Source organism: Talpa occidentalis, unplaced genomic scaffold, assembly GCF_014898055.3.
Source record: "Talpa occidentalis isolate TD23 unplaced genomic scaffold, MPIMG_talOcc4v2.1 talOcc4.5, whole genome shotgun sequence".
Classification (NCBI taxonomy): domain Eukaryota; kingdom Metazoa; phylum Chordata; class Mammalia; order Eulipotyphla; family Talpidae; genus Talpa; species Talpa occidentalis.
The window spans coordinates 103,440,077-103,512,165 of record NW_023604861.1 but is presented as its reverse complement, the minus strand read 5'-3'; the positions used below and the strand labels follow the sequence as shown (position 1 = coordinate 103,512,165).

The following is a 72,089-nucleotide window of genomic DNA, read 5'->3' as shown; positions in this document are numbered from 1 at the left end:
TAAATAAAACATGCCTCTATAAAAAAAAATGCATTAGAAAAAACAGAGATTAGATAATGCAGATAGAATTTTTCTTTCTTTTTAAAACAGATTTATTTATTTTGCATACAAGCACTGGGGTACAGGTCAGAGGTACAGGACATGAGAGGATTCACCAGAGACAGAGTGGGGTTGCAGAACAGGCAGATCTACTGAAATACACTGCTGAGGAGAGCAGCGGGTGAGACAGGAGAGGTCTGTTGTGCCCAATGTGAGTAGCTCCCTGGCTGGGGATAGAGCTCAGGCCACAAAGATTGGCGATAGCTTGATAGCACTGAGACTTTAACCCCTGTACCGCCAGGGAAGCCCACATCATATTTCTTTTTTCTTTTCTTTTTTTTCCAAAAAGATTCATTTATGCATACAAGAACTGGGGTACACCCACATCATATTTCTTAAAGGAAATACAATTTGAAACAATGAGATACCACTAAACACCTATTAGAATGACAAAAATCCCAAATATTGCCAAACCCAAATGCTGTAATGGATCTGGAACAAGAGGCACTTTCATTCATTGCCAGCGGGAATGCAAACTGCCCTAGTCATTTTGGAAGACAGTTTATCAGTTTCTTACAAACTAAACATACTCTTACCATATAGTTCAGTATAATTGCACTCCTTTCTGCTTACCTAAAGTGGTTTAAGAGTTAAGCCCACATGAAAATCTGCACATAAATTTTTAAAGCAGTTTTATTCATAAAACTGAAAACCTTGGAAGCAACCAAAATGTTCTTTGATAGGTAAATAAATAAATAAGAAAAATGTGTACAACCAGACAATAGAATATTATTCAAACCTAAAAACAAATGAGTTACCAAACCATGAAAAGGCATGGAGGAATTTAAATTCATATAACTAAGTGAAAGAAGCCAATTTAATTACTGTATGATTCAAAATATATGAAACTGTGGAAAAGGCAAAACTATTGAGAGATTAAAAAATAAAAATCACTGGCTGCCAAAGATTGGTGGTGGGGGGAAAGAATAGACAAAGCAAAGATTTTTAGGGCAATGAAACTATTTTGTATGATACTATGGTTGTGGTTACGTATATTGATAAACTTGTCCAAACCCAAAGACTGTAAAGCCTGGGAGAGTGAACGCTAGTAGTGGATGTTGGATGATGATGATGTTAATGCAGGTTCAGTGAGTGTACAAATATACCACTCTGGTCTTGGATATTGATAGGGGATAAGCAGTGTTTGCCTAAAGACAGGGGTCTCTAACATACACTTAATTAAAATGCAAAACTATTAAATCATTACCAATACAATAAAAAAACTATAGGTTTAATTCAATTTAATTTATTAACACATTTATATCTGTCAGTTTATTTTTTGTTTTCTATGTCCCACACATTTTTTGTTCTATTCCTCCTGAAGTTTTTTTTTGCACCATGTAAATATTATCTAGTGTAACAGTTTAACCCTTTTATGAATAATTTATCACAAATTTTATTTAGCTATTTTATAATTGGTTGCTATAGGGATTTTTGTTCTGTTTAATGACATATTAACATCATAGTTCCTTTTACTTCTTTAAGCACGGAGTCCTTCAGTTCTTTGAATATATATCATATTGCCTGAGTTGAATTCTTTTGCTTTTAAAGCAAAAATATGAACCTTCTTAAAGTCAGTTCCTATTGCTTGAGACTTTTCCTGTTTGTGGGTCACGGTTTCCTGCTCCTTCTCATGTCTCATAACATTTTGTTAAGAACTAGACATTTTAAATAATTGCAGTAATTCTGGATATTAGTTCCCCACTCCTATCTCTATAATTTGTTTTTGTTGCCTATGTCTTTATTTGTTTAGTGTCTTGGCTAGACTACCTTAGTGGAGTCCATTTAACACCACTGCAAAGATTTCTGATGTCTCTCCTTAGAGGGCAGACACACAATCACCTGATATTACAGTGGTTTTAGCTGGGCTCTTTCTGATCACTTCTTTACCTGATATCGCTGTTAAGCAGTTCGCCTCATTGTTATTAAACCTAGCAGTTATGCTTCATTAGTAGATGGATGATTTTTCATTCTGATATTTTCAACAATGTTGTTGGCATAAATTGCTCCACAATCTTACAAGTTAATTCAAATCAAGGCAGTGTTTTAGACCAATCTTTCACATTTGTTCTATTCCTAGAAGACTATAGATTTTTTTTCCTGGTTTTCTTTAGTAAACCACAGATTATTGCTCAGACTGTTCCTTTAATAGAGCTACTAGCCTCTTAACTCCATTTCCCGAATGCAGTTTTTTCCAGAGTGCTTTTGGTTTATAACTTCCCCACACTCTGTTCAAATAAGAGACTTCCTGGCTAACCTCTCTCAAAGTGGAACTTTCAACCTACAAGCAAGTTGAATAGAGGCTATCACAGCCCCAGTGTTCTCAGTCTGCTATCCTGAAGTTAATTCCCTGACCTATACATGGGGGTCAGCTGGAGGAGGGAAATCCCTACCTTTTAGCTACACTTACTAGAATTTAATTTCTACATTGAGAGCTGGATGAGTTGAGAAATACTAGCATCCTGCACCTCTTGGTGATAGTTTATATTTCTTGATGAGAATTAAGGGGAGAAGTTGTCTCCATATTCTTGGCTTCATCTGTGTAGAGTGGAATGTTCATCAAACTGAGCTGATGGGAGTGAGAGTCGGGGGATGAGTAGGTCCTCAACAGACTCCTCCTTTTATTACAAGTATTTAGTAGATTTTCTTTAATATTTCTTAATTTGCTATTTTACTCTGGGATAGTTTCCAGAGACACTATTATTCTTTACTAATTTTTGTCTGTTTGGGTTGTTTTGCAGTGGGATGAGTGAGTGGATAAGGTCGATTACATCCCCATTCTAGAAGTGGAATTCTCACGCTATTTTTTCTTACCAATGATGAGTAAAATGAGCAGAGGGTAACTTTCAAAATAGAAGAAATCACCATAATGCCAACCTCCAAAATAAGTCAGGTCTCCCTATTAATACTTCTTAGTATCCACTGTATTTTTCCTCTGTAGTCCTTATCATAAATTTATGAAACATCTTTAATTATGCAGCTATTTGTCTTTTGATAATATTCCTTTTTATATTGTATGCTCAGTGAAAGCTCGATCTTATCTTTCTTATTCGCTACTATAGCCCCATTGCCAAGCAAAAAGCCTGTTGTTCAAATGAATAAATTTATTTCACTAATTCAAATGTGGATGCTAAAAGATGAATCTTCTTATTCTAAAAATGATAATCACAGAATTTAAAAATTATTAGATTTAAAATTCACAAAGAAGAATTGTTTAAAAATTAATCTTTATTAAATACTCATTCATTCTTTGTTCTAAGATACAATGACATTTACATAAAATGCATATTTGGTGCTACATGTGATGTTCATGATCACAAATGTTATATCTCCAGATATTATTTGCAAATTAAATATAAGACAGAGTGGCCCTATGAAAGTTTCTTACATGGAATAGTGCTTACTAATATTAGATAATAATCAGAAATCAGGAAGATTTATGGCTTTGTTTTTGTTTTCTCTTTCATCAGTGAATTGGAATATGATGACTGGAACCAAATTAAAGAACTTGAAGTAAGAAAAATAAGAGCACATCCCTGATTAGTGACTGTCAACTTCATTTCAACCATGGCTTCCAAATTGCTTCTTATAACTTCAGTCCTATATACTTATTTCTAGCAGCTTCTAGAATTACATGATACATAACAGAAATGTTTATACCTCATTGGATTTATATAGGCCATCTTCTGGGAAAAGAAAAGGATAAAGCTGTCCTAGAAAGGAAAAGAAAATATATGTAGCTTGCTGCATCTATGATTTGCTGTAAGATTATGACTTTCATTTGGACACTCATGAAAAAATTCAGTGCATGAGTGTGTTTGTTTGTGTGTGTGTGTGCTTGTTATTGTTACTTTCAGTAAATTCTTAACATAAGCTTGGTTTCCTTGATCCAGGGTTGCTTTTTTGTTCCATATAGCACAATTTGGATCAGCGTATTACATCCTAATCGCCCATCTATTTGAAATATTCTGGAATTTAAACTTTTTTGTATTGTTTCCCCAAATTATACTGGGAATGCCACCATAATTTCAAAAGTCATAAAATATTTGAAACCTAAATAATAATGTGCTTTAGTTAGACTCTGTTTATTTACAGAAATATTTATAAGTACAGTTAATGTATAAAGATATAGAAATATATATATTAAAGAACAGGGCTTTAAATATATTATATACCTAAATACTCAATTGACTCTACTAAATTTTCCCTATATTTGGGTTGATTTTCAATATATTATTTCCAAAATTGGGAACAAAATTCAATGTATGTGATTTTTAACTACAAGCTTTTTAGCCCTCAAGCTTTCAGTATATGTTTATTTTGTTTTATTTTTGTTTTTTATTTGGTAATCAAAGTTAACAAAGAGACTTTTACACTATTTGAAATACCAGTTTCAAACAGAAAGTTAGATGTGCCACACCTGAGTTGTTCCAGTATTTTTGAATATTTACTGGTTAATCAGTGTGCCATAGTTGATATTTGTTTCTACATGGCAATTACAAAGGCAGGTTACAGTATTGTTTTACTGACAGTATTATATTATATATAAGCAAATAAGATATGCTTCTTCTGCTATTTCAAAATATTTTGTGCAGGTACATAAAACCTTTGATGCTAGCAATATTTCCCCATATCCCTAGTTTTAAAAGACCAATCTTAATGATCCTCCTTAATGAAATTTTGTGGAGTGCCCATCAAGTGCATACTACTGTATTAGGTACACTCCTAAGATAATTCCAACCATTACTGGAGATGAGATTTCCTATATGAGAATTATAGTCTCTTCAGACCAAATGAGCTTACATTAAATCCCATTTCAACTGAGTGTTATTTGGATCCTTGGTATAAATCACTTCATGAGTGAGCACAGTGCTTTAAAAAAATCATTACTGTTTTTTAAACATTTTGAAATAAAAACTATTGAATATGCATTGGTTTTGGAGTTAAGACTATCCCATTATCTTAACCATGCACTTCACCAAATCACCCCCTGGAATTATTGTTAGAAGGAATTTATACATCTTTCTTTTCCTGCTGGCGGGATCAGACACATTTTTTGCATCAGTGAAGTCTGTTTCAAAGGCACATTGCCAAAAGGATAATTTACCATAAACAAAATAAACAAGACAGAAGATGGGATATCAAATATTGGCAGAAAGTGGAGAGTGTGCAAAGGACAAGTGCGTTCTCTCCAGGCACCACTGGTACTGCCTTTGCCAAAGCAAACCATGTTATCCTAAGCCTCGGAAGATTTTTTCTGATGATTTTGAATAATTGATTTTTATCATGTCTTACATATTTATGGTATAAACACATACATACAAGCATACATAGATATATACACACATGCACCTATGTGTATATAAATATACATATATATATATACTAGTGATCATTAAAAATTAACCTATCACTAGGATTACAGAGGTTTCCCAAACATAAGCAAAGAGATGTTCCTTTTTCTTCAGTCCTCATCACTTTCAGACCTCAGTTTTTTTAAGAAAAAAACACTAAAACTTTCTCACACAAATTCAACATCACCTACAGCAGCTGTCTCCCTGTCATCAACAAAACAACAAAATAAATTATGCACGTGTTTTTTAAAGAAATTCCCTAGGGACGAAAACAATTCAATCAATTTAAGACCCAATGAAAATGGCAGTTTAATCTTCTACCTCTGCTTTGCATGCCAATGAAATACTGGTAGAGTGGAGAGAACAATTGTTTGGTAAACTCAAACAGATAAAAGGTATCGGCAGGTTAGGGAAAGTTGTCAGTAGATACTCCAAGAGGTAAAATGAAAGGTTATGATCTTTATAGAAATAAAGGAAAACTGGATCATCATATGTCAATCACTATTTTAAAAAGTGCTTTAATCAATAAGAATAATCGAGTTAACATAAATAGAGGTGAGAATAAAAGACTCGGTGGAGAAATAAGAGAAAGCAGGAAAACTCTTGAGTGAACTAGAATTTAATTCTCTGCATTGTAGGAAATTTTGTTATGACACAACAGGCAAAATTACATATGAAGGATGGACCCCAGGACAGGGGATTTGGGGAAAAATAAGAGCAGCAGGTACTGGATAAGTGAGGGCATGAAAAGTCAAAACCAGAGAGAAACTAGCTGGAGTGTAAATCCTCAGTTAGAGTTGTCAAGAAATTTAATCAGAGAAAGAGCTTAGGAGAGGAGCAGAGAGACACTTAGAGAATGAAAACGGAGGAGTCCCGTGGCTCTCAGTGGATCTCGCTGGGAGAAGATCTAGGAAGGTAATGAGGTGTGGGCAGTGTAATTGAGAAGGGAACAGGAGGGAACTAAGATACATGAATAACCAACGTAGGGTTAAGAGACCATTTGACAATTATTTTGTAGTAACTGGCTGGTGATAATTGGAGCTGGGAAGAAAATGGGATGCTGAGGGTGTGTCTGAACCCAAAGCAAAGAAAACAGAAAAAGGGCTGAAACTATCGAAGTAGAAATGGCATATTACTGCTTTAGCTTTAAATACATAAAGTGTTTATTCTTATTAACTTTGTTATACTTTCAGCAATTATGCTCCACCCCTGAGAGAAACTTAAGAGTTAGATTTTAAACGGGTAATTCCATCCTTCTTTGTGCTTTCACAGATGCACACAGTCACATGTGCGTGTGCTCACACACCCATATTGAGTTCATATTGATAGTCTAATCGCTGTGACATCCACTAGATATGTGGCTCAGTTTAGCTCTGGGGATGAAATGCTCTTCTTCTGAAGAAACACACAGTTTAAAAATGGAGATGAGTACTTTTCAAATGGCCTATCAAGTTGACAATTGCTTTCCTAGTAATGTAAACAGAGTAATGACAGAACATATAGAAGAGAGACAATTAGTCGATGTGGGCAGGAAATGCCATGCTGTTCCAGTTAATTTGTTCACAAATAGATTTGCTCTCTATATCATACCTGGGTTATCATTTTAAGTAAGTTTCATTTCCACAGTCCTACCATTGTTAGTTCCAGAGTTATTCCCCATCACTTGTCTCTGTCACCTGACTCCTCATCCTTGGAATAAATTCCTTCATTAAACCCTTCAGTTCATCCTTTCAAGTGTCCCAGCAGTTTCTGCATAGTAGGGATCCTACTATCTCCCTCATGATTTTTGCAGATCATCTATTTCTCCTTGCCTTTTGATTTAAAAATAAATAATGAGTAAATGTGAATAGCAAGATACGATTTCCTTTTCCTTCTATTCCTAAAATAGCTACAAATTGTACAAAGATCATGGGGTACCTCTATTCATGCAATCTCACTCGATTGAAGAATGATGAGATTGCAAATTTTATCAACTACACCTTTTTATTTTATTTTATTTCACATCAGATAGCATTTGCATTGGAGAGGAGTTACAAAGAAGTGCTTGATAAAAAGTAGAATTGCCTTCAGGGTTTACCTCTCCAATATGTGGAACTCTTCATTTTGTAATTCCTGGGAAATGATTAGGGCTGCAGATGACTTTTCCATTATTTTGATTATGTAGATGCCATTCAGATATATGTGATGACTTCTGAACTATCCTTTAGACACCTCATGACAGAACTTTATGTAATAGGTGACATCTAACTTCAAAGCGGCAGTTTTGATAAATTGCTGCTGATAATTACATTTCCTTCAGATGTGAGCATCTACAGAGACATGAATGTTAGCATAGGTGATGTGTTCCAAGAAAGCAACTGCACAAATAGGTAGTGGATTTAATATTAGAGGCACAATTTTATCTTGTACAATGTGAACTTAAAGAAAAATTATTTAACATTATTTTATCATATGAATATGCTATGCAGCTTTTAAGGTGGCAGTCTTCCTGGGAAAAAAACTTGTCATGGTCAATTTAAAGCCATTACAGAAGTTACTCAGCAAATTTTTAAATAGTCCAATATTCAACCTATTCTATCTTATATGTATTATGTCCCATAATAATGCAGGAGGTGCTGGAATATGAAAGTGTATCTCAAATGTGAGAGGTCTTAAAACAATGGCTGCCAAGAAACAACTATACATGGTTGGAAAGGATATTTGTTTTTATTTCTTGTCTGTGGCTGTTTTACATTACATATAACCCAATTTTTTTTTAACTAAAGCAACAACTTTTTTTTTATTTTTACATTTTTCTCTTTTAATTTTTTTTATTAAGAACTCACATTTTTGAGCAGATTTAGATTGACAGTGAGACTGAAGAAAGGTACATGATTCCTCATATACCATTTTCCCCATACATTTGTAGCCTTCCCTGTTATTTGTATGCTCCATCAAAGCATACATTTGTTACAACTGATAAATCTATTTTGACATTCCATAATTATCCAAAGTACAGAGTTTACATTATGGTTCGTTCCTGTTGTTGTGTATTCTATGGGTGTAGGCAAATTTATGATAATGTATGTTCATCATTATGATAATAGAACATTTTTAATGCCCTTAAAATCCTTTGTTCTCCACCTATTCCTTCCTTCCTCCAACACTTGGCAACCACTAACCTTTTACTATCTCCATAATTTGTAGTTTTTAGAATGTCATAAGACTGGAATCATGCAATATGTAGCCTTTTCAGACAGGACTATGCTTTTGAGATTACTCCAGGTCTACTCATGCCTTGATAGTTCATTTATTTTTACTGTTTAATTATATTCCATTTTCTGGATGAACCACATTTAAATAATCCATTCACTTACTGAAAGGCATCCTGATTTCCTTTGAGTTTTGGCAGTTTTGTATAAAGCTGCTACAGATATTTGTGTGTCGGTTTTTGTGTAGACACAACCTTTGTATTCCTTTGGGTAAATATAAGGCATGTGGATAGGATGGAATAGTATGGTAAGATTTTGAGTAGTTTTGTAAATGTCATCAAAATGTTTTCCCAAGTGGTTATACAAATTTGCATTCTCACCAGTTATGAGTGAAATTTATTGTTGTCCTACATCCTATCAGCATTTGGTGTTATCTGTGTTCTAGATTTTGAAAATTCTAGTAGGTATATAGTGATATCTTTTATTGTTTTGATTTGCATTTCCCTAATACAATATGATGTGTAGTACCTTTTGTTTGCCGTCTATATATTTTCTTTGGTGACATTTCTGTTAAAGTCTTTGGTCCATTTTTAAATTATGTAATTGTTGAGTTTTAAGAGTTCTTGTTGTATTTTTGATTTGGATATTTCCTTATCAGATATGTCTTTGCAAATATTTTCTCCAGTCTGTGGTTTATCTTCTCTTTCTCTTTACATTTTCTTTCACAAAGCAGAAGTCACCAGTAACATTACATTAAACATCTCCAGTAATGTGATTTTAAAAAAAATGCTAATTTGCACACCATTGTAGATACTAAAATTCTTCTGGCCCATGAGTCTTCATGCATCAAACAGTGCATCCATTTTTTCCCCAAGATATACTTTTTAAAATAAGTAAAAATATCTCATTTCTGTTATACCTTCTGGTTTGTTTGCAAATATCATTATTTGAAATATATATGTCAAAGTTTATTTTTATTTTACCACATAATTTTTTATATATACTTATTCTTACACAATCAATGATTTTTTCATGTACAAATTAATATTCAGCAAATTCAACCATGTCTAAAAGGAGATGGGAAAAAAAAAATACCCAAAATACAAAATGACCTTTAATTTTTACATGTGACATTTTATTACAGAATAGTTGCATTATTATTAAAAGCAACAACTTCTCTTATATAAGTAGTAGAAAAGATATATTTTTGCAGAAACTATGTTAAAATTTACTAAACCATATAATCAAATCTCCTTTTTCAAATTTTTATTCTTTGGTAATTGAAACTGACTGGAACAGATTTTTGTGAGGAGAAGAGTTCGGTGAGTAGTTATAGTTTTGGGAGTGTCTCTCTGGTCTCCTGCCTCTGGAGAGGCCTGGTGACATGGCTTGCAAAGCAAATCTTGGCTTTCCAGTGTCACTTTTACTTCTGAACTTGGGAAGGCCCCTTCATCTCTCATTTTTGAAATGAAATGATGATAACAGCACAAGCTACATCATGGCTTTGTTCTGAGAATTAAATGAACATTTTGTGAAACCTCTTTGGAATCTATAAACACTGTACTATGATCTGAATTCAGGATTCACATTTATGGATTTGGACTTATTGCCTTAGTCCTCTTGCCTGATTTCCTCATCTAGAAAATGGGGATTGCAAAATTATTTGCCTTACAAGGCTCTGGTGAGGTTTACATAAGATCATGTGTGTGAGATACTTAGCAAAGAACCTAATGTATTGTTTTAATCCAACAAATGCCTCTGTTGTTATTCTTTTTACATAAGAATTTAAATGTATTGGGAAAGTAATTTAAGTAAGCAATTTTTTTATTTCTATGAAACTGCATGTTGTATGCAAAACCACTGAGATGTCTTTGCAGTTAAATGAAAACATTTCAGCAAAGGTGTTTTCATTCATTGAGGTGCTGCTTGAATATTACTCTTTCTCATAAAGGGGAGGTCTTATTTTGTTGATACATGTGGTTAACCTCTCTTAGATCATGTCAGGTTATGAGAAAAATTCGCAAACAACAGCTAAAGCATGCCGACTCTTTCCTTTGCTTCCCTTTGTTACCACACTGATTCACCGCTCTTGGCATAATTCAGGCAGTCACCTACAATGCCAAAGCTAAAACTGTGGTGAAGAAGTGAAACAAATCTCTGCTAAAAGTTTTAACCAGATTTCCTCCATTTAAAAACGATGATTTATGGTTACGGGTTCTCAGTTTAATATGCATTAAGAATTCAAATGCTGTTGCGATAATTTTTTAGTAAAAACTGCGTTTTAGGACTACCTTTGCACATTTTCTTCACAAGCAATAATTCTTCATCTAAAGAGTAATTTATTTCTTCTGGTTTTAATATGTTACAGATGAATGGCTGTATGTCTTTCCTGTTAGAGCATTACAAGACAGGCCACTTTTGCATTAGGCTGGTACTACAACAGATACCTGTGGTGCTCTTCATGGTTCATGTGGTACTAATTTAAATGGGAAGTTGCACATATTTCATTGAAACACTTGGTAAAGCCAGCTTTCACAGAAGGGTGCAAATGATGGACTGTTCTCTGTGTGCAGCTGAACTGCTCTAAATGTGTCAGAGAGGGTTATGGATCATTTCATTCACCCATCAACTCTGGTCCGCTGTGTGTACAAATCACAGCATAGTGTCATCCAACAGAACATTCCTGACAATACTAGAACATTTATAGTACTGCCATTTTTAATAGGAGTTTGCAACCTCGTTTAAATAGTATTACTTCTTTAACACTTTCCCTCCTGACCCTTTTCTCACTTGGCTTGACTTCCATTGCAAGATCGACTGGATTTATTATGATTATCCACCCATGGGGAGACAGTGTTTGGGCTGATCTTACTTCACACCACCCCTGGGTCATAACAAGTTATATATACTCATATTTTGTGCTGGATGAGCTTCTTCTTTTGTCAAAAGTGAAGCCACTGATTCCTTCCATGATTTATTTTTTGGCATAATCTCCAATAAGATTTCAGAGAGGTAGCTTTGGTTCCAATAAGTAAATTGAATAAGTTGACTAGGATTTCTTTGATTGATAAATCTCTTGTTCTGTCTTCAACTACAATAGCTAAAAAAAATTTGCAATCAGCTGTTATAAATTTTTCCTAATTCTGAGTTTCTGTTATCATTGCTATTCTGATTTCATTTTATGTTTTTCTGGATGAAACAACATAGGAACTAATGAAAATAAATATGTGTGGGTCTATTTTTCCCAGTTTCAATTACAGACTGCTGGGCAATTGGGATAAAACCCTATTCAAAGTGAAATTACAAGTATTCTAAATAACATTGCCTACCCTGGGTAATGAATGAAAAAGATCCATAACATGTGCTTTGGAACATCATGACTTATTATTTATGTTTTGATGCTAATTTCAACTAACTGTCCAGTGATGCTAGTAGCAGTTTTATGTGAAAATAGGTGAAATAATATGGTGTACAAGTTACAGCTCGTTGTGGACTGTAAGAATCTAAGGCAAGTTGAAAAAATTGACATTATGAATAAGAAGAACACCAAAATGACAACATAAAGCAGATTGTATATTTCCTGGGGATTTCAAAAAAAAATCATAATCCAGGTTTTGTTCTAATGTTATTTTATTGGGATAATTTGAATTAGACATAAACATGGAAGCATTGAGTAAAAATATGCCATGTAACCTCACAACTAGAAATTACAACCTCAGAAGAAATGTAATACACAAGCAGATTTCATCACTATTAAGAATTATCTTTGGGTTATTCACTGGTTTTTTTTTTTTTTTTTTAGACATGTATTTTATTTATTTATTTATTTGTTTGTTTGTTTATACATGCACTGGGTACAGTCAGAAGCGCGGGAGGGTGAGAGAATTCACCAGAGCCAGAGCAGGGAGCAGAGCAGGCAGAAGGACCGAAGTACACTGCTGAGGGAAGCAGCGGGCGCAGCAGGAGAGGTCTGCGCACCATGTGGGTCCCTCCTCCGGTGGCCGGGGAGCAGCCGGGTATCGAACCGGCGCTGCAGAGGCTGCGGGCAGCTTCGCAACCCAGCGCTCAACCGCTGTGCCACTGGGGAGGCCCTATTCACTGTTTTTATTTACCAGAATAAACAGGAAGAAAATAATTTTAAAAGGACTCCATTTTTATAATGTCCCTCTCAGATTTGATGTTTGCTGCATAGTAATATCTGTAAACCAATGATTATTAGGTTCCTATTTTCTTTTGATGATTGAGTCATATTATGTGCCTTTAATTTTAGTCAACGACTAACTAAGATGCAAATTATCAGAGTGACTTGGTCTTGCATCCTTAGAAGTTGTGGCTGAGGAGGACCTGAAATATGCAGGTTGTCTTAGGGAGGTCTTCCATGAAGGAGGGATAGGACCCTGAGAATCCATTCTAAGCCTGAACCAACTCTTCAGACCAACCCTACCAGTCAATGAACATTGACATATAAAACCCTCTGCCATTTGGAATAGGAGGAAGGAATATTTTCCTGGGTGACTAAAATAAACCCAAGGACAAATGTTCTCCTAACAATTTATGTTTAAGCATATTTGGTATTTGGAATCTGCAAAGACCTTTCTCCAGTCCTATCTAAAGCACATTTTATTCAATAAATGAAAACCTGACTGGTAAGTGATACACATGTACCAGGAACATCAATACTTAGTATCTTGCTATCCTTTATTTGAATCAGCAGGCCTGAAGTAAAGAGTACTCCACAGAGAATTGAAATGGGAAATTAAAAGGCATAGGGAGGATTCAGGTACCCAAGAATGAATTTACTATGCTAAGTCTGTTATCTCCCCTCAGAAGCCAGAAATAGAAAGAGGCTAACACAGCAGGGGCTAGTGGGGAAGGAGAGAATGAATGCTCCTAACAAAACCAGGCTCAGGGTCCTAGCTGGGAGAAAGCCACCCCTTTCCTTCCCAGCCTCTCTGTCCTTCAACTCCCCAGGCTCCTACTGGTGACTTCATTGGGTGAATTGCTAGACAGTAATTCAGGGAGGTTAACCTCCAACAGTAGGAGCAAGGCAGATAGTGCGGAGAACAGATCTGACTAGGGAAAGAGGGATTCAGAAAATAACAAGAATAAGAGCCACTTATGAAATCAATATAGTTTCCAATAAATAAAACAAACAATCGAAAACAAAACACACTACACTCACCTTTTTCTCTTTCTGTCTCTGGCTGATTTTATCGTAAAATCAAGTTACAAAGCCCAGTTAGGACACTTATCACACTGGAATCTATGTTCTCTCTCAGCTGGGGCTCTTCATCTGAACCGTGGAACACAAAAATATACACAATAGAATATTACTCAGCAATCAAAAAAGATAAACTCATGCAATTTGCAGCAATATGGTTGGAGCTGGAAGGGATCATGCTCAGTGAAATAAGCCAGAAAGAAAAAGAAAAATACCGGATGGTCTCACTCATAGCAGGAATTTAGAAAATCTAAATAAGGGACGAGGGAAAAGACTAATTATAATAAAGTAAAAATCAAAATCAACAAGAAACTATACCAGAGACACACTGGTGGGCGGAGGGGAGGAGAGATTAGGTCAAAATAAGAGGAGTGGGAATTGTATGGGGAATATATCAAAGATGAAAATGCATACATTGTGCAAAAATGAAAAATTATGTAAAAAAATATATAAAATAAAATAATTTTTTAAAAAACAAATAAATAAATAAAAGAATTAAAAAAAACAGATAATTGGAGGCCATTTCCTCAAGTCTCCCAAAATACACAAGCAGCAGCATTTGAAGGAAGGGAGAAAAATTAACTTCATATATATATATATATATATATATATATATATATATATATATATATATATAATGGGCCCTGTAGATTCTAGGACTTGTTTATCTGGAGAAACCCAGGGGAGAAGCACTAGTGACCCCATTCTGAGTTTTCTTGGTGGAGCCCCTGATATGTGAATGACCCACTTTCTACAAGAGGTCCCATTCTGTCATGACTAGAATCTTTGATGGATGGAAATGTGTCATCCTTTTGTGACATTCTGGGAAAAGAAACACTTAGCATGGAAAGATCTTACTCCCTATACATGATACAGAGCAGAGGGCAGACCATATTTGGTGGATGAGTTAATTAGTTAATTAATTAATATCTGTGTTAATAAGCTTGCTAATTAGACAACTCTCAATTGAATAGTGTAAACAATCTGAAAGAAAGTTGTGTACGTCTAACTTAGGATAAGTTTATTTTGGTGATTTATGCAATCAAATTGTGAAGGTATTCAAATATTTCTTTAAAAGGAGAAATGCAGTCTTATCGTCAATACTGCCATTTTCTTCATTTGTTTTTCATGCTTTCCATTTTATTTTTTTTGTATCCCATTTATTTCCTTCCTGTGTCTTGAGTCAGTTAGTTTCCTTAAATGGCCAATTTTCTTACTTTGAGTGTCATTTGAATCCATATATTGGCCACTTTCCCAAACCTTCTAAACATAAGTGCTCAAATTTAATAAAATGCATGGCTTCCCATCTGTGTTTTAATATCAAACTTCTAGGGAAATCAACATGTGAAGTATGTTGAAGGCTGTCAGAAAACATGGTCATGTTAGGGTGAAAAATTGAAAGGCAGGAGAACCAGAGCAGAGAAAGCATGTATGTTCCTTCTTGGACTCTCGTTTTTCTGCAGTCATGGAGAGGCACTGAAAGGCAGCTACTATTCTCCCAATGAATCAGGGAGGGCATAAATTCAAGCCCTGAATGTGTGAACTGCATTGTAGCCTCTTTGTGAGCATCTCTGAATGCTACTCTGTTGTAAGCATTTAATTTCTTTCTATAATAATTCAGTTGCTGAAGCCTTTGTCCTTGTTTCCTAACATATGCCCCAAAGGCTTGTTTCATGCCAGTAGATGCCATTAAATATGTTTATTAAGCTTAAAGATAGAAAATACTACCTAAACCTGCATATATGTTATAATGCAGTTTCAAAATTTAATGAAATATTCCCTTAAGACAATGTTGCATTGATTTCTATGTGGCATCAAATCATAGGCTTCCATAATTTCAAGAACTAATTAAGCAGATAGAAAGTAGTGCCTGTGGCTTAATCCTGTGATAAATCTGCATGAGCCCCAGACACTGGGGCATCTCTCTTTTGAATTTGCATTGGATAGACAAAAAAAAAAAAAAAAAAAAACCACCAACCAAAAACAAAACAAAAAACACTAAGTTCTGGACGAAACACATATTATGTAATTATAGTTTAAATATATGAACTAAAATAATTATTTAAATAAAGAGAAATTATAGACAATTCATGGAAGTATACAAAAAAAAGGAGATCTGTGAACTCTATAAAGTGTAAATTTTATTACTTAGAAAGAATGTGCAATAAGCAGGTTAGAATTGGCGAAATTCCTAAGCAGTGAGAAAATCTCTCACTTGTTTCCCATTGATATGCTACAAAAGAACCAAACTTGGAAACCAATGTGGTTTTTCTGGAATAACTGAATAGAACCCTCGGGGGCATGCCATTTTCAGGAGTTGGCATGTTGTTCAGTTTTGTCCAATTATCAATAAGTGAGAGGGATTAGCTGTTGGTAATAGTGCAATGGATAAAAGGCTCAGGTCATAAGCAGTGAATTTAGAAAAGTGAGAGTGTACTGGAAGGGGGGGAGCTTTTCTAAATTAGCAATAAAATGAGATGATTAGGTTAACTGTTTAGTTTCTAAAGTAGATAAATCCTGGTGATATGAATTATACCCTGAGTGGTATGTCAAGGTTCATCTAACTTTCATTTCCTCACTGGAAAATAATCATTTAGACCTTCATCTAACAGGCAACAGAAGACCCCGAATAAAATTTAAAATGCCTTTGGAAATGGCAGAAAATGACCTTGAGAAGAGAAAAGAAAAAAGGCAAACAGAGGAAAGTAAAACTCTGAATGGTTAATATAAAGTTTAGATTCAGATTAATGATTTTCTTTGTTTAAATGCCAGCACTTTTATTCACATGAAAATCTGTCCTTAAAAGTACAGTTAGAATGCATCAATCCTTAAATGCTGCATACCAGAGATAAATGAAAACTCATTGTGCCAAAAAAACGTTGATTTATGGCTGGCAGGAGCCAACTACTAGCTTTTCTATCATCATTGTGGGGTTTCATTTTAACACAAAAAATATACAAAGGTAATTAAGAAAAGCAGAAAATTACAAATTTAGAACACATTTTGAGATGTTTCTAACCATTGACAATATTCACACGACATTGACTAATAGTTAAAGGAAAAAACAAGAGGTGAAAAACCTTTCATTTGTTCTGCAGTCATTTAAAATTAACCTATATAACAGTATTTCAGAGATCACATCGGCTTCTAGAAGGTGATCCAACTTAATAAGGAGGGTCATGATCCAAAGCCATCTAACTTCATTGATGCCGCAAGTCATATCCAAAATATTGCCTACTGGACAAGCACAATCTTGATATGTAAGAATATGCAGGAAATGTTACTCTTAGAGATTCTAAATGCACAAAGAAAGCACACAGTTCATATTTGTAAAAGCTCAGTGATAGAAACCCCAGCCAATAGAACATTATGTGAGATCTGACATCATGTGTTGTATAATTAGCTGATGAAGTCCACCAGGCATTCTCTTTTGTACTGTGTAAGACATAACATTAGTTGCAAATCCAATTCACAGGCTGTCTGAATGAATAATTTGTGGGAGGAGTGAGAAGAAAGATGCTTTATTGTAATATATTTTCATTTTAAAATGCCAACTTTTCTGAAAGCTGGGCCCCTGGACATAGTTAGTTTTACTTTGGTACATGGAAATTGATATTTCAAGTTAAGTTAAATCTGTAAATAACACCTCCATCATGGAAATGTCCAGTGGCTGCTTTGTTGTCAAAAATAACTGGTTTCATCAGCTGCATTTAAACTTCCTTTTTTACGGTGTCTGGAATGAGTGTGCCTAGCAGGGAGATAAAGGAGATACTTGTCTGTTTTGTCTACGTGATTTGATCTGCTAGGAAAAGAAAATCAAAGTAAGGCAGATGGGAAATTCTGTTTTATGGCAAATTTCCTGGTGTTTCATTATATTAAAATTCAATATATTTGAAATTGACTATATTGCTTCCAGAAGAAGAAAGACTGATTAAGTCATCCTATCATCAACATTGTCCCACTTGCTCCATGACACACCTTTATTCTGTAGTGCAGTAACCTTTTTATTGCACTAATAGTACATCTCATTTTTTGACAGTCAAACCTCCTTTTGACTGCCTAAGATTTACCAAACTTTTTTTTTTTAAAGAATAGAGAATTATGTGCCATTATATAAAGTTTGCAATTTGGACTAAAAGTTTAGAATATTTTAGTTTATATAATCTTAGATATGGCATACACTTGTTAAACAATGTTTATTGGTAAACATTTTATGAATAGAAAGGAGTGATATGCACAAAATAAATATAAGAGAATTCAGAAAAATTGGTGTTTGATGTTAGAAGAAAATCAATTTATAATAATAAAGATGTATTCCTTCTGTATGGAAAATCTCTAGCCAAAGACTAAAGTTCACCTTTCTAAGATTTCAAACATTTTTGTTTGCCAGAGACATGGTAGGAAAAGAGATGAAAAGCTGCATAGCCCCCTGTTTAGTCCCCAGAACTATGACTTTTGCTAACTAAGTGCTAGCCATGTACCATACAGCACACTGGACACCACATATATTATCTCAAAGTCTCATGATTACCTTCTAAGGTAGGTACTGTTAAACTTAAATCTCTAAGTGAGGTTAGTAAGGCTTGGAGAGTTTAAATATATTTCCCAAGTTCACAGTTAGCAAATTTTTGTAGAACTGTGACCAAATGCATATTCTTTTCTACCACTGCTAAAGAATAAGACAAAATCTTATTCCCACAGAGACCTAATGAGGGAAAGGCACATGACATGTCAAAGGTAATTCAGACCTGCATGGTCATTTCTTTAATCACAGAAAGTACTAGGACTTCAGGATAATAATACAGTTCAGGAAGAAAGTGAAGTTGATTTTGGATTGAGATATGACGTATGAGCAGGGATTTTCCAGAAACTTGAAACAAGAAGGCATTTTACAGACATATTAGCAAGAGTCCTAGTGTTGATTTCTATGGGATTGTAAAAATTAATAGATGAAAATAACTTTGTTAAATCATTTTTCTGAGAGGTCAGATAATATCATGACTTTTCTTTCTATAATTGCCCATAATACAAAGAAAAAAATACTTAAAGTCAATACTGCTCATATAAAATAAGTGGATACATATTTTAAACCTCTCATCTTTATTCCTGAGATACACAGAATTTAAAAATTAGTATTTTTTTCTTTCCACATATAATTGCCTTTTTTAAATTCGGAAAGCTCAAATATGCTGTTTATGTCAATGTTACTTTTCATTTTAAGAGATATCTATCATAATTATTTACTAAAATAATATAGCTTAAAAAAAGCATAACATACAAACTAAGGATTCACAATTAATTAAATCTGGATAATCCAGATTCTATTAATTTCACTACTTATTTCACCTAGTGAATAAATGCTTTATTTTAAAAAAATCAACTTCTCTGAAGAAGTTGCCTTAAATTATGTCTTTATTCCATTTCCATTCTTCTGGATTTATGTACTTGTGATACCTTGTACATTGAACACTCCTATACAATAATGCTAAATTTTAATGCAATTCTTAAAAATAGAATTCTTAAAAAATCAAGTTGAGCCTTCTGTTAAAGTATAAGATTACTATTGAAACAATCACAGTGAATTTTCACAAAGCAGGAAGACCCTTCAGAGAAGGAAGAGAATACCACTAATACTCAAGCAGACCTTTCATACATTCCTCACAATCTGTCTCCACACACAACTGCCATCAGCAATGACGTTTTTGTCAGTTTTTTAAGTTTACATGAAATAAATTAATATAACACTTATTCTCTGGTGCTTTCCCAACTTTGTAGCTTATTTGTTGTTGTTTATAAACTTTTTATTATGAAAAATTTCAAATGTGTACAATAAATAAAACAGTAAAAGGAACTCTCAAGGTCTCATCACCCAGCAATTAATTTCAACAAATAAAACTGTCAGCGTGGCTTTATCCATACATCTCATTTTCTTTTTTCCATATGAATTCAACACAATTCCAGACAGTAGTTTATACATGCAAAATAGCACATTGTGATTTTTTAAGAAAGCACTCTATTTAAGAATAACCACAATACCATAATTGAACTTGAAAAACTAGTACTCAGTAATTAATATATTTATTCAATTATAAAATTTCTATATGATTTATAGAATTCCTTTTTTTAATTTTTAAATTTTTTTTAAAAATATTTATTTTTTATTTATTTATACAAGCACTGGGTACAGTCAGAAGCGCAGGAGGGTGAGAGAATTCACCAGAGCCAGAGCAGGGAACAGAACAGGCAGACAGACGAAGTACACTGCTGAGGGGAGCAGCGGGCGGCAGGAGAGGTCTGCGTGCCAAGCGGGACCCTCACCAAGGTGGCTGGGGATCAAACAGGCTCTGCAGACGCTGCGGGCAGCTCCGCAGCCCAGCGCTCAACCACTGCGCCACCAGAGGAGGCCCTAGAATTCCTTTTTAAAAAACAGGCTGTTGGGGCCTCCCCTGGTGGCGCAGCGGTTGGGCGCTGGGCTGCGAAGCTGCCTGCAGCCTCCACAGCGCTGGTTCAATCCCCGGTGCAGACCTCTCCTGCCGCCCACTGCTCCCCCCAACAGCGTAACTGCAGTCCTTCTGCCAGTCGTGCTCCCCACTCTGGCTCTGGTGAATTCCCTCACCCTCCCACACTTCTGACTGCACCCAGTGCTTGTATAAATAAATAAGTAAATCTTAAAAAAAACAGGCTGGTTATTTATATCAAATTCCATAAATATCAATATTATGATTGGTTGATCTCTTAAGAAGTATTAATTTTAATTTCCATATTTTTCTTCCCTTAAATTTTAATTTTTGAAAAATAATCATTTACTGGCATTGTGTTCCACTGTCTGGTATTTTCATAACACCACTTACTATATCATTATATTTTCTGTATTTCCTGTAATTTGGTTTTCATAGCCAGAGGCTCATTTAGGATTCTTCTTTCTCTTTCAATCCCTTTTGTTTTTACCTCCTCTACCCTTTCTTTTCTATTTTTGGAAAGAGCTATGTTCTTCTATCAAAAAGCACATTATATACCTCCCTTTTGTGGGGGTAGAAACCTTCACAAATTTTGTTTGATTTATTGTCAGCCTAGAAGAACCCAGATGGGTAAGGAATGATTTTGATAATTTATTTACAATATCTCAAAATAACAGGTTAATTCACAGTGACAATTTTTTTAAATTATTTTTCTTTATTATCATTACAAATTCAGTGACACATATGTCCAATATGCTTTAATCCAGGAAAGTCATTATCCCGTTGATTTTCAAATTATTTAGTAATTAGTAATTGGGGCCTCTTACAGAGCCCTTTTTACATGACCCCTTGTGGTGTTTGTTAGTTTTCTTATTATCTGGATGAGTAAGATGGTCAGGTTTATTTTGTGTTTTTCTATTATCTCTTCAAAGACTTCTGGAGATAGTATTGCAAGACCAAGAAATAGACAATGTGCTGCTCATTGTAATTGAATTGCTCATTGTTTCTAGGCATTTGCATTAGACAAAGTAAGAATGGAGATAAATATAAATTTATAGTGACACTGCTTTCTCCACTGTAAAGTTACTAATTTTCTCTTTCCACACTCTTATTACAAGAAGTGAGTCACTAATACAGGCCATGCTCTAATAGAGAGATATTAAATTCTACTTCCTAGAGGGGTCAGCCTAAAAGAACTATGGTCATATATTTAAATGACCATAATTGTTGGTAAACAGAGGGAATACTTTGAGGCTATTTCATTTAATATTTCACTAACTGAATTTAATGTTGCCTGCTGCATTTGTTACTAATAGAGATTTTCTACTGCTTACTATTTAGTTTTTTCTTTTAGTTAGAATTCAATACTATCATTATTTACTACATTCTATGTTACCAAACACATGTACTATGTTTACCATCACTCTGGCCTTGGTTATTGACAGGGTAATCTTGTATTTTATTTATTCCAATTCTAAATTTATCTATTTTTCAAAATGAACCTGACTTTTTATATTGGAAAATAGTATTTTGAAAAAATCTTTCAAGATTCCATTTTTTTAATAGCAGAGTAGTATTCCATCATGTTTATACACAACAACTAAAAACATTTAGGTTGTTTCCATATCTTAGTGTTGCGAATGGGGCTGCTATAAACATAGGAGTGCAGGTGTCTTTTGAATTAGTGTTTTTGTTTTCTTTGGAGAGATAGCCAGGAGCAGAACAGCTGTCGTATGGTAGTCCCATTGAGTGTTTTGAGGAATCGCCATGCTCCTTTCCAAAGGGGCTGGATCAGTCTACTTTCTCACCTACTGTTTCAGACGGTTCCTTTTTCTCCACAGCCTCACCAGCACTCATTGTTCATGAATTTTTTGATATTGGCCATTCTCGCAGGTAGTATCTCATTGTAGTGTTGTTGCTTTTTATTTCCCTTATAACAAGTGATGATGAATATATTTTCATATGTCTGTTGGCTTTCTGCATGTCTTCTTTGGAGAAGTGCCTATTTAGCTATTTTGCCCATTTTTTGATAGGGTTATTTGTTTTCTTTTTATTGAGTTGTATAAATGCTTTGTAGGTTTTTAATATCAACCCTTCATCAGATGTATGGTATGTAAATATTTTCTGCCCAGACTACATGAGCAAATGGAGCAGATGTGCTACCTGTACACAATGGAATACTACTCAGTGATCAAAAAAGATAACCTCATGCTATTTGCAGCAACATGGATGGAGCTGGAAGGGAATATGCTAAGCTAATTGAGCCAGAAGGAGAAAGGTAAATACCAGATGGTTTCATTTATATGTGCAATATAGAGAAACAAATCAAAGGATCAGTTGAAGACAAACTATAAGACTGACCTGTGAAAGCTGACAGACATAGATCTGAGACATTCAAGAGGCATGGGGATAGAATAGAGTAGAGAAGGGGCTTGGGGTATGGAGGAGAGCATGGTGAAGTGTAGTGGAAGACTGCTGGCACTTTGTTTATGGGAAAAATATGGTGACAATACCTAAGGGAAGAAATCCTATATTGTGGGGGCCTCCCTGGTGGTGCAGTGGGTTGAGAGCAGAACTGTGAAACTGTCCCCAGCCTCTGCAGCGCAGGTTCGATTCCTGGCCAGCCAGAGTGATAACCACATGGTGCCGCAGACTTCTCCTGTCTTGCCCGCTGCTTCCCTCAGCAGTGTTTACAGTCAGTCTTCCTATTCTGTTCCCCGCTCTGTCTTTGGTGAATCCTTTCACCCTCCCACACCTCTGGCCTGTATCCCTGTTCTTGTATAAATAAATAAAATCTTAAAAAGAAAAGAAATCCTATATTGTGAAAAATTAAACAAGGATCTTTAAAAACAAGATTTCTAAAGGCAAGTTGAAATTCTAAAATGGAAAGCACTTTGCATATACCAAAGTAAGGAAGCATTTTAGACTGTAAAGCAAGAAATGTTCTGCTTCCTTATTAAACCTTTTCCATAAGACACCTAGAAGTTAGGTGATAAGTAGGTGAGTAGGTTGTTAAATTAAAAGGCCCAGGGCAAAATAAATATTGGGAATGTGAAAGGCTCTAAAATGTCAAGTCTTATCTTTCCCCTTAGTCTCTCTCTGATTTCGTCGCAGTGTTTTTATTTATATTCAAGAAAGTTTTACATGAGAGGGATAGTACATTTTAAGTGCCAATCCAGAATGAGCAATAATATTAGTCAATAATTGTTTCAGGAAAAGCATTATGATTTATTATAATATTTATCAATGCAAACATTAATGATGTTTATTGTTTTATGGATAGTTTCAACTGGTTTCTTATTTTGTTTTATTTAGGAAAGTAGTCTTGGCAAGGACACATGATAAATAGTTCATTGCTCATCATTTTGATTTATTCTTCTGAAATTAATAAGCAAAAACAGAAGTTTGCATTATAAATCTGTTTAATAGAATTATGGAGAGCAGAGTTCACTAATGGCAGCAGTTTACATACATATCAAAGTTATAAATAACCTCATAAGAGAATACCATTAGGTTTACTACTTTGTATCTGATAGTATAAAGATGAGGTCAATAAATAGAGGAAAAGTGGATGAGTAAATTAGTGTTTGGAAAAAAAAAAACAAACAAAAAAGATAATCCTGACTGCTCTCTACGCCTCTATTTTTGACCAGAAATAAAAACATCTTCATGATGCTGTTTATATTGCTCGGAGCTGTGTAATAACGAGAACAGAAATACAAACACTTGAAAATTATAATGCAGTAGGAATCCAGACACATTCATAACAACAATATGAAAATACATATAAAAATATATAATATGTATATCTCTACTTTTAATTTTTTTTCATAAGCAATTCTCAGCATTCCCATTGGATATGTTCTAAAGATAGCTGTCATCTCAATTCTATAAAGACAATAAAAGTAGACAAAAGACGGTAATATTTGAACTGGGCAAATTTTTAAAGTTACTTCTTATTTGATAAAGAAAGTAGAAATAACTGAAATACAGATAAATTTTAGAATATATTCTTAAGGTATGTGTGGGGAAAGTTTATGTAAGTTTACTTCAGCAGCAATCAAGTAACTGAATGATTATTTATATCCATCCATTTCAAAATATTAACAAAGTCAGTTTTAAGCAATATCATTATACCAGTACTTCTCATGCACATTAGCTACCAAAAAATCTTACCAAAGTATAGATAAGAATTTCTCCGGCAATGAGTGGGGTCTGAGAATCTTCTTATAAGAAGCTCTTGTATGGTACAGTTGTTGCTTCTGGAACCATAGATGCAGTTGCCAAACTCTGAAAGGCACTAATGTAAATATAGTGTGAAGACAAATGTAGTGAGGTAAAAATGGTTGGAGAAGGTAAGCTCTACAGAAAATTCCAACCAAAATAATTTCTTGATCTGTATAGCGCAATATTTTGCAATTATATCTCAGTCATAGTGGGAACGAAACTCTTCTCTTATTTCTTACGATCAGTGTTTCTGCAAAAGCAGATTTTTCCTTAAGGAGTTTTGTTTGGCTATTAGTATAAGCAATATTTAATGATACAAGAGACAATTTTGGAAGTCAGTATGCAATAGATGCAAAACAATTCTCTAGATACCTGCCACTTATTACTTCATTGCTCTGTGTTAAATATGGCTTATGTCCTTAGTTCAATCTACCTCTATTTTTTAAGATTTTCTTCCTTCATATACTTATGTCTGGAAGAATCACAGCCACTCCCCCCGCCCACACACAGACTCCAAGTGTCCTTTCAATGACTATGTACAAAGCCTGCTCTGTTCCTGATCACTTCAATGGGTCTAATATTAAAACAAACAAACTCTTGACTTTCCCTTAGAAAACTGAATTCATTAATAGACTAATAAATGATAAAGGGGCCTCCCTGGTGGCACAAGGGTTAAGATGCAACCTATGAGGCAATCCACAGCCACTGTAGCATGAGCTCGATTCCCGGCCAGCCAGGGAGTACCCCACATGGCACAGCAAACCTCTCCTGACTCACCCGCTGCTCCCCTCAGCAGTGTACTTTGGTCAATCTGCCTGTTCTTTTCCCCACTCTGTCTCTGGTGAATCCGCTCACTCCCACACCTCTGCCCTGTCCCCCAGTTCTTGTATGCATAAATAATCTTTTTTAAAAAATAGACTAATAAATGATAAAATCTAACTAATAATAGCTATAGTTAAAGTTTATATATCCTTGGCAGTACTCTAAAAATGTGCATATATTAACAAGTTTAACAACTCTATTAGATAAATCTTGTTATTACCATTTTAATTATTGGGAAAGAGGAGAACATAAAAGTTAACTCACTTGTGCAAGGCCACGTAGCAACATATGGAGCTGGGACCTGGAGCCAGGGAGACTTGCCCAAAGGTCCTCACTCCATAGCTTCAAGCTGCTATAGTAACAGAAAATTTCTCTATTAGAGGCATCACTCTCCATGGAGGGTCTTTGTGAGGTGGTGGCAGAAAGTGAAACTTCTGGGATCTGTTTACAAAACTTCTGGTTCACCTGACACACTGATGGACTCCTTTCTAATTCCAATTATAAGTGTGGCTAATAATTCTGTGAAGATTTTCACTGGCTTTTTGCATGAAGTGTCTTACCTCAATTGTCTGCATAGCTCTTATCATCTTCTCCCAGTTTCTTGGACAGGCCCCTCTTAGTAATTACATATGTGTAATCTTGAAGATCAAAGGAGTTGTTGCCAATGGGTCACCCTCAACCAAGGGTTAATGAATAAATGCTTTACCCTTGTATTCCCAGGTGGACAGTTCTGAGAAGATGGTATCAGCAAACTTGTATGTCATCTATGTCCCCTGGGAAGCATGGTTAAGAAATATTTTTTCTGTACTATCAGTGTTTGCTTCTTCAGCATATACTTAAGTTGGGCCTTAGTCTTGTATGTGTTTCCTTAAGTATTTGGAAATGTGGAAGATGACCATTTTGTCTTTTTGTTGACAGATAGTATAAAAATTTAGATTCTTATAGGAAATTAAAGCTCCTATGTTGCATTTATGTTTGAATATTTGATTTGTGAGGAGGTTATTTTAGAACAAAGAAGTGCCTTGGATTCTAAACTGACTGAGAATGGTCTTTCTGTGTCTGTTTTTCAGGGAAATAATCTGCTCCCTTAGTCTTTCAATTACAGAATTACAGTTTTTTTTGCAAATCTATTGGGATGATGTCATTTTGAAAAATTTTTCAGGTGGGAAATACAACTTATTGATTTATTTAATAGAGAAACTAATTCAAAGCAAGCCAAAAATTATAACTTCATCATAGAGATAACAATGAGATGAAAATTGATAACATTTCAAATTACTGGTCAGAGATGTACTTTTCACTACACCTGGATTGACCATATGCTTACTTATGTCAGAGTATTGTTTTACATGTTGTTATTATTTATTAATATTGATGTGACAATTTTAATATTTTTCTATTGGAAATATGGTAAAAATGGAGCACCATCTCTTGAGCACTTGATATATTACTTTACAATATTAGATTAAAATGTTTAGATTTAGATTAAAATGTTTAAATATTTGGTCAACTGCTAGGTCTCAGTATTTGAATGACAGAGACTTATTTGCACATATGTGTGAAGGGAAAGAAGAGGTGTGGTAAATTCTAGCCATTGTTATTTATTTTAAATTTTATCTCATAATGGTGACATGTCATTCTAGGTAATTCTTACATATTATCTCAGTGATATGTTCTCATAAGTTAAAATACATATGTCAAATATCTATTAAGAACATTATTGATTATGCATGTGTTTGTCTAGGGAAAGAAAAAGTAACACTTTTTTACTCTGAGATAGCTAGCTCTTACTTTATTGAAAAAGTTACATTTGTTTTTTTTTTTTTTTTTAGAGGCATGTTTTATTTATTTATTTGTTTGTTTTGTTTATACATGCACTGGGTACAGTCAGAAGCGCAGGAGGGTGAGAGAATTCACCAGAGCCAGAGTGGGGAGCAGAGCAGGCAGAAGGACCGAAGTACACTGCTGAGGGGAGCAGCGGGCGGCAGGAGAGGTCTGCGCGCCATGTGGGACCCTCCTCCAGTGGCCCGGGGGAGCAGCCGGGGATCGAACCGGCGCTGCAGAGGCTGCGGGCAGCTTCGCAACCCAACGCTCAACCGCTGCGCCACCGGGGAGGCCCGAAAAAGTTACATTTGAAACTTCATAGGATGTTTCCATTTTATATTAAATTCATGTGCTTGGATATTGTCTCTAGGAACCAATAATAACAACTCTAAAAAGTTTGGTTTCATATATTATCTTCAAGGGAATTTAATTAATAATGGATAACATTAAGGGCTCTTGTCTGCTTAGAAGAGAGTGTATAATTTTAAATGGGAAGGAAAATTTATCCCTGAGACTGTTATTGCTGATATTTATTGGAAAAAAATTTGAGACCACTATTCCTAATATCTCTATTGCCATTTACTGAATGTTTTAACAATCATGATTATCTAATACTCCTTTAAATAACTTAGCACCAAAAAGAAGTTATTAGCAACATTTTATTTTCTGGTAGAGACATTTACTTTCTTATAATTCATCCTGCATATATTTGTTTTAAATATTATAAACACCACAGGTAATCTGTATGAAAAGTCAAATGCAACAACTGGTTTAGGGTACCTGTTATATGTAACTTTCTTGATTAGTAAAAGTACCCTCTATATGGAAAGTACAGTTTCATCTCAAAAACTGACAACTTGGGTTCCCAAAATGTTAAGATTGTGTACTTTGATAAATGATACTTGCAATCTCTTTTCTCATTTTTGATAATTATTTTCATTTTTACCTGCCTTTAATTATGTCTTCAGAGTGATTCTACCAGGCAATGATGTTAATTGATTGAGTCCTAAGGGCCATGTAGTCACGAATCTAGAAGAAAGGAGAAACATCACTCTAACAAAATGGTCTCTTGTTTTGGTAAAGCATCAACAGACAGCTTAGGCTAACTTAATGATTTTCTGGTTGTGTTGTGCATACATTGAATTGTTTCTCAATGTTATCCAGAAAATTTTCACATTTTTTAAGTAAATTAATTCACAGAAGAAAAAGGGGTATATTTGTTTAAAAGGATATAAGACAAGGAAAACAAAAAAAAAAAAGTCCAAGGAAGTGTTAATTACAGTTTGAATGTTCAACAACTACTAAAGTTCTCAAATACACTGAAGAACAATTAAGAATTACTCTAATCAAGTCACAATATAAATTTTGGAAATGCATCAATCAATCACAGCCTATAGGAAGCAATATAAAGCTAAATATTTTGATAGAGAAATCTATATCACACATAACTCAGATATACAAAGGTCTCTTTATAGACATATATTTTAAAATTTTCAGTCACTTTTAGTTTAAAAACTGCCCCCATGAAGCAAGAAATAAAATCTGTTCTACCTTACTTCGACATGATTTTTAACTTTTCAGTTTGTCAGAAGTAACCTCGAAGAATTTACATCAGGCAGCTTTTTTTTATGCTTAGAATGCAAGTTCTATAATGATATTGATTGATTTGAAGGGCATATTAGAGATGAAGCCAAGTCCTTGGAGAGAGGTTGCCATCACCTTGACCTTGGGTCAGTGTTAGACCACTGATCTTTGAATCCAAGACCTATCTACCAGATTCTGATATCTTCCATGTAACCGGAGCAAGTCAGCAGGGCACTTATGTCGATGTGACTCTTGCCAAATCAGAATTGACTGGCCAGTAGGAAGCCTGCTAGCAGTGGGAAATGTGGGTTAAAGTATGTCAATAATGTTTCAGAGGAACGATTTCTCCCAAGAATTGTAGCTGTTGGAATGTTTTGACATTTATTCGGTAGAGAAATGTAGCATGTTTTGTGAAGCACTTCAAGAGAGCTGCTGCTAACTGCTGTGGTATATTGATCTTTCTGTTAAATTGCATGGGCACACTTGGGAGATCATTGAGATTCAGGCAACAGGACAGAAAGGATCGGCTGCACCCGATGGTCACTAATGGTAATTGGTTTCGATCCTTGCACTTGAAGAAACCATGATTTACTTGGTTCACTCATGAATTGTAGACACTAATTATTTTGGAAAAAAAAAAACATTTTTAAAAATATTTTTGAATGACAGCACTCCCATTCTAGAATGTGTCATGTATATAATAAATTTAACAATGTAGACAATATATCAAGTCATGTCATTTAAATTCTGATTTTCCTTGTTACTTTTAAATTATATCATTTGTTTAACCATGAGTTTGCTTCTCAACTTGCTCATAAGTGACTTTAAAGCAGTTTACTACCTTTGAGTGTTTTCATTTGAACTTTGTTCTGTAATTAAAAAGAAATATATTTGAATAGTGTGGGGGGGAATAAGAGTACATTAAAGCATAAAGTAGAAATAAATTGACTTCTGCCCCAATCAAGTACTTTTCCAAAATTTTTAGCATATTACAGGAATTCTGAGCTTACTACAACTGATGTTCTTCCATATTAACACATACTGATAAACCTTTATTTGAGTGATTACATGTTATGTAACAGTATAATGCTCATTTTGGATCACTATTTAGACTAATACTAGGTATTTTCTTTCTTCTCTAGTTCTTAAAACTTTGCAATGTGTGTATAGATATGGATATATGCAAATATGCACACACATATATAATCATAGTGGCAGTTGTGTGTGCATGTGTATCAGAATTATTGGTAGAGCTAGAAAAAGGAATTTATACACACATTCTGATATTCTGGTGACAGGCAGTTTTATTTAGAGCACATTTCCCAAAATTGAGCCACTTTAATAAATATTGCCTTATTTTATTTTCCAATGATTGCAACATTAAATATCCCTTTTAGATCCACTACATTATTTTTCCTATCTATATCTATGACATTAATATAATATTAGCAAAAATTTAAATTACTTTATTAACACCAAAATAACTTGGGGATTAGAAGATTAAATATTTAAATTAATAGAACAGAATGAATAGAATATAACCTTCTAAAATCAATGAAAGATCTTAAATTTCATTACTATATTTGCACTTTGTGGTCCCATTCATATTTTGCATTCATAATAATTCAATAAAGAAACTTTTAAAAACCCTATTATATAAAGTAGGTCTAAACTTTGATTCAGAATCTATTTCTTTAACTCACAGGTGGATGAAAAAAGGATCCTCCAGAGAAGAAGACTATGAAAGAAAAGAGCATTTCTACTGACTATTAAACTTGAGGATTTTTTGTAAACTTGTATTACACAGGAAATCCCTCACATATCTCATTGAACCATAATTCATGAGAAATACAAAGAACTTAGTGTTCTCCATTGTGTTAAAATTTATAATATACATTAGATCCTGTGGGAGCTTGTGACCATGAAAGTCAGTAACATTAGCATTTCGTTGGACTGTCATTTTCTATTTCTTTTTTTTTTAGATTTATTTATTTTATTTATACAAGCACTGGGTGCAATCAGAAGCATGGGAGGGTGAGAGAATTCACCAGAGCCAGAGCGGGGAGCAGAGCAGGCAGAAGGACCGAAGTACACTGCTGAGGGGAGCAGCGGGTGGTAGGAGAGGTCTGCGCACCATGTGAGACTCTTGCCCTGCCACTGGGGATCGAAACGGCACTGTAGAGACTGCGGGCAGCTTTGCAACTCAGTGCTCCACCACCGCGCCACGGGAGAGGCATTCATTTTCCATTTCTAGGTAGACAATATTCATGAGAAACATCAGTGGGAATCACAGGAGGCAGACTGTGTTGTTGCCATCTGTGTTGTGGCAGTGAACTTGTCTTACAGATTCCTGACAATGTGTTTCAATCTTTTCTGGAGGACTCAACACTAGTAGAGACAGAGGATTATCCTTTCTGTCCTTCCCATTCACAAGGTTTCATCCAATGTCCCAATAAATGTACTAATTAGGCCTAATTGTTCTAATGGACACTCAACTAGTAAGACTTAACAGATGCCACCAGTTCAATCAAATAACAAAGGATTTTGTTGAAAGCTATGGACTTACGGATTCCAACTGTTGACTTCAAAGTAAAGGACAAATAAACTTCCAAATTTTGTCGGAATTTCTAATACATGTTTCTTTGTGTTCTGAAAGTATGGTTAGAATCAAATAGTTTCTGGTAGGTGTTCCATGAAAAGTAGTTTTTTCCCATAGCATTGTATTCAAAGGAATGCAGCATGATACCAAATATGAGACTACTTGAAGTACGAAGTGACCTATTTTCCTAATATTTCTCACTCTGTTCTTTCCTCTAGTTTTCATATTTCCAGATATTTCACAGAATGATGTGTACATATTCTTCCTTATACATTTCCCAAACCCCAGTTTCCAGCTGTCTTCTGAAGCGTAGAGATACATAGATATCTATAGCTTCACACACACACACACATACATATACACATACAGACATATATCTGGCAACTTGGGTAAGTTGTTTCCTGGAGTCCATGAAATAGAATTATGACAGAGATCATAGCTTCACTATCGCCTTCCACAGCTGAACATCCCTGTCCAAAATATGTACTTGTAGGACTCCCACAGTATTAGGCTATTACCAATATCTTTCTTATTTCTGTTATGATCATATTCTGATTCTGGATCTTTCCATTTTCTGTACAAACTCTAGAATCCTCTTTTAATTGCTACAGTAACTTGCTGAAATTTTGGTTGTTTCTTTAAACATCATCATATTCTACAATTACCTCAAAAATACTTTCTTCAAGGGCCTCTCCTGGTGGCGCAGCAGTTGAGCCCTGCAGTGCCAGTTTGATCACTGGTCACTGGGGAGGGTCCCACAAAAAAAAAAATTTTAAATACTTTCTTCAATATATAGAGAGGCGTTGAAAAAGCAGACGTAGATGTTTTAACATTTATGGGGGGAGGGGAAATTGTTCTATTTTTATTCCTAATGTTACAAACTCACAGTGAAGGTCCTGGTCAAAAATCATGTAAAGACTTTCTGAGCAGAGTATCATATAACTATTTCTGTTATATATTTGAATAAATCCACTCATGAGAAGGTTTATATGTACACACTCAATTTATTGAAATGATGGATATTTTCCAACATTTCCAAATAATCACACTTTCTCTAAGTATGGTTGCATACTATATTTGATGCTTTTCTTACAGAATTCATTTGGGGTGAATAGGTGAGAATGGCCAGAGAGAGGAAGTAAATGAATAAGCTCTTTTACAATTCCTTGAACCTTTAGGTGATGCCAAATTAAGGAATGTGAAACAGCTTTTCCTATTTTTTTCAAGTTTTTTTTCCCTCAGATCATAGTCATCATTTAATAATGTTGAAGCATTAAATCATAATATTTTACATTTTAGGACATAATATTAAGAAGTGGAAAATGGGTTAATTGTAATTTTAATGATAACGTATCCTCTTCGAAGCTGTTTATGTGACCCATAACTCAATGGCATTTACAATTGACTACATATAGTTTGAATATCTGAAATATTTAGAAATTATATTAGGTAATGATAACCCCAAGACATAATGCAAAAATAGAAAGTGCACATACGATAGCCCAAGGCATTCTCTGATTAGGTCAGATCTATGTGGTCTATGGGCTTTATTTGAAAATCCTTTTACTAAAATGTTTTCATACCTGGTTTGGGGCTCTGGGATGAAGCAACTGTTCACCAAGGATAGGTAAGATTAAATACTGCCAACGGGAATAGGGAATCCAATATTAAATGATACCAAGCTTGTTATCTATCAGACATTAAATAACCAGGGCTCTTAAACAGCACTCCTGTAACAACATGCCCCATCTTTAGCTGCTCCAAGCAATGTTTCAGATAAAAGTCCACGTGATCAGTTTATAGGTCTGTGTACTGTTAATCAAGAAATGTTGCTCCAGGCCTCATGTTTCTCTTTCACTTCAGGCTGTTCAGCACTGTAACAAAAAGACTGACTCCCACAGGTCTGCATTGAAGAGCGTGCCACCCTGGGCTTATGTGTGTTTGTGTCATTAAATCGCAGTAGGTAAGGCTGGGAGTCTAAGTGGGTGTAACTGCTTATTTTTGCTGCATCATTGGCTAGAGAAGTCAATGAATAGGAGATGATTTTATCCAGCACAAAATAAATGTTTGATTATTATGTCTGATGTCATATTTACAAATATACATACTCTTACTCACACTCTCTGTTGTTTGATCTGTTTCTTATTTCTGCTGAATACAATTCATCAAAAGCAACAATGAAAAGAAAAAAATCTCGCAATGCTCATATATTGGTGGATTTTCTATCTGGGTATTATTCATTGCTCAAGTAAATAGATCTTTCTAATTCTCAAGGCTGCTATTATAAAAATTTCTCATAAGTTTTCAACAATGTTTTAGACCTGTTATTTTTGATCATCTATATTTGCCCAATACTGTGTGAAATTGTTTATATTCATGAGCATATTGCTGAGGAACAAATTATTTACATTTTACATAGTACTGTGCTTTGGAGCATAGAATCTTGTTCCCTAGTATCTGAGAGAAAAAAATAGTAAAGTTAATTTGTTTCTAAGACTGGACACCAACTATTAATTTTGCAGTTCATTATTTTTGAATCTTAAATCTGATTGAATCTTGGGAATGATTAGACCAACTCCAGGACTAAATCTAAGAGACTTACCTACTTTTACATTGATTCTCTGGTTTTGCTGGGCAAAGTAGCTTGGGTTAGACTAGTGTAATAATGAAAATCTCTGTATGGAAAGTTTCAGCCAACTTGCAGCTGTTCCGTCACCCCTGCTGAGATGATGGACACATGAATGGACCATTTTGAATGTTCCATTCCCAGCCAAGATCCCACCTGAATGTTGACACTTAAATGACCCAAGCCAATATCACAGGGAACAGAACAAAGCTCTGGCCTGACCTGTAAAACTATGCGTAATAATATATCATTTTGTCTCAAACCTCTGAGTTTAGGGGTGGTTACATTACAAGAAATAAATTTGACCTTGAAATTCACTGGAGTTAATGACTTAACCAAAGAAAGATAAGAAAATGCAAACATCTTATGGATAAATTCCCACTTCTCTACGTACTCAACTGTTCTGCCTATACTATTGCTCATAGATATTTATATTGATTTGACTTTGCCCCAAGGGAAAAAAAATGTCATTTAAAATGACTTTAGTTATTCTAGGATACTTGATAAATAAATATCATCCTTAAAGCCTAAACATCGTAATCCCTATCAATACATTATCATCAGGAAGAAAATAAATGTATGCATGTGGGTAGAGGACTTTTTACAATTTACGATAAAATGTTCTAATTAGGACATCTTAGATCATTGTGAATTTCATTTGTTTTGAAGGTATAAAAATATAGGAGACTGAGCATTTCTTTTCCTGTAAAATATTTTCAAGAGTGTGAGGTATTTAAAAAATCACTGTATTTTGAATGGTATGCCAGAGATTTTATTAAATGGAATTAGCAATCTTCATTAATTTCAAGCAATTTAATTCATGTTAAGAATTACACATTTTCCCCTAGATCTCAAAATTAGAAGAAAATGTTTCTCTCTTGAATCACAAACCTTCTTTTAGTAATAATATCTACTTATGAAATGAAGTAAGATAAGTTTATTAATTTAGAGTTTAAATGTATGTTGTTCAAAATATTGAGTTTTAAATAAGGAATTTGGTATGATTGATTTCTAAGAGGGTCCATAAGTATGTATTGAGTTGAGTCTAATGTTGGATAATTTTGCTTAATTTCAGTCAATTCAAGTAAGAGTTAGATTTTTGATGACTCAGAGTAGAAAAATGTTATCATCATACAGACTTAATTAGATCCTATTTCTGAACACATGAGTCTAAAGTGTATAAAGTGTAATACTTTTATCTTTGCATTACCAGCCCGATTAGTTGACATGCAACAGAAACTTAATAAATGTTCACTGAAAACATGACATTCACCTGATAAAGTACTTGAACCCTCATTGTGGAACCAAACCTAGATCAATGATTATTTCTTTTAATTTCTTAAATAATGAAACATATATAAATATATAACAAGAGCTACAGATTTGCAAATTTATGAACTATAAAGTGACTAACATTAACAGCGAATCAAATCATTATTTAAGGGCCTCCCCTGGTGGTGCAGCGGTTGAGCGCTGGGCTGAAAAGCTGCCCACAGCCTCTGCAGTGCCGGTTCGATCCCCAGATGCCAGGCGAGGGTCCCACATGGTACGACAGTCCTCTCCTGCTGCCCGCTGCTCCCCTCAGCAGTGTACTTCATTGGTCTGCCTGCTCTGCTCTCCCCTCTGGCTCTGGTGAACTCTTTCACCCTCCCACGCTTCTGACTGTACCCAGTGTTTGTATAAATAAATAAATAAATCTTTAAAAAAAAAAAAACACCCCTTAAAAGAAAAAATCAGTATTTAAACATGAAGAATAAAAGGTTAATAAAATGTCTCACAATGAATAAGCTCTAAATATATTTCATTCATTTTATACTGAATTGATTATGAATATATATTTAAATATCTGAAGACTATTAAAATAATATAAAAAATATTTTCTTAGAGTAAATGGGATGTTTTCAATTTCTAGAAAAGTGATTTTCATTTATATATGGCCCTATATGCTATGCACTGTTTAGTAGTTTATGCATTAAATATTATGAAAAATACTTAAGAAAAATACCATTACATAAAAATAACCATTATTGCAAAAATAGTCATATCAAAATAAACAAATAGCGGTAAGAAACCATTATTAGGGCCTCTGTTTGCACAATGGGCTAAGTCTCAGCACTATGAAGCTATCTGTAGCCACTGCAGTGCCAGCTCAATCTCTGCCAGGGAGCTAACCCACATGGCACAGCAGACCTCTCCTCTCTCCAGCTGTTCCCCTCAGGAGTGTATTTTAGTCAATCAGCCTGTTCTGTTCCCCACTCTGTGTCTGGTGAATCCTCTCACACCCTACACCTCTGGCCTGTACTACAGTTCTTGTATGCATAAATAAATAAATCCTTTTTAAAAAAATAGAAACCATTATTAGAAAGTGATGCCATATACTAGGTAAGATTTTTTTTTTAAAAAAAGAGAAGTTCACACCACTTTATTGGGCATCTAGTTCTTTTTCTTTGCTGCTAAACTACAAATAAAATTAATCTCATGGTGCACACCAAGATGATAACTTTCACATTTCAAATGATAAAAAGTGACAGGCACAAAGAAATAGCAAAGGATTAATATAGACTGTATCTTAAAGAAGTTTCTCATAAAATATCACTTAGGCATTTTGATTCAAGATGGTGATGTAAGAAGTTCTGACTGTACTTCTTCCCATGGACACTCTGAATCTACAATTTTATGTGAAAAAATTTTCTCTGGGGAAGAAAAATTACCTAAATTAACTGAGCTTGAAGACATGACAGTGGAACTCATGTAATCAGTTAAGGAAAAGGAGAAAAAAAGATAAGTAAGAGTGAATATAGCTTAAGGACTGAAAGGACAACATCAAAAATACGAACATTCACAATATAGGGATCTCAAAAGGAAAAGAGAAAAAGGGAGAGAAATTTTTCAAAGAAATAACAGATGAAAATTTCCTTATCCTGAGCAAGAAAATAGACATCCAGGACCAGGAAGCCCAGAGTGTCCAAAATAAGAACACAAAGAGACCCACATCAAATCACATTATAATTAAAATGCTAAAAGAGGTAAGTGTATAGTTGCATTCAAAATATTGAAAATTTGAGTAATTTTGAGTAACGAGTAAATCACTTATAAATCTTATATGAAGTTCAAAAGACAAAAACAATGAAAATACGACACTAATTCATTAAGGTATATGCAAGATAAAAGATATTAAACTCTCAGAGGCCAGAAGCTAAATGTTTGGAATTGTCTTCAGCACCATGGATAGTATTCAGAAGCGTTTCAAATATATTCGTGTTTTTCCAAAATTCATTCCCATTGACTTCTGTACCATCGACTAGGTTAAACACTTGTAATTTAATTTAAGTTCCACAAATATTTGAATGGCTATTATACATAAATTTTAGTTGTTTAGGGTAAGCAAGTTTCAGGTAAAAAGAGCTTCTGCCTCCAAGGCATTTACAAATCTAGAAGTCAGATTGGAAGCTCAATAGATAATTAAATTAATTAAATAATTAACTAACTTGATAAACCAGACCAGAGAATGTCTAATCAAGGATACCATGCCAAAGAGGTGAAAAGGTAATGATAATCCAAGTCATAAGTGATGGAATAAATACATGGTATCCAGAGAAAATCAGCATAATTTATCACTGAACTAACCTTACCAATTTTTTTATACACCATGCTATACAACAGTGCTCTCCACTGAATTTATACACCGTCAGGCTGAGAATCATTTCTTCCTCATTGTACTTCTTTACCCAAGGATGAAATATATCTATTTTTATTTCCCTCCTCTCATGTGTCTAGTTTTCCTAACTATATATTGACCCCTGGTCTGAAATTATGTTTGAGTAAATTTTCTGTTCAGCTGGCTCTTAATCTTCTGTCCCTTCTCCACAGTCTTTTCTTGAAGTTATGGGTTTCTGCACTGATTTTTTTTTTCCTTGACTTAATTCTGATTCAATAGCTAGTGCCTTTCATAGGATAGGAATTCTTTCTTTCTTTAATCATCCCTGATGAACTGGTACTGAAAGACATGTTTGGTTCCAATTATTCATGTAAAACCTTTCAGATGTGGGCTACATGAATAGATAAATATCCACCTTGGTTCAGGCCTATGGTATCCATTTCAGTAATATTAAAATTTACTATTCATCACTAGTCTGATATTATTCAGAGCAATTCTTTTGTTCTCTTACCACCTCTTAGAGAATTATTGTCAATATACACTACTGTATGTTTCATGAACCTTGAAACCTGAAACATATACCTGTTCTTTCTCAGAACAATTTTTGGTACAAGGTTATAGCTATTGTCTTCATCTTCCACCCTTCTGGCTATTGAAAAATAAAGACTAACCAATTACCACTAGCTCAAATAGTAGATATATAGCCCTACATACCTACAATCACTTCCTTACTACTAATTCACCCAAGATTTATGTTGAAAAACAAATTAAGCAATTAAATTTACTCTTAAGAGTTGTTGCCCTTATACTATAATCCCAATCTATGGTGTCAGCCTTTTCTCCTGCTTCTATCATATATGTGATGTGCAGTCTTATCAAACCCTAATCCCGACTCCCCTCAAAGAAACTCTTGTTCTCTGTCAACAAAATATAACTATCTTTCTTAGACAATCCAGAAATCAGGGCTATCGAGTTAGTACTGCTTCATGATGATGGATACCCAAAATCCTTACATAAGTGAGTTTCTATGAGTGGTCTTCATTCTCAAGGTGACCTCATGATTCACAATGGCAGTTTCAATTCCAACTATGGATACTGTATTTTATCAAACAAGAAAGAGAACAGGGATAATGACTTTTAAGAGCATTTATGATTTTACAAATATATTGTATAATATGAAACCATTATTTACATACATTACATACTCTGGTTGATCAGAACAAAGTTACATAACAATTACAATAAAATCGAACTATTTTTTACGTGTACTGTTCATAGCTTTTATCTTGCTCCTACCTTTCCCACTATGGAGAGCTGTGTGGAGATTTCTTGATGTACTAAACATAGAGCTTCCAGATGATCCAGCAATTCCACTCCTGGGTATTTACCCAAAGGACACAGAAACATCAATTCCAAAGAGCACCTGCACCCCTATGTTTATAGCAGCACTATTTACAATAGCTAAGCTTTGGAAACAACCCAAATGCCCAAAAATAGATGACTGGATCAAGAAGATGTGGCACATATATACCATGGAATATTACTCAGCATTCAAAAAAGATAAACACATGCAATTTGCAGCGACATGGATGGAGCCAGAAGGGATCATGCTCAGCGAAATAAGCCAGAAAGAAAAAGAAAAATACCGGATGGTCTCACTCATAGCAGGAATCTAGAAAACTTAAATAAGGGACCAGGAAAAAGAATAACTATAAGAAAGAAAATATCAAAATCAACAAACAACTATGAACCAGAGACACCCTATGGAGGTTGGGGAGCAGGGAAAGATAGGATTGGGGTCCAAATAAGGGGGTTGTAATTATATGGGGAATATAAAAATAAAATTTAAATAAAAAAAAGAAAACAATAGTCTGTCCAAAGTACATTTTCTGCACATATTCCATTAAAATTACCCTATTTATTGTATTTTAATTATACATATATAATATGAATTTTAATATATACATATATAATATGGTATTTTGTATTATATTCTTTGGCACTTGAACAAAGAAATATTACCAAATAAATATATTTTTCCATACTCACACACTTAATAGTACTCAAAATGCCATTTTTTAATACTTAAAGATAGACATAGCACAAAACAGGCCAGAGTGATTCACATTATGAGTTAAACAGACATATTTCTGGACTCTAGGACAGACTATATTAGCTTATTAATACAGGACACCACAAATATACCATTTTTTACATTTTAGAGTTAAATACAAGTTTTAATAATGTCACTTAAAACAGTGTTACTTGGATGTGCTATATGTATTAATTTTAAGGTTATTTTAAATTTATTACTGCTTCAAGCTTTTGAACTGTTAATGCCACTGAATTTATTTTTATCTTTTTTTTTTCCAAATCATGTTTATTGAGATGAAGTGGTTTATATCTTTGTATCTGCTCTGAGGGTGATAAGTTCTACAAATGTAAACTTTCATACTCTGCTTGCCACAAGTGCCCCAACAATCCTCTACCATGTACCTTTGGTCCCCTTCTCTCCCTTACTGCCATCCCACCACCATTACCCTCTAGTTTCTTCAGTTTTGCAGTAACATATTAAGAGTTTATTATTGTTTTGGTTTTGAATGACCTTTTGTTCTCCTCCACATATAAGTGCACCATTTGGCATTTGGCATTCTTCTTCTGACTTAGTTCACTTAGCATTATTCTCTTCAGTTCCATCTATGTTCTTGCAAATGGCAGGGGTTCATCTTTTTTTATAGCTGAGTAGCAATGTGTACATATTATATATATATATATATTTACAATTTTCTGATCCATACTTCTGTTCTTTCACACTTAGACATTTTAACAACTTAGCTATTGTAAATAGGACTGTAATGAATATACAATTATGAGTATCCCTTCATATTAGTGTTTTGGTATTTTTCAGGTGGATACCTAGGAGTGGGATTGCTGCATTATAACGGTATATATGAATTAAAATTTTTATCTTCCCCCTTCATCTATTCTGTTTACCTTCTAAAAGTTTTCTTTACATGGTAGAAGTTAGCCTGTCTTTGGTTTTATGGATTCTATTAATTAAAAAATCCCTTATTTCATTGATTCTAACCTTACTTTAAAAAAAAGCATCTCTTGAACCTTGTGTCCAAAAAGCAATACATATAATTGTATAATTTGTACTGTTTTCTCTCTCTTTCAGTATATAAAATAATCAATGTGGTGATTCTATGGATGGACTTTTCATTGATGTAGAGAATGTTATTATTGTACAATTGTCACCAGTCTAAAAATGTTGAAACTTTAGAGCTAATATGCTCTGGGTTATAAAAATGTATTATTGTCCAGCATCAAAAGAAATAAAGTATAAAATAAACAAATTGGACACAAAATCAAGTTACTTTGGTTGGTTGACTAAGAAGAATAATTTATGATTTTAGTTGTGAAGTTTTTATTTGGGAGTAACATAGCTGGTTATAGTGTGTGCCCTAGAAAACATTGCTAGATACACATAAGAAGCTCTAAATAAATACTTGCATCTGAAATAATTAATATGTTTTATTTAGGATTGTTTTAAACTATATGAAATAGAAAGCCCAACTCTAGTGGCTTAAAATAACAATTTATTTATATCACTAAATAAGAAATTTTGGTTGAGAGAATACACGTCATTTAGTAGCTCCACTATGTTATCAATTCCCATATTTGGACTTTTTACCAGTCCATCATATTTATTTATGGTCTTGCCATCATATTCAGATATGCTACTTTATGGTTGCCAAATGGCATGCAACGCTACTTGATGATTTTCTGAACTCAATATATGTTCCCTACTACTTTATCATAATATCTAATAATCCAATAAAAATTAATCTTTTGAAATAAGAAGAGGAAATTCTTTGTGAGTTATGAATAGATATAACTTAAGTGGAAATCATTAAGTTATGTAGGCAGGCAGGTCTGACTTAAGAAAAAAAGAAATTTTAAGATAGTATATAAAATACCCATCTCAGTTATGCAATGGTTGCTGAGATTTGGATGGAAGCATGCACTTAGGAAACAGGTTATTGGAACAAATACTACATAAAATCAATTTTATAATTCAGTTTTGAAAAATAGACTCTGATCAAAAAGAAGAAAGTAAAGAAAACTAGAAGAAAGTCACAAAGAAAAATGTGAAGAACAGAGAAAAGACCAGGTGTGGGGGGAGGGAAATACAAACAGGTTAATAAATTCTGTCACCATAGGGTACTGATAAGGGTGTCCCCCAAATTAGCAAGGTTTATAATAAGGATGAGACCAACATCTAAAAAAGTGTATCTTATGAAAAGAATAGTTTGCAAGTGTTTTTGATTAAAATTTATGAAATGCAAATGCCCAATCAAATGAACCATGGTTAGAATCATAATGTTTAAAAAAAATCTGTGCTCCTATAAATGTACTGAATCTGTCTGAGGAAACTGCATGTTTAAGGAAAAGTGATTGTCTACATGGAGTCTAGAAAAAAAGATGATCTAAAGAACAAACAATTGGCCATCTGTCTTCAGCCTTCTTCCTGGTAGAGCATTCTCTGAGAGGCTGGAAAAAAAGTGTGCGTCAGCTCAAAAGTTCTATTTCTTATTGAAAATTAATAAGTTGGGATTTACAGTGTTTATCTGATACACTATAAAATCATGTTTTCTATATATATATATGTATTAATCAAGTTACACATCTAGTTGTGATGATTATTGATTAACCATGAAAATATTTTCCAGAAAAGAAGAATATCAGATGTTATATCACAGTGGTTATTTTACAACCTCATGTGTTGTTTATTAAAATAAGCTATTTCATCTATCTTTTGAAATTTGAGGGATGAATACTCATATGCATGGTGATGCTCAGCTGAAAAATTACACTTCCTTTATTTCCATACTGAAACCTACTTAGTATATTGCAGTTGGAACCATATTGCTATTATCAAGAATTCTTTGAGGCAAAATGTTATGAAATGATTAAAGCAATACTATAGAAGTCAGAATTTAAAACATTGTTTTAAAAATCAGTTGTCGGTAAGATTACCTAAATACAGTTGTGAAACGAGCTGTTAAGCAAAACAAAAAACAAAAAACTTTCCTTGTTGACAGATTTATAGTGGCAGAAAAATAAGAATTATCTAGTGGATTGGTTTCTAATGTCAATCAATACCACATTAGAAATGAACTTTATAGGGAGATATTTAAAACCATCATTGAAGATACTCTACAATTATAGGAGAATTTCCTTCCACCCATTTCTTCTAAAGTGGCAAATGCCCACTAAAATTGAAACTATTTTATGTTTCATTTTAAAATAGAACGTTTTTTAAAGCTTACTTATTTTTTTGTTACCCTCTTCTTGATAATAGACATGCAGCAGCAGTTTTGAAAGCTTTCCTATTGACTAGCTTAATTCCCTGTCTGGACCTCATTTTCTTATCTATATAAAGTAGATATCAACACTTAACTGGTAGGTTGTGTGAGAATTCAATTATATGTGTTAATATAATTTAAAAGATTAGCAGAGTGGCTGGGACATGAGAATGAGCTTGATAAATGATAGTTATTACTGTATTTGTTTATGACTATTTCTATTTTGTAATTTGAGTTACAAATCTCTTCCCAAGTTCAGAAAACTTCCCTAAAAATGGTAATTTTTTCAACCAGTACTATAATTTCTGAAATATTCAACAATAAAAAATATAGAAATATTGATGTTAATGTGTTAGCGTCCTTCTTCTATTGTGGCAAAATTCCCACAAACATACTCATTGAATACAAGGTAGTTAGTAAATATAAATAAGACTGGGAATTAAAACAAACCCATATTTTCCAGAGCAGACTCTGATCAGAATGGATAGCTTGTCATAGTACAGTGTGGACAAAATAGAGTGTAAGATCATCTAAATCTTAATCCAAATACTTACTGTATTTGTTACTTGTACTCATGATGGAATTCTTTTACTTAATACTTTAAAAAAATAATATATTACTAGTTATAAGTTCTGTAGTCAATTATTTGTTAACAATTCAAAACATGCATTTTATATGTTCAAGATGATTTTGAGAAACACATCTTTTTTAACTATAATGTAGTGGAGTTTTTACACAATGACAAAAAATTGTCTTCAACTTAATTAGTAAATGGTTTGAGAATGATATTAAGTCAAAAAAGCCCTTGTGTGAAGATAAACACATGCAATTTGCAGCAACATGGATGGCGCTGGAGGGGATCGTGCTCAGCTAAATAGGACAGAAAGAAAAAGAAAAATACCGGATGGTCTCACTCATGGCAGGAATCTAGAAAGCTTGAGTAAGGGACCAGGAAAATGAATAACTATAAGAAAGTGAAAATCAGAATCAACAAAAAACTATGAACCAGAGACGCTCTATGGGGGGTAGGGGCGGGAGGGGAGGGATTGGGGTCAAAATAAGGGGGTTGCAATTGTATGGGGAATATAAAAATAAAATTTATTATTAAAAAATAATAAATAAAAATACCTCATTGAGAAATTGACCTAAAAAAAAAAAAAAAGCCCTTGTGTGTTTGTAGAGAGCCTCTTTCTTTCTTCATTTACTATATAAAAATAATATAAACTTAAAAGTATTTGAAATAGCATATCCTCATTTCCCAGGTAAGAGAATTAAATCTTAAAATGTTAGGGTATTGATCAAGATCTGAGAGTTGGAATGAGACAGAGACGTGGACCTTGGTGACTCCAGAGAAAGACATTTTTAGCCCCATACTTGACTTCTGTCCTTTACTTTCCCATCCCTTATCTTCTCATCTTAAAATTATTTTTATATCAGATAATTGTTGTGTTTACAATTTCTCAGACATACCATTTACAAAAGAATCTATTTTCTTCTTATAGTAAATGTTCATTTTCTTAAATACACTATTATATTTTATTTGAAAGTCATTAAAATAATTATACACAGTAATTAGTACATGACCATTGTAATATTATTATACAATTTTTCTTTAATATTATTTGTTTCCCCACCACCATCCTTTATATCCCCTTGTTCTGTTCCCTCATCACTCCTTAACAAAGCAACTCTCAGAATGTTTTTTGATGTCCAAAGATTTTTTGAAAGTGATTTGTTATTGAATAGTCTGCTATATAAATCTCGAGTATTTTTTATCATTCTAACTCACTTTGATACAATTATTCTCTCAAACTCCCTACATTTTGTTGAAATGGCTGTATTTTGTCCTTTCTTATACTATATAATATTCTACATATACCACATCTTGATCCAATCAACCATCAATGGACATTTAGGTTATTTCCAAATCCTAACTGTTGTAATAGATATGAAAATTGTGGAACATATGGGGTTTTGTACTGATTATTTCATATTATTTGTCCATATGACCAAAATAGGTTTGCTGGGTCATATATTTCCATTTTTATTTTTTAAGGTAGATCCAGATTTCTGTCTGTCATGTTTACACCTGCTTATATTCCCACCAACACTGTAATGAGGCTCTATTTTCTTTGTAACCTCTCTAGCAATTTTGGGACACTTTTTAAAATGTGTCATTTTCATGGGAATGATTTTTTTTTTTTTTTTTTGGTCTATTCAATTGACTAAGATCTTAGAGATGTGAATTTTTCTACCTTTCCAGCAGGTGGTGCTGTATTTTTTTTTTTTTTTTTTTTTTTTTAATATGATTTGTGTGTTTGGCCTTTCTACACTTTCATAGGTCTGAGACTTGATCTGGCAGCTGCTGAGTAGGGGTTTGGGAGGAGGGTCACCGCAGTCAATGCTCTGGATGGGAGGCAGAATTGTGTTTGTGGCACCCCCAAGTAGCCATCTTCTTGAGGTTCCCAGACCTAACATTCTACTGAGTCTGTATGTTTTCAGTGAATGTCCTAAGGTCAGTACCAATTTTGAAGTCTGGAGGAGGGAAGCACAGCCCAGTGCACTCTCCTGTTCCTCTCAGGATATGAACTATTAGGAGCACCCTACTACTCCCCACCTATTTCCCCTTAATCAAGGAGGTGTCCATCAACAGTGTTCGCTTCTTTTCTTACCAGTGCTGCTCTGCAGTCTTCATGGTAGCCTCCATTGTGCCTGAACATAACCTCCAAGTGCTTTTCTCTAACCACCTCCTGATCACTGGAATTTGAATGTTTTCCATATCAAAGGAGAGACTCAGCACCCTCAGGTGGCAAAGCTAAAGTTGTTAAGAGTTAAACATTCTCCCGTGTGAAGAATCCTGGTTATTGTAGGGAATTACAAATTATGAATCTAATAATCTGAGTTATGGAAGGAAGAATCTTTCAGGCACAATGAAAAGAAACAATGCGATCTAAAATGAAAAGAGAAATGGCACATGCTTCTAAAATTATTCAAAGTGGAAAAGGCAGAGAAAAACAGGGGACTGAGAGAAAAGTAAATACTAGATAGCTCTGAATAGTGGAATGATGATTAAAAAAATATGTACAATGCAATAGGAAATAACAAGAAATGGGAATAAATCAAGGTCAAAGTGCCATTAGTCAGAATGAGGGGTACTCCAGATCCCCCAAACTTTGCATGATCTAAATTGGTTCTGCCATCTGTCACATAAAGACAAAACATACTCTTAGTGCATAAGAACTTTGATGAAAAGAACTTTAGTAGAATCTGTGTGCAATAGAGAGAAAAGAGAAAGGATATCATTTACCAATGAAACACCCAACTTTATTTATCCCCTTGTGGGCAAATGCCCAGCCAAACATGGTTGGCCCAAAGCAGAGCACCAAGGCCCTTTAGCCTGCCACAAGTATAAATCACCTTCTGGTGGGGACCTATAGGAAAGGGACAGAGGAGGTCCAACAAGTCTGGAAAGAAATTAGCAAAATCAAAGTAAAAGCCCAGATAAAGGCTGCCATTGCCAGGCTCCCATGGGTATCTCACCCATATCTCTGTCTTTTTCAAGTGTCTCCCTCTATGTCCCTGAAGTCCCTGGTGCATGTCCCAAAGTGCAAAGCAAGTGCAGCTTCTTCACATGTCTCTGCTTCACATGCGTCCTCAAGTCTCTCTTTTCCTTCACTCCTCTTCCAAGACTTCTTTTTCCAACTCTTGTCCCAAGTCTTCTTCCTTCTCCAAGTCTTTCTTAGCTTCTCTATCCTCAGCTCTACCTTTCACTGGGTGGGGCAGGGAACATGGAACCGCCTTCTTTTAGATTACATCGTTACAAGAGTAGAAATGAGACAAAGTATCATCTTGTTAAAGGATAGAATTTATGTTCCCTTTACATGTCAAATATGAGCAGTGATAATGAAAAAATTGAAGATTCAAGGTGAGAAATTCATCTTTTAAAATGTATTTTAAAATGAAATGATAGAAAACAAAATTATATGTGTATGGGAGAGTACAAACCTCACTTCATACTTTCTTTAAAGATTTCAGTTGTTAAGTATTGAGACTCAGCATATTTAGAATGTACTTCATTTCTAGATTTCTACTTCTTAGTTTAAACTTATTTTTGAAGTCAGCAGTTGTGGTTTTGTATAAAATGCAGAATTTAAAATGAGAAAAGAATGCTTTAAATAGATTGCTTTTTGGAATAGTGCTGTGCCCTGTGCAATAACACTGGACACTCTGTTTCATTTAGAAAATACATTGGTCTATGGGATTGTCAAGCCTATGTTATAAAATATGCCAAAAAAATTGACAACAAAAGAGCACATTGCTTACAAATTAAAATAAAACGTTCTTTTGGGAAACAAGAATGGAGAGAGCAAGTTTTTTAGTTGTTTCTTTTTTTTAATTGTTTATAAAACCTTTCTTTATCTGTAATCAAATATTATGGAAGGTATCCGTTTTAAGAATAAAATTATAGGGCCTCCCCGGTGGCGCAGCGGTTGAGCGCTGGGTTGCGAAGCTGCAGGCAGCTTCTGCAGCACCGGTTCGATCCCTGGCTGCTCCCCGGCCACTGGAGGAGGGTCCCACATGGCGCGCAGACCTCTCCTGCCGCGTCTGCTGCTCCCCTCAGCAGTGTACTTCGGTCCTTCTGCCTGCTCTGCTCCCTGCTCTGGCTCTGGTGAATTCTCTCACCCTCCCGCGTTTCTGACTGTACCCAGTGCTTGTATAAATAAATAAATAAATCTTAAAAAAAAGAATAAAATTATAAAGGTCATTGTTGATGACGATATAAAATTTGATTTTATATTATTTACTCTTTGTACCTTTTATTCACATATATAATAGGGTATTTTACTGGACCATAAATAGCTAGTAGATAAAAAGTTCTTAGCATGCCATATATAAAGCTTGTGTTTTGATCAAGCTTTTAAAACAGAGGCAAGAAAAAAATTTCTATAAAAATACCAGATAGTAAATATTTGGTGGCCAATTGGTCTCTTCCTCAACTATGCAACTCTGCCAATCTAGTAGACAAGCAACCATGGATATATATATAACAAATGAGTACAATTTTGGTCCAATAAAGTTTTATTTACAAACACAGATGGTTAATTGGACTTGATCCACAGGCTATAACTTGCTCGCCCATGTTTTAAAATAAGCAGGGAGAAAAATAACCTTTATAATTAAACTCCATTGTCTTTCAGTTGATGATATTTAATAGCAAAACAGAATAGGCATAATAGTGAGGCAATCAGGGAAGGCAATGCACCAAAGGGAACTAAATAAGTGCCAAGAGTCACAACCACTAAGAGAGTATGGGTGATATGCATGCCCATAGAGATGTGCCTGGTACTCTGGCACATTGCTCAATTCATTATTAACGAAGCAGATCAAGCTCGAGAGTCAAAATGAAGAGGTTGCAATCATTTACACAGTTCTTTGCTTCTGACTTTCCATTAAGAATTTTCATGCTAAATTGGCAAATAATGTAACAGTTGTCAAATTTAGCATACCTTTTCATTTTTTTCTGTATTTTGATGTTTAGGTTTTCTATAAGTTAGAGAATAGCAAGTTTGTTAATTCAAATGGTATTCTACTGACTTGTAGAATGAATGTAAGTGGGGTGAGTTTAAAATAAACAAGAAACAAGGAAAAGTTAAACATAACTTCATGAGCTACTAGGCCATATTACATCTTCAAGACCTTGAAAGCAATATTCTGTTTATAACAGACCTGACTATACCCTACCCTACTCACCAATTTAAGGATTAGCATCAATAAAAAAGGTCTAAAACAACTTTGTATTTATTTTTAACAATGCTAATTAAAACAATTAGTAATTTTTACCCAGAGCAGCTGGATTCTGTGCAGTTATTCTTTTGGCAGAAGCATAGGTAAATCCATTTTACCCTTATTTTTTTGTACATTTATAAATGAAGACTACTGTAGTAAGAACTACCAGCATATGCAGAATATGAAGAAGTGTCTTGAAAAAAAACTAAAGAGAAATATGATATGTACAAGAATTGAATGACATATAATTAAGAATAACTCTCAAAACTTATAAACTAGTATTAAAAAATGGCATGTGTATATCCTATTGGGTTAGTTTACAAGCATGAAGGAGTAAAAATGAAATAGCAGCAACTTAAGAAGCAACAGTAAGACTTGACATAAAGCCCAGCAACAAGAATGAATGGAGGGAGGGAAGCATTTGTCTAGAAGTCAGCAGAAGTGAGACAAAACAAAACATGGGAAGAGAACCTCAGAACCCACTCTATTTATTTATTTATTTATTTATCTATTTATTTATTTATTTATTTATTTATTTAAAGAGGCATGTATTTTTATTTATTTTATTTTATTTGTCTTGTTTGTTTTGTTTTTCTTATTTATACATGCACTGGGTACAGTCAGAAGCGCGGGAGGGTGACAGAATTCACCAGAGCCAGAGCAGGGAGCAGAGCAGGCAGAAGGACCAAGGAACACTGCTGAGGGGAGCAGTGGCGGCAGGAGAGGTCTGTGCGCCATGTGGGAGCCTCCTCTGGTGGCCGGGGAGCAGCTGGGGATTGAACCGGCCCCGCAGAGGCTGTGGGCAGCTTTGCAACACAGCTCTCAACCGCTGTGCCACCGGGGAGGCCCTCAGAACCCACTCTAGTAAAAAGAATTACAGCATATCAAGGCTGTGAGTGACCTAAATCCTCTTAAATGCCCTTTCATGATAATGTAGTGTATCTTTTCCTTAAGTCTTCAGTACAACCCCTTAGTTTATTCATCCATCTTACAAATAATCATTGATACTCATTATATGAGTAAGTGATAAATACTCATTTATACTCATTATGTGAGTATACATACTCATGTTCTATAAATAACTCATTGAGGTTTTTTTCAGTAATAGTTGTCATGGCTATATCATGACTTGTACACCACCGACCTAGGCCAAAGGAGAATACCAATGGACTAGTTCAGGCAAATGTATCAGAAACCTTAGCTGGAAGACACCTGTGTTTATCTTAGAGTACAAGCACATCTGGACTGGGCTGGAAAATACTGTGTATCAGATGACTGGGGAAGGAATTCATCATACGGGAAGAAAAATGTCCCATGTCCTCCTTCATTCTTTATTATAGCAAGTTATGCCTCTGTTCACAAGAACAGAGTGAGATAAAGTTAAGGAAAAATGTCTGAAAGCCAAACATTGGAGTAATATCCAAGAAGAACTGTATTAAAGGAGAGGTATTTCATGTACCATGATCAGAATTGTGTCAATATTGGTAAGATGCCAATTCTTCCTAACTTGATATTTGAAGTCAACAAAATCTCATTTAAATTCCCAGAATGTAAAACACAAAATTCTTGTGGGCTTAAAAAAAGAACCATATAAATCATCCCATCTCGCCCCTCCCCCGCCCACAGAGGCGGCACTCTCCGCCCGGCAGAGAGGAGGAAACAACAAACCAAAACGACCCACAAGAACAAACGACGCAGCAAGCGGGACTGTGAGTGGGAAAGGAACTATTGCAGCCACCACACCCCGTGAACGGGAGCTGAGGCGAACCCTGCAGGATCCACCGCGGCGGTGAGCGAACGGCTCCGGGCGCCATTAGAGAAGAACAAAGACCCCGGGAGACGCGCACACAGCCCGGGCTGCCGGTAAGCCTGCGCGGAAACGCGGCGCGCTCGGCGCGCTTGAAAAGCAAGTGCAGACCGGAATCGCGGCTGCCCAGGTCCCCGCGCCTGCGACCTAGGCTTGCGGGGAGACGACCTAGGCTTGCGGGGAGACGCGCGGAGGTCCTCACTGAGGTGAAAGGTCCCCCCTGAGTGAGCAGGAACCAGGCGCCCAGGCACGGAGCGGTGCAAAAGGCGCCATTCCCGCGCCACTGAACTGGGCTACAGCCCGCGTCCTGGAACTGAGGGCTTTGAACTGAGACCCGGGGCACGAAAATTCGGGGCGTGGTTTCTCCACGACGGTGGGGCACAAGGCAGACACAGCACCCCAAAGCTGTTGAGGTGTACCCTACCATTCCTGCTCTGTTCTCTGTCCCACCGGGTGGGGGGGAGGCGAAAAACAGCCCCCCAGGACAATAAGGAGAGATCTCTGGCGCCCTAGCGACCAGGAAAAAAAAAGTCACAACACCCTATAAAAGGAACATTTCTTAAGACTGCTTGAAAAGGGCAGGGTTTCTGGAGGACCAGTGGCCAGCCGGGAAGTTATTCCACGCCAGGCCCCTTCCGACCAGCAGTCTGAGCCCACAGAGGGAGCAGGCACCCACGTCCGGGGCAGACCGGGTGCGCAAAGAGTGTGCCTGAAACCGGAGCGCAGGGACTACATCCGCTTCGCCATTTGAGAACAGGGACATTTTCTTCAGTAAAAACTGCCTAAATCCAGCAGAAAGCTCCCCCAGAAGACAGAGATGGCTCCTGGAAGAGCCAGAGGGGAGCGGAGAAGTTCACCCAAGATGTCAGTCAGTCCGAGCAACACAGTGTCCCAACGCATACGACAAATTAGAAAACAGACAGTAGGGAGTAGAAGAACCACACGCAACCTAAAACTCCTCAGGAAAGAAGCACACCACAAAAAGAAAACCACTCCCCAGATTGCAACGACAGCAACTTGGAAGAACTTCTGAGCCTTCAGAAAGAGAATTAAAATTGCCATGATTAAAAAAGTGATAGATCAGAAGAAGGAAATTGAGTCCCTAAAGAGGGAAGTAAGAGAAATGCAGGAGATCAAAGAATTAATGGAGGAACTAAAGAACTCTGGAAAAGCAATGAAAGCAGAATAGATGAAATGGAAGAACGAATAAGTATCTCTGAAGACACAGAAATAAAAAGAACCAAAACAGAAAAGGAAGAGAAGTACGAAGGAAAAAGAATGAAGAAAGACTTCGGGAACTATCTGACTCCATGAGGAAAGGAAATATAAGAGTTATAGGAATTCCAGAAGGAGAGGAGAGAGATGTAGGAACAGAGAAAATATTCATGGATATAATTGAAGAGAACTTCCCAAATGAGAAGAAGGAGCTGAAAATTGATATACAAGAAGCAAGAAGAACACCAAACTTCCACGACGAAAGGAAAAACACAGCAAGACACATAATAGTAAAGCTCCCAAGAATCCAGGACAAGGAAAAAATAATGAAGCTGACAAGAGGGAAGAAAACAGATAACATTCAAAGGAAAACCAATCAGGCTGACATCAGACTTCTCTGAAGAAACACTACGGGCAAGGAGAGAGTGGAGGGACATAGTCAACAGACTCCAAGAAACAGATGCAACCAAGAATACTCTATCCCGCAAAGCTCTCTTTCCTCCATGAAGAAAGAATATGGACCTTCCCAGACAAAGAGAAACTCCGGAATTTCATTGCGACTAAACCCCCACTCCAAAAAATACTACAAGGAATCCTAAAGCCAGAACCTCAGAGGGACGAATAACAACGAAAGAAGACCAAAAAAAAAAAAAAAGTTATTAAAAGAATAAATAAATAAATCAAAGGAAAGACAAACATAATGGCAAATACAGATGCTAACATATCAATATTAACTCTAAATGTAAATGGACTAAACTCTTCAATAAAAAGACACAGAGTTGCAGCCTGGATTAAGAAACAAAACCCAACCTTTTGCTGTCTCCAGGAAACACATTTAGCTACAAAAGATAAAATAGGCTCAAGTCAAAGGATGGAAAACAATCCTGCAAGCAAATGGCCAAAAAAGAAAGCAGGACAGCTATACTTATATCAGATAAAACAGACTTCAAACTCAAAAAAAATAAAAAGAGACCCCAATGGTCACTACATTATGATAAGGGGACAATACTTCAAGAAAAAAACATCATAACATATACTCACCAAACGAAAGGCACCAAAATATATCAGACAACTGTTGTCCTCTCTGAAAACAGACATCAGAGAAAACACATATGTAGTGGGAGACTTCAACACACCACTATCAACAATGGATAGATCAACAAGACAAATAAGTAAAGAAACTAAAGCTCTAATAAGGGACCTAGAGCATTTGGGCTTAACAGACATCTATAGAACACTAAACCCAAAAAAAACGGAGTACACATTTTTCTCAAGCGCACATGGATCATTCTCCAGGATCGATCACATACTGGGGCACAAGACAAACATCAACAGATACACCAAGATTGAAATCATACCAACCATCTTTTCTGACCACGAAGGCATCAAACTAGAAATAAATCATAAAAAGAAGGCAAGGAACTATCCTACCTCATGGAGATTAAAGCCACACTACTGGAAGACCACTGGACTAACGAGGAGATCAAAGAAGAAATTAAAAATTCTTTGAATTGAATGACAAGGAGGACACCAATATCCTAAATGTATGGGATGCAGCAAAAGCAGTAATAAGAGGAAAATATATAGCAATAGAAGCTCACATCAAAAAACAAGAAAGAACTCAAAGAAACAACCTAATCTCGAAGCTCAAAGATCTAGAAAAAGAACACAAAAAACCCCAGAACCAGTAGAAGAAAAGAAATAATAAAAACCAAAGCAGAAATAAATGAAATTGAAACTAAAAAAACAATCCAAAAGATCAATGAAACAAGAGCTGGTTCTTTGAAAAAATAAATAAAATAGACAAACCCCTAGCCAGGCTCACAAAGGAAAAAAGGGAGAAAGCACAAATACACAGAATCATAAATGAAAGAGGAGAAATCACAACGGACACAGCAGAAATCAAAAGAATAATCAGTAACTACTATGAACAGTTATATGGAAACAAGTTCAACAATCTAGAGGAGATGGACAAATTCCTACAACTCTACAATCACCCAAAGCTAGATAAAGAAGAAATAGAACACCTAAACAGACCAATTACAAGGAGCGAAATTGAAATGGTAATTAAAAACCTCCCCAAAAACAAAAGCCCAGGACCTGATGGATTTACAAATGAATTCTACCAAACATTCAGAGACGAATTAGTGCCTATCCTTCACAAACTCTTCCAAAAAATTGAGAAGGAAGGGACAATACCAAACACGTTCTATGAAGCCAATATTACACTAATACCAAAACCGAATAAGGACAACACAAAAAAGGAAAACTATAGGCCAATCTCCCTAATGAACACTGATGCAAAAATCCTCAATAAAATTTTAGCTATCAGAATCCAACAATGTATCCATAAGATAATTCACCACGACCAAGTTGGATTCATTCCAGGGGCACAAGGATGGTTTAACATCCGAAAATCAATCAACGTTATCCAACACATCAACAAAAAGAAATATAAAAACCATATGATAATATCAATAGATGCTGAGAAAGCTTTCGACAAAGTGCAACACCCATTCATGATAAAAGCCCTTGAAATTCTTGGGATACAAGGAACATACCTCAACATCATAAAGGCCATCTATGACAAGCCAACAGCCAGTATCATTCTCAATGGTGAAAAGCTGAAAGCAATTCCATTAAGATCTGGAACAAGACAAGGATGTCCACTCTCACCACTGCTTTTCAATATAATACTGGAAGTCCTAGCCAGAGCAATAAGACAAGAGAAAGACATCCAAGGAATCCAAATAGGAAAAGAAGAAGTCAAACTATCACTATTTGCAGATGATATGATAATATACATAGAGAACCCCAAAAACTCCACAGAAAAATAATTCAACTCATCAATCAATTCAGTAAAGTGGCAGGATACAAAATCAACACGCAAAGTCAGTAGCCTTCCTATACACAAACAATAAATCTGAAGAAGAAGAAATCAAAAAACCACCCTTTTATTATCGAAACAAAAAAAATCAAATATTTGGGAATAAATCTAACAAAAGAGGTAAAGGACCTATACAAAGAAAACTATAAATGTTAAGAAGACACAAAGAAATGGAAAGACATCCCCTGCTCATGGATTGGAAGAATAAACATTATTAAAATGGCCATCCTACCAAAAGCAATATACAGATTCAATGCTATTCCAATCAAAATCTCAATGGCATTCTTCAAAGAAATAGAACAATTATTGATGAAATTCATATGGAATCACCAAAAACCCCGAATAGCCAAAGCTCTACTGAAAAAAAAAGAAGGAAATGGAGGCATCACACTCCAGACTTCAAACTATACTACAAAGCCATAATCATCAAAACTGCATGGTATTGGAACAAGAACAGACATACAGACCAATGGAATCGAATAGAAAGTCCAGAAATAAACCACAGATTTATGGTCAACTAATCTTTGACAAAGGAGCAAAGACTATGCATTGGAGCAAAGAAAGTTTGTTCAATAAATGGTGCTGGGAAAACTGGGTCGCTACATGCAAAAGAATGAAGCTTGACCACTACCTCACACCATACACAAAAATCAACTCAAAATGGATTAAAGAACTAGACATAAGACCTGAAACCATAAAATATATAGAAGGAAATATAGGCGAAACACTACGGGATTTGCACATCAAAGACATCTTTACAGACACATCACCCAAAGCAGTGATAGTGAAGAGAAAGATCAACAGCTGGGACTACATCAAATTAAAGAGCTTCTGCACAGCAAAAGAGACAATAACAAAAACAAAGAGAAACCCCACCAACTGGGAGAACATTTTTGCACCCAACACTAATGATAAAGGACTGATCACAAAAATCTGCAAAGAGCTGATGAGACTCAGCAACAACAAAGAATATAATCCAGTCAAAAAATGGGCAGAAGAGCTAAAAAGAAACTTCTCTGAAGAGGAAATGCAAATGGCCAACAGACATATGAAAAATGTTCAACATCACTTGTAATCAGGGAAATGCAAATCAAAACTACCATGAGATACCATCTCACACCAGTGAGAATGGCACATATTAAAAAAACTAGCAACAACAAATGTTGGCGAGGATGTGGAGAAAAAGGAACTCTTGTGCACTGTTGGTGGGAGTGCAAACTGGTCCAACCACTATGGAGAGCTGTGTGGAGATTTCTGGACCTACTAAACATAGAGCTTCCATATGATCCAGCAATTCCACTCCTAGGTATTTACCCAAAGGACACAGAAACATCAATTCCAAAGAGCACCTGCACTCCTATGTTTATAGCAGCACTGTTTACAATAGCTAAGCTTTGGAAACAACCCAAATGCCCAAAAATAGATGACTGGATCAAGAAGATGTGGTACATATATACCATGGAATATTACTCAGCATTCAAAAAAGATAAACACATGCAATTTGCAGCAACATGGATGGCACTGGAAGGGATCATGCTCAGCGAAATAAGCCAAAAAGAAAAAGAAAATACCGGATGGTCTCACTCATAGCAGGAATCTAGAAAACTTAAATAAGGGACCAGGAAAATGAATATAAGAAAGTGAAAATCAAATCAACAAAAAACTATGAACCAGAGACACTTTTTGGGGGGTGGGGGGCGGGAGGGGAAGGATTGGGGTCAGAATGGGGCGTTTGCAATTGTATGGGGGAATATAAAAATAAAATTTAATATTAAAAAAAAAAAAAAAAAAAAAAAAAAGAACCATAGCCAAGAACAAGTTGCTTTTACATAAAATTATCCTCAATTCCACCATCATAAACCTATAACCAGATGTTGCATCCTTATTCTTATCCCAAAGATTTTTTTTTATTTAAATATCCCACTTACATTGTCATGTTCTAGCTTTCATTTCAATTATTTATGATTGTTTTTGGTTCCTATTGTTACACATCAAAACACCACAAATTTTAATTACTTAAAATAATAATTTACTTCACTTGCAATTCTGTGGCAGTGAGCTCAGTTGGATATTCTCAAGGACACTTTGTTGTTATTATAGACACATGTAGGGTGGAACTTCAGTCTTCTGAAGGCTCAACTGGATTGGATACCCAAGAGAGCTCATTTTTCTCACATGTCTGGCAGTAGAGCTGTCACCAAATGACTCAACTAAGGCTATTGACCAGAGTACCCACATGTGTTTTTTTGATTCTTAGAGAGAAGATTCCAAGAACAAATATTGCCAAAAAGGAAGCAGAAGCTGCCAAACCAATTAAGAGTAAGATTGGCAAAGCACCACTTCCAATGTATTTTATTAATTGAAGCAGTTTTAAGCCCAGCCCAGATTCAAGCATGTAGAGAAATAAACATCAGATTTAATTGGGAAGAGTGGCCATCTTTAATACATCAAGGGGCCATGCTCACAAAATTCCATACCAGACTTCATCTACAAAAAGTGTGTGTGATTTATCTCTTTGAAGGAGATTCCTAATCTGATTACTAGAATTGTTGTAACAATGAGTTAATAATTGAAAAGTGTTGTTTATATAATAGATGCTTGAGAAATTATATATCTGAAATGCTGTCAAGACCTTTAACTACAAGAATTTATTAAATGTCTTTCTGGGGAACACACATCTGAATAAGGTAAACTCTAATTTAACATTTGAATGAAAGCAGAGCTAACTAGATGAATCCTCTATGCAGTAATATTGTTTTACTTATCTTTGTAGTATTCCAATAAAAAATACTTCTTCTATCATCGATTATATAAACATTTCCTAATTGGATTGTGTATTGAATTTTTTTCTTGTATCCTTGCTAACATTTGTTGTTCCCAATATTTTTATATAGGTCATTCACTGGGGTGAAGTGCTCTCTTTTGTGGTTTTGATTTGCATTTTTAATTTAATTTTATTTTTTAAAGATTTATTTATTTATACAAGAACTGGGGTACAGGCCAGATGTGCGGGAGGGTAAGAGGATTCGCCAGAGACAGAGCAGGGAACAGAACAGGCAGACTGACGAAATACACTGCTGAGTGGAGCAGTGGGTGAGACAGGAGAGGTCTGCAGCACTGTGTAGGATTCTCACCCAACGGCTGGGATAGAACTAGAGCTGCAGGGGCTGCAGACAGCTCCACAGCGTGGAGGCCCTGATTTGCATTTTTTTAAAATAATAAGTGCTGTCGAACTTTTTTTCACAAGCCTATAGGTCATGTGAATGTCTTCTTTGGAATTATTTTATATTTTCAGGTATTACAGCTAAGTTTTTAATTCATTTTGAGTTAGCTGTTGAGTTTAGTTGTTTATAGAGTTTTGTAAGAATCTCTAGTTTCATTTTTTTGTATGTGACTGTCCACGTTTCCCAGCATCATTAGTTAAAAAGACTTTCAACTGTTGTTCACAATGTAATATGGTGCAGCCATTATGAAAAATGGAATATAGATTCCTTAAAAAACTAAAAATGGAAATGTCATATGATTCATCAATACCATAGGTGGCTATTTACTCAAAGAATCTGAAGACATCATAATGAAAAGATTCATGCATTCCTGTTCACGACAGCATTATTCACAATGTCCAAGTCATGAATTAACCTAAATACCCAATGACAGATAACTAGACAAAGAAATTATGGAATATATAATCAATGGAGTATTACTTGGCTACTGAAAAGATAAAATAGTGCATTTCAGAACAAAATGGATGGATCTTGAATAATTATCTTAAGTAAAATAAATCTGAAAGTAAAGAATAGTTACAGAATGGCTCGTTCATTTATCTAATAAAAATAGCCAAAGAAAATAAGCTGGCAAGGCACTGCAAAATAATTATGAGACACTGGGAAAACATATTGGTTACCAGAGGTAATTCAAGGTAGGAAGGAGGAAATAGTGAAAGATAGGGGATAGGATATCAGCACTGGACTGTTGGTGGAGGGTGAATGAAGCATGTGCATATATAGTAATTTGAAACTATATTCTCAAAATTACATAGTCATGTAAAATTAATAAATTGATATATTACTATTAATTAAAATAATAATTAATAAAATTTGAGGGAATACATTTGGTTTTCTGTGTACATTTATCACTCACATTGACCAAATTTCTTGGAATTAAATATTTTAAACTTGTAAGATTGATTCAAAAAGTTTTCTGCTTAAATAACTTTCACTGTGTTTTAATGCTGAGTATGGAACAATTTGGTTGAAGGAAAGGAAGAAAGGTAACTCTATTGATATATGATTTACAACTTGTCTCACTTAAACAGAAGATCAATATGTGTCTAAGTTTATCAAGAAAAGTAGTGATGCAGTCTACACAGAGGCAAGGAAAATGCTTTATTCTAACTCTTTTCATAAATAGCACAATGTTCCAGACTTGGTAAGAATTACTTATGATGAAAGGCTAAGAAAAGTGGCAGTGTAAGTAAAATACAGTAAATTCTTATGAGTTTTAATTTCTGACATAATTTTGATTCAACTAAAAATATTCAGTGCAAATGTGGCTTTACTTTGAGAGCAACTAAAGGTGAGTTTTGTAATTTCAATGACTAGTAGATGATTTTTTTTGTTTTCTTGGTAACATTGATTGTATAATTACGTCAGCATGTCAATGACTTTGTACTTTGCTTTGAAGATACTGATATAAAAAAAAAAATACTGTTTAAAAGAAAATCGCTATCTCCTCTATACAAGACCTACATAATTTCTTATAACATCTTAATAGTATAATATATTTCTTTCAGTGAGTCATAGTAGAAGTAATAATATCTTGACAAATCCATTAATTGACTTTTTGTTGACATTCTGTTTTCAAAGTAATAAATAAGAAGGTTTAACCCAAGAAATGTTCCAGGATTGCATATAGTAAAATTTGGCAGTTTTTCAGAAAATCTGCTCCTCAGTTAATAGAAGGTACAACACACATGGAAATAAATTAAATCAAATCTTTATATTTTGAAACAATTGGGATAAAGAACTCTAATTTAAGTATAATTAGCATAATTATAAATCCTGGCTATTTATTTTACTTATTCTTGTATATTACTGTCAACATTATTTAGCTCTCAGATATTGTAGAATATCACATAGACCTACATAAGATTTATATTAGTCTTTTTGTTGTACTTAGAATGAAAGATCATATGTTAATCGAGTGCTTTTCATATTTGATGAGGATCAAGTAACTGTATTCCAAGGAGCTTACCCTACAAGCCATTCATTTATCAGCCATATATATATAAATCATGTATTTTTGAGTAAAGAAAAAATTACACAAGCATATATTGCAAATTCTTACTTTTAGATTCATTGCCCAAATGTGAAACGTTTGAGAGGGAGAAGTGATTATTAATGTTGCTTTTCTGCATATTTATAGCATATTATTAACAATTAAAATTACTTTTCATATATCACTTCTATAATTTGAAAATTAATTGATATTTACCAGTCTTTTAATAGTTATCACAAATGCACAACTGTGATATACTACCCTAGTTTCTCTTGAATAGAATTGAGATTTCTCATGTTTCATAAAATAGGAATTATTTCCCTAGATTTGGGCAACAAAACAGTAACAATGCCTTTTCAAGTTTCTATACACATTTATATGAATGAATGCTAACATACCATTATATATTATTGATATGAACAATTGTTCAGAGAGAGAAGAAACTAAAACTGTGGATTGCAAAGTGCAATCCATTATATCCCAGGCCGGAGAGCCTTTGAGACCCAAATTTATCATATGACTGCATTTGTTTTGTTTCATGTGGTAATGTTAACCAGGAAGTCAGCAACTTGATGTGCTGACATTTCAGCAAAATAAGATTTTAATTAGTTGGTGGAGGACACATGGAGGAAAAAGTGACATTTCGCTGAGGCATATACCATTAAGCACAACTCTCCTTTACCTGCCATTTTTCAGGATACAAGTAGAAACCATGTGGCTGGTCAAAATGGCTCATTTACAGAAACATTCATTTTGGAACATTCTTAATTCTTTGACATGTGAGTATAAGAGTTTTCATATCACCATCTTCGAGAGAAGACACTGACTGTGAATGAAATTAAAGCTATGTCACACAACTCAACAAAAAAGACAACAAATAAATAAAATAATGGATAGAAGTGCTAAATAAACACTTCTCCAAAGAAAGACATACAGGTGGTCAACAGGCATGTTGTATAAGCTCTTTGTAGACCCTGGATATTTATTCCCTTTTGCATGTATGAGATGCAAATAATTTTCTCTCTTTGAATAGTCTGTCTTATCATTTTAATGAAAGATCTCAAAATAATCTAGCCTTTTACATTAAGGAAAAAGAAAAAAGTAACAAATGAAGCCAAAATACATAGAGTAGAATTAAACAAAATTAAAAATTAGAGCAGAATTAAACTAAAGGGCAGTTCAAAAGATTTATGAAACCTAAAACTGTTTCTTTAAGAAGATAAGTAAAATCGACAAACCTCTAGCTGTGCTCATTAAGAAAAGAAAAATTAAGCTCCTGAATGGAATAAGAAATGAGGGATAATTTGCAATAGGTATCTCAAAAACATAAAGGGTCATAAGTGAGTAATATGAGCATCTTTATGCCCATGAAATGGATAAAGAAGAAATTAACAATTTTCAGAAGCATATGAAGTTCTGTGTCTTGGTCAGGAGCAAATAGTAAAACAAAACAGATATTACAAACAAGAAAACTGAAACACTGTTCAAATGTCTACTCCAAAACAAAAGCCCTGGACCAACAGCTTCACTAGTGAATTCTACCAAATCTTCAAAGACAAACTAATATCTATCCTTCTCCAACTCTTCCAAAAAATTGAAAAAAGGAGGAATGCTTCCAAAGGAATGCTTTCATGAGGGCAACATCATTCTGATACAAATGTAGAAAAGAAAAGCTAAAAAGAAAACTATAGACCGATATCCTCAAGCACACAGATGTAAAAATCCTCAATAAAATCTCAGCAAGCCAAATTAATCATTACACTAAAAGGATCACATTATGTCCAAGTGGGTTTTGTTCTAAGGGTGAAAGGATTAGTTAGTATACACACATCAATGAGCACAATTCACATTAACAAAAGGAAAGAGAAAATCCTATGATCATATCAATAGTTGCAGAGAAAGCATTTGACAAGACTCAATAGCCATTCATGAGAAAAACTCTCAAAAATTGACCATAGAATAAAATACTTCAATATAACAAAGACCACATATGACAAACCCAGAGCTAACATCAAACTCAGGGGTGAAAAGCTGAAAGTGTTTCCTCTAAGGTCAGGTACAAGACAAGGACATCCACTTTCACTATTACTACACACAATATTTGAAAAACTCACTATAGCAATTAGGCAAAAGAGAGATATAGAAGGAACTCAGTTTGGAAAAGAAAATGTAAGACCATCACTATCTTCAAATGACATAATAGTATTCACAGAAAACTTTATAGACTCTAGTAAAAAAATGAATTGCTAATAATAAATCAGTACAGTAAAGTGAGACTACTAGAGCAACTTACAAAACCTATTTTGTTAACATCTGTAAACAATAAACTAGATGAGAAAAAAATCAAGAAAATAGTCCTATTTGTTATCACATAAAAATAAATTAAATACCTTAATAGAAACTCAATAAAGGAGATGAAAGTCCCATACAAGGAAAACTGTAAGACATTGTTAAAAGAAATAAAAGACATAAAGAAATGGAAAGATATTCCCTGTTTTGGATTAGAAGAATAAATTATTAAATGGTCACTTTACCCAAAGCATTATACATATTCAATGCAAACCCTATCAAATATTCAATTGCATTCTTCAAAGAAAGAGAACAAACATTACTGAAATCTATATGGAAACATAAAAGACCCCAAATAACCAAAGCAATCCTGACAAAACAGAATGGCAATATCACTTTCCCAGACTTCCAACTATAATACAAACTTATAGTAATGAAAACAGTGTGACATTGGACTAAAAATAGACACACCAGTGGAATAGCATTCAGAGATAAACCCACACTTATAGGAACAGATAATTTATGGAAAGGGAGCTAAGACTATACAATAAAAAAAAAAAAATGAGTCTCTTGAACACATGGTGGTGGGAAACTGGAGTGGCAAATGCAAATGAATGAGACTAGACCACTATCTCATGCCATACGCAAAAATTATCTCACTATGGATTACAGGTTTGGATATAAGACCTGAAATTTTAAAACATGTACGAGAAAACATAAACAAAACACTTCAAGGCTTTGGCTTCACTGATGTCTTTGGCTATTCTACTACAAGGCAATGGGTATAAGAGCAAAAAAAAAAATATATGGGACTACATCAAACAACTTACATTTCGGGCCTCCCTGGTGGCTCAGGTGGTTGAGCACCACACTGTGAAGCTTGTCCGCAGCCTCTGCCGCGCTAGTTCTATCCCGGCCGGCCGTTGGGTGAGAATCCCACATGGCGCCGCAGACCTCTCCTGCCTCATCCAATGCTCCCCTCAGCAGTGTTATTTTGTCAGTCTGCCTGTTCTGTTCCCTGCTCTGTCTCTGGTGATTCCTCTCACCCTCCCGCGTATCTGGCCTGTACCCCCGGTTCTTGTATAAATAAATAAATTAAAAAAAAAAACCTTATATTTATAAATTCACGATTATAACTCACATCCCTAAATCAGTGTTTCTCAAATTGTAATCCCGGAATCTATAACACTAACATTATCTGAGGATTTATTATAAATGCATTTCTGAAGCCCACCTTAGACCTATTGCATTATCTGGGGTGGGGACCAAATACTGACATTTATTTGATGCACTATCTTTGGGATTCACTTTCTTTTTAGTTGAAGTTACATTACATTATGACATTTAATGAGTTTCAGGTATTCATCACCGAAAATCTACTTGTTTATACACTACATTAACAAACGCTGCAGGAGATTTTGATAAAACATAACTTTAAACATCATTTCTCTAGATAAGACTTTTCGAGTTTTAACATGCATAAGAATCACTTCAGAATTATCAAACATCCATTCTTCTCCCCACCACCAGAAACTGATTCAGCAGGACTGAGAGTGGGCCTGAAAATATGCATTGCTAGCAAGTTCTCTGGTGATGTAATGCCTCCTAGGTCATGCTCTGCACTTTTTATAGCACTATACTAGGAAGTCAAAGAGAATTTTTCTGATAAATAGCAAATACTTCCCAGTGCCTTTGACTTTAATCATGCAATTGATTCTATCTCAGAGTGCCATTTCACATCTTATCCACCTCTGCTATCCTTCTTATCCTTCAACATACATTTGCTCAACCATCTCTCTTTTGAAAACACCCAGCAAAATGTATACATGTTCCGATTCCTCTATTTCCCCCCAATTTTATGGACATATCAATGACAGCACTCATGATATTGTAATTATTTAAATACCTCTCATTTTCACTAAGCCTATGCATTTTCTACTTTTATTCTCATAAGCTTGAATACATTTGATCCTCAAAATATTTGTTGAATTAATATGTGTATGAATTAGTGCATGTCAGGCGAAAGAAAATTAATCTTGTATGTATTCATGAAAAACATTTCTTGTATGTTGTTTTGTATTATCACAATATTTGAGAAATTAAAATATGACAATACACTAGGGTTTGTGCAGCTTCATTAATAATAAACATAGTCAAATTTGTGGATGACTGAATGCTTGACTGGTTAGATAACCTAAAAATTGTCATTAGTAATCTTATGGCATGGGGCAACTAGGGCTCGAAATGCTATTGTGATTCCATTAAAATAAGAGAGGCTAATGTTTGAATAACTAAAGCAGAAGAGAGATTGTGCTGAATGGCAACTTCTTAAGAATCATTACAAGTTAATTTACAAACAGAACTACTGGGAAACTCTGCAATATTTCCCCCTTCTAATTTTCATAAAATAAACTGGTATTTGAGTTAAAGGGTCTGTAACTCACACTCTGGCAAATTCAAGTCAATTTGTGACTTAGTTTTAAATGTCTTTCCATTTCACTAGTGGTGGCAATAACTTGAAATTTACAAGTTTATTGTGTAATGTCAGTGCATACTGTGTAATGTGTAATATCATAACAAGCATTAGAATAGTGTTAGGTTGCCGATAATTCATATAATTGGGCTTTATAAGCATAATAATAAAATATTCCACATTTCTTTAGTCTTATTGTTATGACAACTGTGACTATGGAGAGATTATCATTCATACTCTGCAGTAACTTGTTTTCCATTTCTAAGGTTTTAAAAGGGGTCAATTATATATGGTTAAATTGTTAAAAGTGCAGTAAAGGGAATGGAAGAGTACATATTGGTAAATGCACACTATTTTACTTATTTTTATGCATCTCACAGTATTGGAGCAACTACCTTTGGCTAGGTACTAGACACCTAAAGATGATTCAAACATAGTTTCTGAGAAATCTTAGTCTATGTAAAAGTTAATGTAACAAACCAGTAGAAGTTCATGACCCTTTATTATTTCTCAGAAGCTGCAGGGTCATCTGGGTGGTCCCTTTGTCTCCCGGGTGATAGTCTATGCTTCTGAGGTCGGCAGCATGTCACATGGCTAATGCCACGCAATTTGTGGGCTGGGACCTCCCACCTACCACAGGGAAGCAGACTGAAGCCTGCGGATACAGGCAATTTCCACATTATAAGATTGAGGTAAGTAGGGATTAGATGGTGGGAGTTTTCTAGGCAAAGCTAACCATGTACACAAAGGCATGAAAGCACTTTTAAAAAGTCAAGGTGACTTAAGTGTAGGATATTTGTTGAAGTATGGTGGGTGGGGGTAGCAGATGAAGAATGACTGAAAACTTATTTCACGAAATGTTGATCCAAGTGCTTCTACCCTGCTATAGACAATGAAGACTGCCCGACTGCCCAGAGGAGAAATGTACTTTAAACTGCTGGATAGGGCAGGGGTGAGGTTTGTAGGTGTGGATGGAGATACATGAAAGCACTTAAAGAGCAACTGAAATAGTCTGACAGGAGACCAGAACCTGAATGAATCCTGTAGCTTTGAATATAATTATTGATCTTATTCTATTTAGATCCTGTATTTTATTATTCATTTTCCTATTGTACACTATCTTTTGTTCCCCCACCCACCTGTGCTGCCTTCATTTGATTTAAAATAAAAAAAACTCTTTGAATTTCATTTTAATTTATTATTCTATATCTCTTTTTATTATTTATTTATTAATTTAATTGGATGCTATAAGGATTATAATAAATACCCACACTCTACCTAGAAATTTTATTATTTTTATTATTTTAAATGTATAATAACTGAGAAAGAATATTTTGATTTACTCCTGGCCCATCATCTTTAAATGTTATGTTATATATAATGAACTCTATAAAATTTTATTTTTAATTTACCTAATAAGAAAGAGGTAAATAATGTAAGGAAGTAATAAGAAAAAAATCCTTCACTTCATTCATAAAGATTGGATCATTGCACTAGTACCTTTCATACTGAAGATTCGTAAATGTGTCATTTTTCTCTGGAAACTTTCAAAATTTTCTTTTTCATTTTCATTAGTTCGACTATAATGTGAGGTTTGCTGGACTTCTTCAATCTGGGTGTGGTATTATTTAGATCCTGAAGAGCTCCAAAGAGTTAGTCAAGTTAAGAATGTAATGCAATAATGTGCTGATAAGTATTTGAGGAAATGTATTACTTCTGTAAATGTCCTTTTCCCACAGTTTTAATTACTTGATCTTTGGCTTTCCCAACCCTACTCCAAACATCCCATTGACATATATACCCACTTGTGAGTACACACGCCTATCCCAATAATCAAGTATAATCCAGTATTTAACCAAGAGAATTTTCAGGAGTTCTGAACTATTATATGTCTCAGCAACTATTCCTTATTCTTTTTATCACCAATTCTGTGCAAGCTCCAGCAGGATGGATGCATCCATAAAAAATCCTTTAAAATCCTACTTATATCTAAAAGGTGAATAAGCTATAAGTCAACTTTCATGCAAATTGTATTAACTTTAAAAACATCAACTTTATTAAGCATTTCTATAAGAAGTTTGAAGTAAACACTGTAAGGCTTAATAATGTGTTCATGGAAAGGCAGTCTGTAACTATAAAGCACTGAGAATTCATCAAAAGAAGGTAGTGACACGTCAAAATCAATACACATAATGGGGGTCCTCCTTCCAACTGAAATTAAATGAGGGAATGGTTTGCATGTTTATCGAGATTATACTGTCTTGGCTTTTTGAGGTGATAGCAGATGGTCCGATAAGCAGTGGCAGGATTAAGTGCAAGCAACCAGCTTCCCATCTCAAGCTCTCTTAACCATGAAATCTATGAATTTATGCTTAACTGAGCAATGAGGGGAAAAGTCATGTACAGTCTTAGGGTAAGTCATGGTAGCTGACTGTACCCTGCACTCCTCAAGAGTAATTAAATCTTTAACAATTTATCTCACATTAAAAAAAAGTGTGCATTTCTACTTTTCTTAAAATGTCACTCATCAAAAAATGTCACTTACAAATGCTTGTACTGTTTCATTTAGTTTTAGATACTTTGTGACTTGGCTAAGATCATTTTTATTTCTTATTTCCAAGCTTCAGATTCTTAGCCAAATAAGCATCAGTGCTGACTCTATTTTCCAGATTCTATCATTCTTTAAATATCATTTGGGATGATTTCCAGCTTTTCATTGATTTTAATGTTTTTGTCCTTTGTTATTCACTTAGACCAGTAGTAGTATTTGTTCACATAGTTTTTAATTTCAAATATATTTAGATTCAAGTAATTTAAATATGAAAACTGGTGTAAGATTTGTGTAGGAAAAGAAATATAAAAGAATATTTATACATACACACTCTGTAAAAAATATATTAAAAGAAATATTCATATATCACCTATCAGGTTAGTAAATATCATTTTTATGCTTCTGGAAAAATTAAAATTTCTTAACCCATACTTATTTTTGTAAATTAACTCAAATTATGCATGACTGTTCTCAAAAAAATTGTTCCTGCCTCTTTAAAATAACTATACGGCAATCCATTTTAAAAAGAAGTGGGGTTTTTTGGCATCATATGAATTAGTTGTTATATTATTTTACTTGTATATTTTCAGTTTTGTTATTTTATTTGTGTCAGATCTAATATTGAGAGATATTCTCCTATACTTGGGCATTGTATCGGTAGGATTTTATGGCAGAATGTTGTAAACAAAGTTATCGTTTGATAATAATATTAAAGATAAATAATCAACTTTTCAGGTATTGATTTTAATAAATGGAAAAACTCAAAACTAAAGTCAAAAGTTTGACAAAGCTGAAAGTGAATATCAAATGTTTCTGTTGATTTAAAAATCAAATGTTCAAAAGTTATTTTGCAACAAAAACCTCAATCAACTTATTTTCCTAAAGGCAAGTGTGACAGTATCTATTGTGATGTCTGTGATATCCAAATTCATCTGATGCAAGGGGATCTGCTAAATTTAAATTGTTATTAAAATATCCAATAGTGGTGGTTTAGCTATCACTTTATTTTTCTGGAAGTTATTGCAAAAGAGATGACAAAAAATATTATTTTTTAAAAGTCAATTATATTTAAGTAGCCACTGGTGTTGTCGGTTTTTCCTATTATACTGTTACCAAAAAAAAAAAAATAACAACAAAACTGTAAAGAAACTTAGCCTGAACAAATCTTACAATAATTTCAAATAACTTACTGTATTAAGCAAAACCTTACACCATCCTTGAAGGGAAGTTGAATACCTACAGTGAAGGAAAGTATACTACCCCTCAAAATATCTCATTATCTATGTTGGAAAGGTCAAGCTCACTTATATTACCAAATAATGTTGCACATAAAACATCTATGTACTTGCCAATAGGGAAACTCTGCGTCCCATTGTCTGCATAGTCGTTTTTCAAGCACGTATTGCTTTAGCATTAGAAGAATATAAATAATGAAACAAATTTTCCAGTAGTATCTTGAACATTTCAGAATAAAATATGTCTACAATCTTTGGAAACTGAAAATTATACCTTGTTAATAGCCCTATAATTATTATAGCTTTTTTAGTAGACTCATCACTCTGTTGGCTCATATGAAACTTTTAGTCAGCTTAAATACTCATGTATTTTATATGTGAATCGTGCTAAGACTGATTTCTCCCTTCTTGTACAATTGTAATTTTAATATAAAAGGAGAACTTTATAATAACTGAATTAAATTCAAGTCAATTGATTTGCACAAGTGTCCAGTCAGTCAGGGTCCTCTTCATAATATGATTATTAGGAATAGAGATGTAGCCTGAGTCCTAGTAATTACTACTTTTTCTCTCTAATATAGTCAACTCAAAGAGTGTACTTAACTGGATAAATGACAGAGCAGAAAAAAACTCATCTAGTAAGCATTAGCTTTCCAAATGAAAGCTCCACTTTGAATCTCAATCCTACTAGTGAAATCCTAACTTAAGAAATACTATAAACTATACAGGTTAGTAGTATTCTTTAGAAAATGTAAGAAAAGAAGCAATTTAGGGAAACAATACAGAAGGCAATTGTACCAACCAACAAGCATAATATCCATATAGTATTTTATTTTTAATGAGAGTAAACCCATAAATACTCCCAAGGACAATGATAGCTCTTTTTATTCTAAAATTGTCAGGTTTATCAAGCAGAGAAGCCATCTAGAAAGTTACAGATGTGAAGTATTCTTGCTTTCTAATTTTATGAGAATCAGTTGTCATTACATATTTAGGTGAAAATTGAGAGGAGGAGAAAAATAAAAGATAAAGGGAATTGACATTACTTAACAACAAATGGAAGTCAAATATTGCATTCAACTCACTGAACCCCCATAACAGTCCAGTGAAATATTATGGTTATCTACATTTTATATAAACAGAAAATGAAGTTCAGAGATGCATCCAAAGTGAGGAAAAGGTACAAGCTGAAAATGGTCATCTATCCCCTCTAATGTCAAAAGTTATAGTGTGTCATGATGGAACTGTCTTTAGAAGTAATTTTATCACCTACAGGGAAAAATAGGAATCATTGTGTTTCTATTCAATAGTTACTAAAAATCTCACTCCTTTGGAATATTCAGGTAAATAAATTAACTAAAGTAATTACATTTGAGATAAAAAAATAACTAACATAACTAAATTTTAGATAGGTGTTAGTGGGTCACAGGTAATCTGTCATCAATTAGGATGGCAGTACTTATCTACTTTTATAATAATATCAACAGAATGCACTTGTGAATATTGTTTTACAAGTAAGTGTAGCAATTTGAAATTGTTTTCACAGCAGTTATTTTATCATGTAATACTGTTAGATAAAAATTATTTGTTCTAGGGGCCTCCCTGGTGGCGCAGGCAGTTGTGCGCCACACTGTGAAGCTGCTCGCAGCCTCTGGAGTGCGGGTTCAATCCCTGCTGGCCAGGGAGAATCCCACGTGGTGCCGTGGACCTCTCCTGTCTGACCTGCTGCTCCCCTCAGCAGTGTGTTTCCTCAGTCTGCCTGTTCTGTTCCCCACTCTCTCTGGTGAATCCTCTCACCCTCCCGTGCATCCGGCCTGTACCTCAGCACTTGTATAAATAAAATAAATATTTAAAAAAATGTAAACCTTTAAAAAGAATTATTTGATCTATATGGCCCCATTTATACTGGAAGTCTTCATGTATTTGGATTTTATGTCCTTTCAGAATCTAGATAAATTACAAACTTGTCAATTTTAAAAAAACTCATAAAAGTGTCTAACACTGATGAGTGGATAAAGAAAAAAAGAATAAATATAAGAAAGAAAAATCAAAATCAGCAAACAACTATAAACCAGAGACAAACTATGGGGGGGCCGGGGGAAGAAGGATGGGGACCAAAATAAGGGGGGTGCAATTGTTTTGTATGGGGAATATAACAATTTTTAAAAAAGAAAAAAAAAGAATTATTTTATATATACAATGGAATACTACTTCAGCTATAACAAAATAGTGCCAATTGTGACAACATGGATGGAACAAGAGGGGATTAGATAAATAAAAAGAAGAAACATATTAATTTGACCACATAAATTCTCTTTTCCCTAAGATTCCACTCTCTAACCTTCTCTTTTATATACGTTAGCTTTCCAATTTTCTTACATCATTCCATTCAAAAACTAGCCAATTTCACCTTAACACTGTATCTTATACCATTATCACTTTAAATTGGAAGACTTACAAATAACTTTTAATTATTTCTTAAATATTTGCTTCGATTTTTCTAGGTGACATCAGACAAAGTTTACTCATAGACATTAAACTCTTTAATTCAGTGACAATAAATGTAATGCAAAAAAGAGTGAAAAATAATCTGAAATTCAGCAATTTGAGTCAGAATGCTCTTGAGAATCAATGAATTCCCAAAATTAAACTTCTCAAAACCCTAATTTTTCCATAAGAGATTTGGGAAACTAAGCAATGAATAAAGGAAGAGATTGAAAATGGAGGTACCAATTTTGGTTTTCAGTTTCTCACTGGGGTAAAATTCCCAATCTAATCAATCTGAAATTAAACTGGTAAGGTTTATGTTATCTGAAATAATTCTTTAACCCATTACTTAGTTTATCCTAGTTGCTCCAAAGTTTCAAGTTACAAAAAATATCTGAGAGACTAACAATTACTAGGGATCTCTAAAATCTCCAGGAACCATGACTAGAATCATTCCAAATGTAACCAAAGATAAGTTAGTCTCCATAAGCTTTGGCAATACACCTTAAATGGGGTGAAGGCCAAACCTTTGTTCAATTAGATTGAACCCAGGCACAGTTCTCTGAAAGACAAGAGAAAATAACCTCTCATCCAATCTTATATGATTGGTGCTGGTTTTGGGGTTTCTGGATGTTGGGCTTGGATGGTTCTTGAATATAATGTGAGATGTCACAGCCACATCCAGCAGAAACAAAAACAAAGCTCACTTAGAGACAGAATAAAAGGATAACCAGGGAGAAGTCCCTGGGTGGGTAGAGTCCTTGAAAGAACCACTGTGAGGGAAGGTGGGGTGCTCCAGTATTTAATGGGATACAGGAACTATTATAGGGCAACCCCAATGTGAAATGTGTGGCCTGACTGTGGGTCTTCACCTGTTTACTTAAAAGGGACTTACTAATACTCAACTGCAGGCACACAAAAAAAGGTTAATAAAGAGTTTATTTACAAAAGAAGGGGAAATGAAGAAATGAATAACTCAGAGAGAAAAAGTGGGATATAAACTTGTGAATGAGTCCTACCAGTTCCGCTGATCCGGGATCCCAATGGCA

At 34.5% G+C, this 72,089-nt stretch overlaps 1 long non-coding RNA gene across 2 annotated transcripts; it reads right to left on the bottom strand.

The window, feature by feature from the left end:
* Nucleotides 1–25,642: 25,642 nt before the first annotated feature.
* LOC129146919 (uncharacterized) lies at nt 25,643–63,179 on the bottom strand. 2 transcript variants are annotated; one of them, XR_008554293.1, is made up of 3 exons: nt 63,125–63,179; nt 28,143–28,225; nt 25,643–25,724 (listed from the first exon to the last, which is right to left on the bottom strand). It is a non-coding gene; the product is annotated as an uncharacterized LOC129146919 (long non-coding RNA). The 2 variants fall into 2 exon arrangements; XR_008554292.1 differs by lacking the exon at nt 63,125–63,179 and adding an exon at nt 60,688–60,721.
* Nucleotides 63,180–72,089: the final 8,910 nt, after the last annotated feature.